This window comes from Schistosoma haematobium, chromosome 2, assembly GCF_000699445.3.
Source record: "Schistosoma haematobium chromosome 2, whole genome shotgun sequence".
Classification (NCBI taxonomy): domain Eukaryota; kingdom Metazoa; phylum Platyhelminthes; class Trematoda; order Strigeidida; family Schistosomatidae; genus Schistosoma; species Schistosoma haematobium.
The window spans coordinates 8,939,018-9,011,106 of NC_067197.1; the positions used below are offsets into that span (position 1 = coordinate 8,939,018).

Below are 72,089 nucleotides of genomic sequence, written 5' to 3' on the forward strand. Positions count from 1 at the left end.
CTATAGCGGCTTCCCCAAAATTTCCCCAAAATTGGCAGCTTGGATAGGAAGTCACGAAACGAACGCTATGTATTGATAAAGGTACTCTGAAGTCATACGATAGTGAATCAGACAGGCTCCATGAAGTTAATATACATTGACTCATCATAAAATTTTGAGTAGACAGTTCGGCGTATATTTAGGCGAAAAATAGACCACGATGAAAAAATAAGCCTTTAGAAAGCCAGGATATCACATAAAAATTACAGTAATTAAAAATAAAATCTTACAAAAAAGGATCATACGATTTCCATGAAATTGCTCTCACTCTGATATTGTAAACTATCTACAGAAAAAAACTACACGTTTCTATCATACTGTAAAACGCGGGGCTGCGGATCTTAGGCAGTTATTATTTAAAACAACTAGATGAATTGTCTGACTACAGTGAGAATAAACAAATGCCTAAAATGTCTGAGCTAATGTAACATCGAACTTTGAGTATATTTGTGTCTATTCTGTAGGTACATTGCGCTCTACTATGTGTATGCTAGTAGTATGGCAAAACGAGTACATCGAAGTTTGAGACTCCCTTCCAAATATCAAGATGCCGTAACAGACAGTCAACTCTTTACTCATCGTACTAGGAATATGTGATCTAGATAAAGCTAACGCTAGACTCGCTATAAGTGAACTATATTATAACACAACTATTTGAGGTTATGAATGGTTGGTGGGTCCCTCGATATGGGCTTCTGGTTAACCTCAATAAAATCTGTCTGACACTTAAAGAGACTTTGAGTTACATAGCAAGCAAAGTCTGGCCATTTTCCTAAACTTGTTACGAACATCTCCGTAAAAGCTGCAGAGCTCCAGGATATACTTGCAGGATTATCAAGCTTAGCCAAATAAACGGGTTTCTAACAAATGTTAAAAGGAACTCTATACCATTAAAACTGAAGGCACTCCTGTGTTCACAACACCCAAGAGATCCGCCCCCGATGAACTTGAAAAAAATTAGCTACATCCTGTAGTTCATCATTATCCGTCCATTTGACAGTCAATAGACATCATTTCTACACACGGTGACGAAGAAAAATCAGTGTGACTGGAAGCATAGTGGAGACTACAGAACTCTCAATCTTCAAAGTGTGCCAAATGGCTACCGGTTTGCTACTTAGTATTACACATACAATATTTCGCAAGAAGTCTGCAAGGTATGATTATATTTACTAAAATCCAATAATCCAGGGGATATTAACGTATACCAATGACTACGGGAGACATTTGTGTGAGTGCTATCTTAAGGATCGTTTGAGTTTGAGAGGATATCTTTTGATCTGAGGAGCAAGATGAAAACGTTTTAAAGTTTTGTGTCTCTGTGTCTTTGAAGACGTCTTCGCCTTGAGACCGGCATATACAGATCTTTAGAAAACTTAGGTTTCCGATATTCTAAAGGTGCGATTTTGTTTAAAATATTTATGATGTTGTGATAAGATATGTTGGTTAGTGCGTCGGTATTGTTTACAACAAAGAAGGTTCCCCTAATCAGTGATTCTTGGATAATTTTAGAAGTTTTTTCAATCGACCTTACGATAGTTTCTACAAAGTGTAACAGTTTTATGTCTACCGGTTGTAGTTTTCATATTTAGGCTACATATGACAATGTTATGATCACTACCTGGGGACATTTTTTCCAATATACACAGTGTTAGGGTGAGGCCACAGGTAAAAACTAAGTCCAAGACATTTTGATGTCTAGTGGGGCTACTGGCACACTGAATCCACTGTCCACGCTCTAGACATTCGACAAATGATTCATAACGTTTCAGCGCCTTGACTGGAAACCAACAGAAAAAATGTGGGTGTACAATGTCTCAACATTTAATCGTAGCAAGCAGCTCTTGTCAATGACAAACCCTACGCTTGGTCGTGAATGATATGATGCTGAAGAAATTCTGAGAAATATGGACTTTCCTGGCCAACAATATCAACATAGATAAGAATAACCAAATAATATTCCACAAACTTTTAATGTAACTCCAAAGTCCATGGTGATGATCAACATGTCAGTTGTTTGTACTTATATCAATGATATCTAGAATTCGAACCATAGATTTTCGGAAACTCTTTACCACGATCCCTGTGGCTGGTCGAAGATTATTTTCACAATAATATGTGATTTCTGCAGCCTCCAAACAGCTCATATTCCAGCGAAGATTTCTTCCTTTTAGTAGTTTTCATGGAGTCTCTCGTCACGGAATGTTTAGCAATTCTATATTGCAGTTTAAGTGTACCTACTGCCCTCTTCAGCTCATTAAATGTTCAAGCAGCAATCGAATTAATGGCAATTTTCGATTTCCTGACGAAATTTTCTGCCTGACCATTGGAACAAGGGTGCCCATGAGCGGTGAACAAATGTTTGCACCTAATACCACTCAACCAGGTAATCAGTGCGTCTGCAATGAAATGAGTGCGGCTGTCAGTCAATAACACTATGGGAACCCCTTCTCAACTAAACACCTTTCTTAATGCTTGGATTGTAAAGTCATAATTTGGTGAAGTTGTGGAAAAACTTCAATGGCAACAAGTTCACAGTATTTGCCAAGAAATAGACCATAATAGTTGTCTGCCAGGCCTCAGACGATACTGGTCATATAGTCCATTTCGATGGATGATTTTTCAACTCATGGTATCCTTCGCAATGGTTTGCTGTACGATATATATTTGCATTTATCTCCGGCCACCAACATATGAGCCTTGCCGAGGACTTCATTTTCTCAACACCTAAATTTCCACTATGAAGATCTTTAAAGACAGACTTACTCAGTGAAGGAGGAATAACAACACGGTCATTTAAACACAAAATATCATCAGGAGTAGTTAATAACTCATCCCGCTTTGAAAAATAGACAGGAAATCTACGTTTCAGATTAGCATTCCAAACTTTCAGTACAGCATTGAGAGTATTCCGTGCCTGTAGGCAACCGTCGTGCTAGTGATAGAAGAAACCAGGTTAGTAGTGAGTAGGTATTTATTTAGATCGTCGCGTAGTCGCACTAGAGCGTGGGATTACCTGTTCAGACAAACAAAGCTCTTCAACATTCAACATGAGGTAATAGGAAATATAATGCCTATACAAAATAAGGAAGTGAGTGAATACTTGAACTCCATTGTTTTGATATATAATTAGTTGTTTGAAAACAACTCTTAACCAATCAACCCAAGCTGTTACAAATACATTCAAAGTATCGAGGAGTTTCACTGATGAGATCTGGATGTCTCACCGGTAAAGGTTGAATTAACAAACAATCTGAAGTAATAACATGTCTATCTTGTAATGGTTGTCGAGAAGTGTAGTCAACGTGTTGAATTTGTTTGGCACTCCTTTGCTGAACCGTATAGTAATAGGCACTCAAAACAACACTCCATCGGTGAACCATAGCAGCTGAGGAAGATGCTAGGGATTTTTCGGGATGGTAAATTAACTTTGAAGCATCATGATCAGTAACGATAATGGATTTTTTCCGAATAAATATTTATTAAGTCTTTTAACAGCCCAAAACAAAACTAATGCTTCTCGCTGAGTTTGTGAATAATCTTGATCATCAACATTAAGTTTGTGTGAAACACATGTTACTGTTCTACCATTCTGCTCCAAAACCGCACCAATACCTACAGGTGATGCATCAGTAATTAGTACGGAACGTACACTAGAGGAGTAAGCTCGGAGAACAACATCATTTCGAAGAAACTTTATTAGGCTTCGTAAGCATGAATCTTGTTGCTTACCACATTTGAATGAATTAGATGTCAGTATATTAAATAGACAATCAGCATGATAGGAAAAAATTGAAATAAAACGGGAATAGTGCTGAAGAGCACCCACTAGTGAACATTGTTCTGTAAGGTTTTCCGGAGATAGCGACCTTGTCAATGGAGTTAGTCGCTTCATATCTGGATCAAAACCATTACTGTTAACTAGATGTAGATCACTGACATAATTGATGTATGTCGAACTATTGAGAGACTACTCGAGTTAGACGGGAATAGTATAACGGACCAGCTAACTTAGAAGTCACACCTCACGGTCAGCACCCAACATGGATTACCCTTTCATCGTATTAAGGTACAATCGTCGCCTTGAGTACCGTATAACACAAGGTACGTTATTACAGAAATAAAGTAGTAAAAGTAGGTACAAGAAAGAGATTTCAACTACCACTGCATGAGTCAATCCACGGCGTGCGAGTAATTGATGCGCGTTGGTTGCCCTTGAACTTAAAGAGGATCAATGAACCGTTCGACATTTAGTGACTCGATCGTCGGATGATTCGTTTAGGACCCAGTGGCATTTCACTGACCCTACATAGATATCCGAGACATTCAAAACTAGATACACAATTCCAACACTTACTAGGACTCACTTTAATATTCTTCTCAATTAAACGACCCAATAATGTAAAAAGTCTCCCATCATGATCTGCTTTATTAAAAACTGTAACGACCAAACTGCCAATACTCGGTTAGGATATAGAACTAACGAACCAATATTTATTACATAAGATCAGACTGCCTTCTTCTGTATAGCGTAAAAAGCGTTTTTGAGTTACTCGCATCAAATCATATCAAAACACAGACTGTTTTCAATCTGAATGGTTCTAATTTAAGGAAACCAAATCATATCAAAAACAAACAATACTTCAAACGTTACACCCTGTGTTTTACAGTCAAGGGTTTCTCTAACAAAGTAGGGTACCAAACAACAAAAAGAATAGTTAATAAACAAGAGTTTGCTACCTGAGGATCAACAAAAATATACCCAACAAGATGGAGTCAGTTGTCCATCTGCAAAGATTCTGGTGACCTTTCCAAGCAGAAAAAGTTTGGCAGTCATCCACTGAATCACACCGTGACATCTAATGGGGTCAAACATAGCCTTATTATCAATGGTCCGGCAACATGAAACGGTAAATTATGCAATAAAAGATATGTCTTCAGCCGGGGCCACATGGCAGAAGCCCCGAAAAGGAAGACCGAAGAACATAACGTCCAGTTAAAAGAGGCCTGAATAAAGGTTAGACTGTAAGACAGGGGAAAGGAACAAATAAACGACAATACTGTCTTATGAGATGCTGTGGAGGGAGTTTCAGCGTTTTCTTTCCGTTACACATATGTTAACACTTTTCACTAGATTCCTCTGAAGCGCATTTTGACTTAAAGACCCCTAATATTAAACATTTATCATCCGGGGACTAAGCAATAAATCAGTCCAAATATACTTTAGTCATCTTAGGATTCAGGTTGTCATGATTGTCATTGATTTCTAACAGCAAATATTTACAGTATGAAATGGTTCAACACAGTACTCTTGAATTCCCTGAAGAAAACTCGTTTTTTTCGCAAAGAACTCAAATTACCATCCCCGTATCTAATATTAGATGGCAATGATAGAAGGTTAAATATTCCATTCTGGTCTTCGTGTTTTGCATTAATATGAAAGTTAAAGTAAGCTTTCAGCGTACCAAAAAGTGTTGATATTATGTGTTCTTGTAAAGAAGCGTAGTAGTTTGCTACTCGAGGCCGAAAGCAAACTTTCAAAAATATGAAAGAATTTGTTCCAGATTTTTTGGCTTTCTGTGAATCCACCCTCAAATTATATTGGTTCGCTAACCTTTGTTTATGTTTTTTCAGCCCAAAGTCCGATTCCGGTTTGATCGTACGAAGATGCTATGGACATAAATCTTCCATTTAACGCAGTATTTTACCTAGGTTAACCCCGTTTGTGTGGTGGCACTAATAAGAAACCAAATAAGGTTTGCGTCAGACGAATTTATTCCAGTGTGATAATTAGGAGTATTTGAATTATAGTATGAACTAAGAATCCCAGAAATAACGTGTTCGGATCAAGAAGTACTAGATAAACACGAACGAATATACTGTATTTGGAATTCGAACTCAAGCATTCAACAAGTACAAAGGATTCATTAGTTCATTCAAACACCCCATCCGCCACAGCTTAAATGGGAGTTTAAGTGTCTGTAATCGATTGTACGTCTTCTTCTTAAGTTCATCCTCTGTCTGTCCGACATTGTATTGGATAAAAACTCTGTATTATCTAGAATGCACTCATTATTATTAGAACTAACAACAGACTCACCTGCTTCCTGGGGTTGTGTAATCATCATGTCGGTTGTGTACTGAAACCGCTGCTACCTAGAATTTGAAGGCACACTATGCGTGTCAAGTCACGGGTTTTGCGCACATGTAACATATTGTCATGGATTTTTTGTGTCGTTATTTATCAGCTATTAACAGCCCTTTTTCCAACACACGTGAATTTTCGTAATGTTTGTGCTTGCAACATGGTTTTTATTGCAATTTATAAGCAGTTTGACGTATTTCTTGCTCACCACCTAAGTAAATCTGTAGTTAGCGTAATATGGTTATTTTTAACAATACAAAGTCAAACAAGTCAAACTCGCCATTTTTCTAGTCTAAAATAGATTATAGATCGAGTCTTCATGAAAATAAGCCGTAAAACCCATTATATGTGGTTCACCTCCTTGATTATGGTGACGGCGAACGTAGATGTCCGTAGTCGTTCATAAAATGTAATAAGAAACAATTAAGCGTTAACCTAACTATGAATATTATATAATTTGTTTGTATTTAGCCGTAAAAAGTCATATCCACTTAGGTAGCATTGTTTCGTACTGAAGTGACATATTATTATGTAACGTATCAGAGAAAAACTATGTGAGTAACAATTGACGCTGATAGTCTTTTCTAACGGCTTTCTGAATGTATACAGGAACAGTGTATAACACCACATTAAGTAGGCACAAAATCTTCATAAGTAAAACGATGGGTGTATCTTCTGAGCATGGTGACAAAACCATGTCGTACTTAATACTGATTTATGATGTGTCTGTTATAGGGTTGACAAATAAGTTTCTATAAACCGAATGCGCAATCGCAGACCAAAATGTGAACAAAGTTATAATGCATATTCTCGAGTAATATGTAAATGGTGCTTACCAATTTTTCTTGCTAATACCAAATGTCTAGACGAAATACTACAAGGTTAAGACACTGAAGAGCGCTGTTTACATGAAGTTCCCAGTGCTTGTTACTACACAGACTTAAATCAAATAACAACTAATAATGAGTTAATTCATGAATTGCTACTGCATTACAGACTGACTCGTCCGAAGTAATTCATGCAGACAACGTGACAAAAAGTGAATGAGCAATGGAAGCAGAATCACAAGTTTCTAGTATTGATATCTCCTTTATGTCACATTAATTAATTGCATTTTCTTCATAAGTCAGACGACGCTTGTATGTTGTGATGATACTAACTACAGCAATTTGTAAATAACGCTGATTTGTGTGCTGTAAAGATTACCTATGAATTCTTACTAACGGAAATCGAAATCTCTAATGCCTAGCGCTGTTTGCAATTAAGAGACTTATAGGTACATTCTGTGACCTGCTATTTGATTAACTTATTGAATGTGATACTGATAACTAAGTCCAATTCTTTATTGCACGACTAATTTGTTGTTTTTCAGAATTGTATGAATTCATTAAAGTCCTCGAAGGTTTGTTATGACGTTTACACCGGTCTAGAACTTATGGAATTTGTGATTATGGTAGATCATGTGAGAAACCGGTATAGAAGTTTACGATAACTGTGTTCCATATTGACTAGTTACATTTTAATTCAACTAATGAATTATTGAAATATAAATATAGCAATTATACTCAGTGTTTTACTTGATAAACCGTGTCCGTATTTATAAATGGTCGATATGACGCTAGAACAAATATAGATAGAGAATAATATGAATTCATTATAATCCATGGAATGAACAAGTAATAAGATGGATTACGTAATAATTCATTTCATTTTTAAAGTTTAATTACCAATTTATTGCAGCACCCCGTCACTTACATCCGCTCACTTAATCCTCTGTAATTATGTGAAATCTTCAAATTGTAATCACTTATTACGTAACCCAAGTTTTCAGTTCTTAAATCCACGGATCATTTATAACCTATAGAATTTTCACACCACTTTTCTGTCTGTGAAATCCATTCCACTATTACACCACCCATCCTCAATGTTTTACTGATTGTTAAAAGCAAATAACTTTTGACCTTAAACTGCACATATATATACTTATGTATATAGTCATTATTGATAACTTAAGTCATTTCAATTGTTCATATTCAGGTATGTCAAATGCTTCCCACACCACTGTTAAATCCTAATATATGCTTAGTTGTAAGTAGTTGACGAGAAACTACGAAATATAATGAATGCATACCACGATTCATCAGCATTTCTCCTGGTTTCATTTTAATTCATAAGCGGAACTAATCACATGAAATTAAAATCTACTTAGCTACTGATACTAATTTGATGATAAACGTAATCCGACGAAGGTGAATATGTTGTGTGGGTGCCTAATCTATAAGACTTTACGTGGATGTAGGGTTTCTTACTCCTTCTTAATTATTACAGACACTTACACGTGAACATCATTGCTATTCATTCCCATGAAAGTAGGAATAAGATTAAAATAATAATTATGCAAAATTTTATTGAATAATCATTACTGCTGAAGCAGAAAATCAAGTTTACAAGTTGGTATTAAGAATTCTTAGGTAATAATTGTTCACTTTCTTCTCAACTTCCGTTGCGAAACTTTCACTATACTTCACAATGATGCGATGCTTATTGACTCTTTAGCTTCGTTGAATGCTTATGTACACTTCACTCCGTCTTGGTAATGCAGTTCTTGTATTATTTTGGAAGTTCTGCGTAATATGTAACTTCCATCTGCTGTAATATCTAAGAACTTGATGAGCTATGCAGATTATATTTCACAATTGATATAGCTTACCTGTAAGAGTTCGTCTTTTGACGTATGCAAGTAGCATATGACGGCACGGATATCGACACGTAATAAACGTGCTACAATTGCATTGACAAATGCTTACATCCACTTCATAATATTGTCCGCGGTCAATCATAAACAACCAGTCGCCGCTTTCATATTCCACGTAAACGAAACTCATTTTCTTAAGTTCGTATAACACTTTGGATCTTGCGAATGGGGTCAACATGTTCAGCAAGGGTATAAGACGCTGTGGAGCATTATATTCATAAGATCTTCCGAATATTACTTGATCTTCGATACTTCTCCCAGTTGACGTCATTTCACTCCATTTTAAAGCCTTAAACATACATTTGTACAGACTGTCACTCTTCCGTACACATCGTTTTATCTGCTTATTTAGTGACTCAACACGATTATTCGTGCTGTTACCCAGTGCTAAAACATTACCGTAAAACGCACGCGCCCACATTGTCTTACGTGGCATCCAAAAACGTGATAGGTACTGGCCTGTCACTCTGTCCCTCCGATTTATTATTCTGTAATATTGATTAAAACTAGTGAATAAATACATTACAAAGATTACCTTCCAACCGTTTCCGCAGTTACCAATCTAGTCAAGTTCGTTTTCAGTATTTTGTCGTTTGCCTGAGGGCAATTTTATATAAGCAACCATTGGTGTACCTTTTTCCGGAAAGCGCGAATTACATGAAGGGCGCACAGAATGGTCTTTGCATGCCCGTGTGTTATACAGGCAGCCGCGCTTTCAGATCGTGCACAATCAATCACAAATGTTTCTGTCAACATTGTATTTCCCATTATCTCTTTGAATTTATCTAGAATCCATGTCACATTGGCACGCTCTTCTTTTCGTGTCCACGCAAACATAACAGTACGTCCTCGACCCCAATTATCTGTCACCACTAACTGTAATAATGAATATCTACATAGTAGAATACAACGAAAAACATATTCACTTTTCATTATTAGTATTATACGTAGAATCAATGCACAGAACTTCTGGATATTTCCTGTACAAATGTATTTGGTCATAACTACTGAAACAAATTCTTGTTAAATATCCATTTTCTAAATGTTCTCTCAGTTCGCCTTTTTTTCGGAGCATATCCATTACCTGCTTCCGAGTACAACAACCTGAAATATATTTACATACACTTACCAGTGGAGAGTTTATCTTTCATACCTTTGACATCGGCAGCAGTTACCTGTGTAGCGGTAAATAAATCCCCAAAATAAATAGCACTAAGTTTTCGACATTGGATGCTGACCATATGTTTTAGTGGACTCATCTAGCTGAAGGCGCTCGGTCAGGCATCCGCACCAGATCACGTGTGGTAACGCCGTGCTCAACATCAACCGCAATCGCTAGCCAGATTAGATCAGAGAATTCCGATATATTGGTCATCGCCAAATATACTCTTCCGATCTCCTCGACTCTGTCTTTTGATTTCTCTGGGTGGGAACGAAATATATTAGAAGGTGTTACTGGTAGAAGCGTTGTCAAACACTGAATACCTGTGACATCATCATTGGTGAGCCCGACGTGATCTGGTACACCTTATTGCAACTGTGAGTCTGTTCGTTTTTGGGATTTTTATATATCATTGCCTTATTTTTTATTTTTTTTTAAACATTGTGATTTTTTTTCGTGTTTTTTTTCTTGGATATATATATCTTTTCCCCTCGTTCATTATCGTACTTCATACTTCATCATGACTGAACAGACACCTAAAGTACTCAAGCTTAAGACTTTGTCCCCACCTTCGTTTCAACTGATGCCTTTCTGGCCCGACAACATCGAAGCCTGGTTTTGCTACGCAGAAGCCGACTTCTCCGAGCACGGCGTGATCGACACACGTGCACAATTCCTCGCAGTAGTCAAGGCACTACCGCGCGAATTCAACAGGTACGTAACACCTAGTATGTTTACTAGTGATGTTTCTGATCCCAAAGTTTGGAACACGCCTCAACTTCTGGTCAAATCTTCCAAAGAAGCCAATTCGTTTCCTGAGCCCACGCCATCGACCACCTCCGTTTGGCTCCGTCGACTTCAGTCAACTTTGGCGAAAGCTGGACTGGCCACCCATGCTCTTGTCAACGCACTCAGTCGATATTTTGGTTTCGAATGCTTGGCATACGCTTGGTCTCGAACTTGGTCATTACGGTCGCTTCTGGTCTTTTGGCTCAACGTGGTTTCGTCCTACGTCTGCAGCGTTTCTGGTCCGGACCCCTACGAACGCCCTCTTCATATTCTGGATACAAACCACTCTGGTGTAGCATGCCAACTCAAGCAATACATACAGCACATCGCTCCTGGTACCGTTCTCCGAAAACGACCTTCGTTGGCAACTCGACGATCAACGATCGCTTTCCTGTTCGCCAATTCTTCTGTCCTACAATCGCTCGTCAGCCGATCAGTCCCACGATTTAAACCGCTATTTATCGAAAGTATAAACCCTTTCTAGGGGGGGCTCCTGTAGTGACTCACATTTACCACGAGAGCACGACTGGTTTAATAAAAACAATTATTATTATAACCAGCTGTACCAGTGCTCGTTTCAATGTGCTTTTGTTTGATTGTGCTAATGACAGCTATATTTTGCTTCCATTCTGATACTCACACTTTGATTGTAACTTCGCGCGAATTCGGTTACGTTCTGTAACCAAGCTTGTATCCTGGCACGATCTCGGTATCCTTTCGATGCCACGAGATCGCCAGCAAATAAACCTCGACTTGGTCCATTAATTGCCTTCTGGTATTCGGCTTCTCGGGGATTTTATGGATCTATTTGGTTACGTTCGCCTTCTGATCTACTTGGTACGTGTTTCTTGGTAGCGGTGTTCATAGTCAATCCCAACTCGACACCACGCTACGACCGTCAAGTAGCCCATATGCATCTCCGTTGCACATGGTCCCTAAAAAGGACAGCAACGATTGGCGTCCAACTGGTGACTATCGGCGATTGAATGCAAAAACCATTCCCGATCGTTACCCGTTGCCTCACATTCACGATTTGACAGCTACCTTCAAAGGTACAACTGTCTTTTCGAAAATCGACTTGGTTAAAGCGTATAACCAAATCCCTATGGCTACTGACGACATACCGAAAACAGCTATCATAACTCCTTTCAGACTCTAGGAATTTTTGCGAATGCCTTTCGGTCTAAGGAACGCTGCTCAAACATTCGAAAGATTCATAGACGACATTTTTCGAGGTCTCAACTTCGTACACGCGTATGTTGACGACTGTCTAATCGCAAGTCCGGACAGAGAAACACATCTCAAGCATCTGGATCTTGTTTTCGAACGATTACAAAAACATGGCATTACTGTAAACGTTCAGAAATGCCAATTCGGAACCGACTCATTAGACTTTCTGGGACACACTATCGATGCTCAAGGTATCCGACCCCTTAGAACCAAAGTGGCGGCCATTCTGGATTACCCAGAACCGACCACCGTTAAGCAATTACGCACGTTTAACGGCCTCGTAAGTTTCTATAGACGTTTCATACCCAAATGCGCATTACTTATGAAACCTCTGACCGACCAACTTCGTGGAAATGCGAAATCCATTAATTTGGACGACACCGCACGAAAAGCATTCTCCACAGTTAAGGAACTGATTGCTAAAGCAACAATGCTCGCACATCAGGACACCGAAGCACCCATTAGTATCGCAGTAGACGCATCCGACTCGGCAATCGGAGGAGTCTTACAACAATGGGTTAACAACTCCTGGCAACCCTTGGCATTTTTCTCTAGACGGTTGCTAGACACCGAATCAAGGTACAGCACATTCGGTAGGGAACTCCTGGCTATGTATTGTGCTGTACGGCATTTCCAACACTATATCGAAGGCCGTGAATTCACTCTTTTCACGGATCATAAACCGCTCACTTTCTCGCTAAGCTCTCCTTCAGACAAGTACTCTCCCCGTGAGTCTCGACAACTGGACTACATTTCGCAGTTTACTTCAGATATTCAACACATCTCTGGAGCAAACAATGTAGTTGCAGACGCCTTATCTCGCATAACTTCCTTGAACAGTTTCCAAGGAATCGACCTTCTTAAACTCGTCCAGCTTCAAAAAGAAGACACTGATCTTCAGCACGAGTTATCGTCCACAACACTTAAACTATGCATCAAACAGATGGGAACAGGTAAGGAAACCTTACTTTGTGACACATGTACAGGTAGGGATCGCCCAATCGTGCCGAAACATTATCGACGCAATGTCTTCAATACATTGCACAAACTTTCTCATCCAGGTGTTCGTGCAACCATCAAGCTTATAGCAGAACGGTTTTACTGGCCTGGCATGAATAAAGACGTGAGGGAGTGGGCACGCTCCTGTGTAAGCTGCCAAAAATCTAAGGTTATCAGACACAATAAATGTCCTTTAGGCTCATTTAAAACTCCCGATGCTCGTTTCGACCATGTTCATCTGGATTTGGTAGGACCTTTACCAGATTCAAATGGATACTCTTATCTTTTAACCTGTGTTGACCGTTTCACTCGATGGCCAGAAGCAGTACCTATCAAGGACATCACTGCTGAAACAGTGGACCGCACCTTCGTCGAACGATGGGTAGCAAACTTCGGCTGCCCTTCAACCATCACTACAGACCGCGGACGTCAGTTCGAATCTGAACTTTTCCGTCGTCTGACCACACTTTTAGGAAGCACTCGCTTCCGAACGACCGCCTACCACTCACAAGCAAACGGGTTGGTAGAACGCTTTCACCGACAACTAAAAGCTTCATTATCAGCTGCAAACGTTTCACAGTGGACCGACGCTCTTCCACTTGTTTTACTAGGTATTCGGAATGTAGTGAAAGCTGACATTGGATACACTGCGGCTCAACTCGTTTATGGAACGACACTTCGACTTCCAGGAGAATTCGTGGATCCTTCTTCCTCTTCAGTGAACATGGATCTAACCTGCTACACGAACAGGCTTACAAACGCAATGCGTTCAGTTAAACCTGCTTCCACTCGACCACAATCAACCGATGTTTTCGTTCAACCTGACTTACGACATAGTACACACGTTTTCGTTCGTCGAGACTCGCATCGACGACCATTCGAATCAGAATACGAAGGACCATTCAAAGTTCTTCAACGTGAATCTAAGTACTATATAGTCGATAAGAACGGAACAAACGATAGCATCAGCATCGATCGCTTAAAAGCAGCGTATTTAGAAGGAACTCCTATTCACGTCGACTTTCCTTCGGTACAATCGCACAACTCGACTCCTACACTCATAATTCCTCAACCGACAACCAACACTAGCAATGATACTCCGAATGTATCTGAAAATAAACGTAAAACGACGCGTTCTGGAAGAAGAGTAAGATTTCCAGAACATTTAAACGACTACTGCACGTAAGGCACTACTCGACATTTTATATTATCTCGATCTTTCTTTTTAACGATATATAATTTTTTTTAAAAAGACAATTTTATTATGCCTATATATTTATATTTTTATTTAAAAAAAACCAAACAAAACATAAAAAACATTTTTTTAACGCTATTACGTGTGCTTGAGTATATTTTCAATTTTTTCGCCGACATTGTGTTTTTACGCACATACGAGTGCATTTCGACATGCACTTACACTTTCTTTTTTCTTTCCCAGGACGACTGGAAAAGAACGATGCAGTTTACAAGGAGTCAAAATTTTCGTTGTAACTTTCTTTTTTTACTATGTTGTACCTCGGTCCCATATAGTAAGGAAAGACGACCAGACGCTGATACACTTAGTAAGCTATCAGAAGAGTGTTTACCAACGACAAACTCGTTGGGTTTAAACTTCTGGCTGGCCACGTCTTAGGGTCGTCACTGCCCCACTAGTGGGGGAGTGATCTGTAGTGGTAAATAAATCCCCAAAATAAATAGCACTAAGTTTTCGACATTGGATGCTGACCATATGTTTTAGTGGACTCATCTAGCTGAAGGCGCTCGGTCAGGCATCCGCACCAGATCACGTGTGGTAACGCCGTGCTCAACATCAACCGCAATCGCTAGCCAGATTAGATCAGAGAATTCCGATATATTGGTCATCGCCAAATATACTCTTCCGATCTCCTCGACTCTGTCTTTTGATTTCTCTGGGTGGGAACGAAATATATTAGAAGGTGTTACTGGTAGAAGCGTTGTCAAACACTGAATACCTGTGACATCATCACCTGCTTACCAGCTCTCTCATTATTACTTTCGATAACTTCATCTGCTGACTCACAGTGCAGTATTACTGGCTTCAAGTTCTTTTTTCTTCTGATGACAATCTTCTTGTCCATGGATCACATACCTTCCATGAACCATTACATGGATGATTGTGGAGCATGTTGTAGGATTTGATGACATACCCTTACTCCTCTAGTCTTACACGGAATTTAGATTGGCAATTACGGAATTTAGTCTTTAAACATCAGATATTAGTTAAAGATCTTACGATGTTTGCTTCATCTTCAAACCTTCCGATTTCCGCTTATGACCAAACGTACAATGAAACGTTACAAACTGGTATTTGAACCTGATATCCTTTAACAACCTGCTTTCCGTGTGGATGTAACGAGTACAAGTAGTCTGAGAAGCGATAAAATTACTACTTCATACTTTTTGGAACTATTTTAAGGCGCTATCGAATTCATCCCAGCACGCGAAACGCTTGTTCACTGTCATACTTTGAAAGGCATCGCTAAGGTCGACTGAAATGTCACTTGAGCATGAAGCACTACAAACAGAGATCATTAATTATTAAAAAGGTATTCCTTGCAACGATAATAACCCAAGGAAATACTACAAATACTTAGGATTTACCTGTGACTTGACATTTCGTTGAGGTTTACTACAGTTGTTGAGATCGCAGATCAAATTACAAAGCAACAACAGAGCCAAAGTGCACACTACAAAACAGAGAATGCTAAATTAATGCCTTTGGTATTTATTTCGTGCTTTTTATGCAGCATAAGATGACTTATATATGAAAAAACTTGAAACTCATGCAATCCAACCAACCCACGGCAACTGAAATACGGAATGACCGCCTCTAGTCAGGCCGTTCAAGGTCGTTGAAACGAAAGGGCGGGCACATTCGAAAGGATCTAACGTTTGAACCGTGCCGAATTTGAACCATAGACTTTTAGACTACCCTCCCCCACAAAATAATGTTGCATCTTCATATACCCAATTTATGGATGATGTGGCTTCATTTAAAACATATTTCTCACATTAACTAGAGTAAACGTTAGAAGTAACTTCGTGATAAGGATAAACAGCAGTTGATATGAAATCATCCGAATTGTAATCAAAATCGAGCTCATTTAGTTCTTGTGCTTCGCACTGAACAAGTTTCCCACAAGAAACAAATGCATTATGAGGACAAATATTATTTGATAGAACATCAAGATTTGATTCTTCTGAAATAGTTCCCTCAAATTTATTAAGAATGTCATTGCAGAGTAAAAGATCATTAGAAAAATCAGCATCTGTCAAGACTGCATCAGGTTTTCGATCACGAATAGGTTCATTCAACATATTTTCCAGAGATTTGTAAGAAATTTCGTCAGAAATAAGTACGTCACTAGGAAAAACCATATTTAGTGCGATAACATGAGAAATCTGACAAAGCGATTGCTTAGAAACTGTTGTCTCGCAAGAATTCTGAGTTTCATTTGACTCTGAGCTGCTATGTGACTCTACACTGTCCGTTGCAATCGTTGATAAAGATAAATCATCATTGTAAATACTCGACTTAGTAGAATCAGAATTACAAGACTTAATATTAGTTGCAATAAGATGAACATTAGTATTACAGACTGACTGAATATGTCCAATATCACCACATTTAAAGCACTTAGAATTACGAAATTTACATGAATTATTCTACGAAATCTTCCTCCTTTACCACATTCGAAATTTGTATACTGAACATAGCCTAGCAATGGATCCTTGAAAATTGTGTAAGAAAACGAAATGAGTTTTTCCGGTAAAGCCAGAGTTTTTAATAAGCTGTATGCTTCTTTTCCGACGAATGTGAGGAAATGTGCTACAATATTAACATCCTCATCATCTTCCTTGGTCATAGCCCAAATTTCGAACCTTTCAAAGTAATCCTCAAAAGCATCACGATCTGAATGTATATCCAACAATTCCATCACAGGCTCCATCGCGAAGCCAATGTGATAATTAGAAGTACTTGAATTATAGTATGAACTAAGAATCCCAGAAATAACGTAATCGGATCAAGAAGTACTAGGTAAACACGAACGAATATACTGTATTTGGAATTCGAACTCAAGCATTCAACAAGTACAAAGGATTCATTAGTTCATTCGAACACCACATCCAGGCCTTTGCTTATCCGGACGGATATTTGGAATAAGAAGCAGGAAGGTGAGGTGGGCAGAGATGGCGAGATAGCTAACTTGATTTGATCAAGAGTGACTCGATATTTATAATCAGATAAAATAAGGTCACAAATAATGAATCAGGTTTGCAATTAACACATGCTCATGTAAAAACAGCGAGGGTTAGTAAGTAAATAATTAACAAGGTCGAAAAGCGACACTAATGGAATGAATAAATCGGTCAGTCCGAAAGCTAGGATAACCCATGGTACCAGACACACGTTCCTCCTCGTCTTTATACAACTAGACCCCTTTCTGAATATGTTGACGATCCGTTTATACCATACACACAGGCTCATTAGGTGGATACTTCCCATACCTAGTATAAGAACATTTTAAATACACCTTGCTAAAATCGACTTTCGGGCTCCAGATTTCTCCCGCTGTTTCATTTTCAGGTTTTTTGAGCAATCGTTGCAAGAACCATGCCTTTCCACACCAAGCAGCTGTTTACTACAGTTTGGGTACACATTGCGAAGGAAAATAAGTCAAATACTTCTGCCCAACAAATATTGAGAATTGAACGTATTTTTATTTATGGCAGTTAGTTCGTTATTAGCATTTTCGGCGCCCTTGAATTCGTCGAGGTTATCACGCGTTTGCAACCATGACCCAAGGTTTTGTTAGTGATGTTCTTAGTGGATCTAGCGGTAAAGCCAAGGAAGGTCAGTATGAAGATAAAGGAAAACCTGCTGCCATCAGATCAAGCAACATAGTTGCCGCCAAAGGTATATCTTAATTACGCTTTAAGTATTTTCAGCTGTCGCCGATGCAATTCGTACTAGCCTAGGACCCAAAGGAATGGATAAAATGGTAAGAAATCTTAATATTTTGATTTTCGTGAAGATACAAGAGGCGAAAGGTGATGTCACGATCACTAATGATGGAGCCACGATATTGAAACAAATGAAGCTTCTTCACCCTGCAGCCAAAATGGTAATTAAGTATCAGAAATGTGATTTGTTAGTTGGTAGAATTATCGAAAGCTCAAGATATCGAGGCAGGTGATGGTACCACTTCCGTAGTTGTTCTAGCAGGAAGTCTTCTTGATGCTTGCTCAAAACTGCTAGATAAAGGTATCCACCCAACCTCCATCTCAGATGCTTTCCAAAAAGCTGCATTAAAGGCTTGTGATATCCTGGAGAGTATGTCTATCCCTGTAGATCTGGGAAACCACGAGGAACTTATCAAAGTGGCTACAACCTCACTTAATTCCAAAATCGTCTCACAACATTCGGATTGCTTGGCACCCATAGCCGTAAAATCTGTCTTGGATGTTATAGACCCAGCCTATCCTAACTCCGTCTCTCTAGATGATATTCGTGTCGTGAAAAAACTTGGGTAAGCTGTATTTTTACAAACGTTTAAACGTGGAGGTGTATCTGACTTAGGTGGAAACGTATGTACAGCCACAAGAATAGATGTGTAGCACATGAGTCTAATATACCTGACTATTTGACTGGGAATCATGTTCTGCTAAACAGTCGCACTTTTGTTTCTTACGTATTCTATAATGAACAGCTGCCGATCATCACGCTCATATTTAGAGTTGCTTACACTAAAATAATGGATTTGTAGTACAACTGGTAATTGTCTCAACATTCCCGATAGCTCAAAGTCCAGCATGTGTATAAACTCGTACTTGACATTTCTTAGGAATGGCAAGATAAGCAGCTGTACTGTAGGATTTAATTCAGACGCTTTATGGTTTTATTGTTCACACCTATATAAGTTAAAAGTTGGCTTAGCTAACCGATTAAGTCTGTGCTCTTGTATTTTGCCTAGTGCTGTACTGTGTGAAATGTGATTCTGGCCAATAAGACTTCGTTATCGTTCACTGTAACAATAAATCGATGTTTCCTACTGTTTGGTCACAGATTCCACCTACTCCGATCTTGGTACGTGGTTGCACTAAAATCCATATATACTAAAATCACCCGATTGTTCCGTCACGTTATCTTAAAACTACACGGCGCCTATCCCCGTGGCTTCTCTACCAAGATTTTGCTGTCTGAAGAGTTATAATATGATAGCTTTTATGTTCAGTTATATTGACTAGTATTTTCTGGTTAGCTACAAGAGTATTGGTTAACTTCATCGCAAATTTCGTTTTTAATATTTTACTCTAAATAATAGAGGCACAGTCGAAGACACCAAGTTAGTCGACGGTCTTATACTCACCCAACGTGCTGAATCTGCTTGTGGCGTTAAAAGAGTAGAGAAAGCGAAAATAGCTCTTATTCAGTTTTGTATCTCTCCTCCAAAAACAGATGTAAGTTGTCCTAATATGCAAAATATCTCTGATCTTAGATGGAAAATAATGTCGTCATCACAGATTATACTCAGATGGATAGAATCATGAAGGAAGAAAGACAATACATTCTCAACATCATCAAAGCTGTTAAAAAGGCTGGGTGTAATGTCTTGTTGATTCAGAAAAGCATTTTGCGAGATGCTGTAAATGAATTAGCTCTCCATTACTTTAATAAAATGAAGATTATGGTTGTCAAGGATATCGAGCGAACAGAAGTAGAATTTATATGCAAGGTGAGCTGGTTGTTTCATATTAAATTATGGTTCATTAGTTCTTTATTGGTTCTTTAAGTTATATGCAAAGAGATTGGTCAGTCCACTCGCGTTCAGAATCCATATGGTTCCCTTTAACCTGTTTTCCTCAATCATTCTATTTATAACCAAGTTAACTAACAATCTAAGGTTTTAAAATAGAAAATTATTCCGTTCCCAATAAATTATTGTAAGATGTGTTTGTCTAAGCTGTATTTAGACTGATAAAACTTTAACAGTCCACAACGGTCATTAACATTTATAGAAGTATCTCAAGGCGAGTTTTTATGCAATATTTTTTCATGCCTTTCTGATAGACACTGCATTGCATACCAATAGCAAGTCTAGACCATTTCAATCCAGAATATATGGGATCTGCCAATTTGGTTGAAGAATCAGAGGCAACCGCTCATTGCGTTCACATCACAGGTATTGAGAACAGGGGAAGGACAATATCAATCTTGGTCCGGGGTTCCAATAAACTTATGTTGGACGAAGCTGAACGTTCATTGCATGATGCACTTTGTGTTATTCGATGTTTAGTAAAAAAGAGGTACGTTAATAACTGGCTTTTGTCTTGTCAAAGTCATTTCTATGAGATCAAATTGTATATCATGAAATCCACATTTATGCTCTGTATAATAGTCTGAGTTAATCTTGAATCCATAATTCCTTGATATAATTCGTAGTTTTGAGATTCATTTCAATGGTACTATTGAAAATAATTATTTACTTCTCATAACGAAAAAATATTCTAAATTCGAAACTTTATGATCGCAATTGTTTGCAATTTTAACATTTCCATCCATATTTCTAGAGCTATGATCTCAGGTGGTGGTGCACCAGAAATCGAAATTGCCCAGAAGTTAGCTGCATTCGCTAACACTACACCTGGTCTTGATCAATATTGTTTTCGTGCCTTCGCTGATGCATTCGAAGTTATTCCGTACACATTAGCAGAAAATGCTGGTTTGAGTCCTGTACAAACTGTCACTGAACTACGAGCTTTACATGCTAAAGGGGAGAAAAATGCTGGGATCAATGTTCGAACGGTAATTGGCTTTTTTTGCTTAATTGCCGACTTGTATCTTTAGTTGAAATACTTTCTGTCGTACAAATTACGGGCAAGAAATCCCGTTAAAATTTAAAATTGTCTAGATGTTGTAAACATCGAATTCTTCCAATCTGTAAATGTTAATTTAATAAATTTAATACAACTTGGTAACCAAATGCAAATTCACGTACTCAAGGTTAAGCCGTTTTTACTTAATACTACTCTAGTGTTCCTAACTGAAGTAGACGAAGTGTGGTCTAAACCTACAAACTAATGATCGGACAACAAGTATTCCAACCGTTATGCCACCAATTGTAAAGACAGTATGTATTTCTACTTAGTCGTATTTTGTAGTGAAATCCTGTTAAACTTAACATCATATTCACGGACTGTTGTCGCTATAGAAAGATCATCTAGCCCTGGATAACACTATTTTCCCTAAAATGAACTTACAACACAACTGTAACCCACCCTTCGATAAATATATTTGTTGCCATATAAAAATGATCAGAATTCTAAAGTAGCACGATATTCACTACTTACTGTGCCTAGATGTAAATTTCCCACATTCCAGATTAGTTGCTACTTTTGAATGTCTTCGATTTAGATATTCAGTTAAAGTCCGTAAGAGTGTGAATCAAAACATTTTTTTCACCTTGATTGACTCAAGGCATTAATGATCTAAATGCATTTCAAGAAAACAATTTCTATTATTGATGTTCAACAGCTGAGCTATCAGTTAGTCACAAATGTCCATCATCCTAAGTTGTGACACAATGTTTACAATGTATAGATCGATATATTATCTAGATTACCATATGAACGTAATTTAAATTACCTAAAAATCAAATTTAAAAACGTACTCTGAAAGTATGCTATAGGATAAAATATTTCATTGTGGTTATTTCCAATGGTAGGTGTCTGCGTTACACACCTAACTGACTAATGCTCATTTCATATCATTCTTATGAATTTCGTGGGAATTCTTTTCCTTACCAATGTCCACCACTTCTTTATTATTTAGTTTCTTGTCATTTGACTTAGCATTCTTATTAGTAATAGTGGTCCAACACCTTTCATGATCCTTACTTAACGCCACTATTGTGTTTTTAGGGCGCTGTCGTGGATATTTTGGCACAAAATGTGATTCAACCAATGCTGGTCAGTTACAGCGCTGTTACTTTAGCTACAGAGACTGTACGTAGCATCCTCAAGATAGATGATGTGGTAAGTTATTTATTCCGTTGATATCTTTTAAATTTTTATTAACTAGCTCTTTATAACGTAATTTTTGATCTAGTTCTGTTAGAACAATTCACACAGCCATATTATGTATACATATTATGATGTAATTACTTACCAAATATCATATTCCTTGTATTTAGCTTGAGGAAGTCCTTTTACTCTGGGTATTCGTTGTCAGTTCTATGTGATAGTTGTGTTTGCATATCATGATTATCCATTCGAGTTATACTGACCGCAACACTTATTTCTTTAGGTTCCACTGCTCTTGAAAGATCTGTTGTAGAACCCTAAGACTATAAAACTAAGAAAAGAGGAAGTTGGAACAGGTCCCTCCTAAAGGTACTGCACCTCAACTTTCCTCATGTATTTCCGTCCCCAATACTTAATTCCTTAGAAGTATGGAGTTAACACATCTAGAACTCCACAAAACGACCATGTTTGACTGCCCTTAAACAATTGTCTAATGCGTTCTACAGTCACGATCCCAGGTCTCCAAAACCACCCTTAACCCAGTTTCCTTAACTCTCTCAAGAAAAAGTATGCTTCCGCGATGTGCGAAACGGGAGAGGTGACAACCGTCCTCACACCTACAACAATTGTGGTTTATCCGTTTAAGGGTTGTGGAGATTGTTAAGTTTCTGACGGCCCCCAAATACCCTGGTACGGCCGAGAGTGGGGAGAGTCCGCCCTCCCTCTCGAAATGCTCTCACATGGCCACGCGTATATAGCCTCTGCCAGGGAAGTCCTACTCACTGCCTTCTCGCATCAGGGGTGTTGTTTACGAAAATGAGAGGACGAAAAGCGAATATCCGGCGCTTTAACCGGATTCCAAACCAATGGTGCACATGGGCTCCAGTATCCTGAAGGAACAAATGGCGTATGAACCAATTGTTGGTCACCGGCTTCCATGGGACTGCATCTCCTTACAATGCTCCACTGCCTTGTGGATCAGACCTTCAGGTCGAAGGCTCGGGGAGTGGCCCCCTAAGAAAACTACCTGCTTCGGTTTGGGCACCCAGGCAGTATCACAGCCCTCACACATATCGAATGAGATTTGTGTAGCGCATATGTATTTGGTGCCTCTTTGTACCATTATCTATGTGTTGAAATAAATAATAAGTTTTTGATTGAGATCATTAACCGGTTGATGTTAGACCACCATTAAAAACCTGGAAGCACTAGACCGCCGCTTCGTCCTATTATGGGACTCCTCGACACTGCGCATCCACGATCCCGCTCGCGGGATTCGAATCTAGGGCCTTCAGTTTCGCGCGCGAACGCTTAACGTACTGGACCACTGAGCCGGCATCCAACGGTGTTAATGTCTAACCTCAACCAATCCACGAAGTTGCGTGACCATCTTCCATTGTACTGAGGTAGGCACCTGTTTATACCCGACACGAACTAGCTCCACTGGTCACGGCTTCTCACCAGAACTCCGAGAATTTTCTCACGGAGCTAGTCACTAGTGGGACTGAGGGCCCTGGGTTCGAATTCTGCGAGTGGGATCGTGGATACGCGCTGCTGAGGAGTCCCATAACAGGACGAAACGGTCGTCCAGTGCTTCCAGGTTTTCAATGGTGGTCTAACATTAATCGGTTCATGATCTCAATCAAAAAAATTGTGGTTTAAGTATGTTTCTGGCCAGTCAGTCAGTCATGTGCAACGTAAAACCTGGTATATAAGTGCATAGGTTCAAGTTGCCATGCCAGTTAGCTTTTGATTCGGGGAATTAAGTGATAATTCTTATCATGTAATTTCTTTAACTTATCTTGTATACAATACATGATACATTTGAGATAAATATCATTTTTAAAAGTTATTGTTGAGTTTTCACTGAGAAACGCAGCTTTTCTATGATAAAAAACATTCTTATTAATGAAGCCTCATAATTCCACCTTTTTTACAGATCAATGCAATCAGGAATTAAGCAATTTCGTATGGCTCTGATACTAAATATGTGGAACTTGTTGTTTTCATGAAATATAATGTTTTATCGAATTCAATAGTTATCTTCATATTCAGTCCAAACATTCATGTGTTACTCACATGCCTTAACATATTTCTAGTGAAGTTGACTAGATATGCAGTATTGTAATTATACAGGTGTTTAGTTTCAACTTTAAAAGTCCTTTTCCCATCTCAATTTAATAGCCACATAATCACGATTATAAAAATGTAATCTCAAATCTAATCTACAAATCATCTTAATGTAAAATGATCATTGACCACTACTTGACAAAAACGGTATGGTTGCAATCAATCATTTTTTATCAGTTCATGTTCATTTCATTAACCAGATCCACATCATTCAAAAGCTTTTTCACAAGTAACAATTACTCACTAATAAAGCCAGTTATAAATCAATTGAATGAGACTGAGTATTATTTGCGTTTTAATATTCACTTTCAGATAAACGGTTATGTATTCTATAACCACTAGAGTTATTATCATCGATGTATCTAATTACGTCCTATATTTTAAAAAACACCCACCCATGTTTCAAGCCAAACTAAATAGCCCCAAATACTCGTAGCAAACTAAACAGCTTCCTAACTAACGTATAATTCAATTACCAATGATACCCATAAAACTTATATAATTTCCTATAGTAGTACCAAATCTAAAGTATATTTTGATTAATACAAAAGTTGCTTTTACAGTTGACCTAGCCAAAGTTATCCAAGAGTATATTTTATTATAGAAAGAAGTTGAGATTTTGCAATGAAATTCCTGTTTTCAGTGGCACGTAAATATACTAAGACGTTTCTATGGTTTGCTTCCTGTCTATTCACAGTATTCTGTCACGTAAACACTAAAATACCGTATGTAGTGAAAGTAGCGAATCCTTTTCATAATGACTACACCATAAGAACTTATTGACCAATATTTTAGACTACATTTTAGCAATTATTAAACTACAAAACTTTTAGTCTTACAGATTTTAGTTCAAAATAAAACGAAAGAACAACTTTCACCTGTTAAATATAATAAATTAAGTAGTTGGGATGCCTATAGTGTTTTGTGTAAACAAACTTATCCGGTATTTAGAGTAATGATATTGTGTGCAGCCATAAATTCCCGAATATCAGTAGATGTGAATTATATGTTTACGTTGGAACTAAGTACTTGTTTTTGAATTACATTAGTTTGTAGTAGCCCCATCGCATCCGACTTCGGAAATACCTTTAAATTTCTACAGTTGTGTATTCCAATTTTTGTTTGTATTTCCTTCGATTTCTTGAAAACACATTAACTCTGAAAGTTGTACTTTCGCGCCGAATTGAAGTCTGATTTGCTACTGAAGTCAGCTTAAAATGAATTCATTTGATAACTTGTATGTTTAATCATTTAATTGTATGTTGACGTTACCGGCCTAATAAGATACGAGATCTGCTGAAAGCGTTTATTACTGGAGTCAGATCAATAACGGAAAGAAAATACTAAAAATTTATCATATACTGAAAGCACTACATATAACCGAAATTAGCTAGTTTACTTTTTTTACTTAGTACTCAAGTATCAAACCATCCCTTTCGGATGATTCCACCAGTGAGTTTTTTTCGTATTATCTTAGTATTCCTGTCGACCCCTGGCCACGTGATTGGTTGGCCTTTTTCTTATAGGTTGATAAATATGATCCATAACAATACATCTGCTGATTGCAAATAGTTGATAACGACCATTCACTTGAAATGTTACGAGAACAGGCTTCTGAAATTTGTGGACTAAATGAGCAGTTCACTTCTACGTGAAGTGGGTGTTGTTGTTCACAAGGACAATGAAAGTTCAGTTAAACCACCCAAATTAGAAAACATAACTATACTAATAACATCGTAGCTACTTTACCTTAGCAGCTTCCCCCTTAGAACACCATTTCCTAACTCAAACTGCTGAGAGTAACGTCCCCTATTCGTACCTGAGATGGACTCGATTTTCAAAGCATAGTGTCCATGGCTACAGTTCACAGGACATCTGGATCATACATACATAACCCAGTTCTGCTTCTGACAATCGATGACACAAAACTTTACCGTCAGCTTTTATTTCAGTACGAAAATGTGGGTTAGTAAGAGCCAATATATAGTATCTAAGTAGGATTTCAATGGCAGTTGACTTACATGTGGTAGTAACATAAAGGGCTAACTCATTTAAAATGTTCCAGTCTGGTAAGATTCATAGTTCGTCCGGTGCGTATATTTTCTACTAACACCATCCCATATGATAAAGAAGTGGAGAGAGTAGAGTGATTATATAACGCCTTGTTAATTCCGGACAAACAATCATTTACAGCAAAAATTCACTTGGTATTATTTACTTGATTCTTCCCATTGATGTTTAGCACTGCAATTGATCAGTCTCTTATTGGCATATGTGCTTATTGCCTTAATTCACAAGCATTATAATCAAAGATGGATAGTGGCTAGCAGTGGAGTCCAGGACCCGCGTCTCATCCTATTTGTGACTTATCAGCTGGATATACTTGCATCTCAGAGTTGATGTTCACTCTAGGACTTGAGCCCTGTACCATTCGCTTTAAACACCATCGCGTTTAAACTTCACTAAATTGCACAAGCAAGTGGCTATCAGGACTCTGTAGCTAAGTGGATAACGCAATAGCATTTACAGCGAGCTATACTGGGCTGAAGTCCCAGAATGAACACCAACTCTGAGATGCAAGTACATCCGGCCGACGAGTCCCAAATAGGACGAAATGCATGTCCTGGATTCCACTACCCATCTCTATTTATAACCATTTGTAGTCCATTGTTGAAGTCTTCAGTGTGCATATAGAGAAACTGGGACCATGTACACAAAAGAAATTCTTTCAACCTCTTATCCTTCATGATCTCAACGTAGAATCCCTTCATCACTTCGTTTCTCCAGTACCCTTTTTTTCGTCCCGTGAAGCAGTTACCTGCCGAGGGCAATTGAAGATGGTTGTGCAATATCACGAACTGGAGTTAGACATGTAAACCATTAGATCATAGCTCAGTGCCCTCAAAGTTAAGCGTGAGTGCACCCTCCTTAGGTGTTACATCCTAAAATAAAATAGCTAATTAGTTCTTGGGTTGTTGTTTAAGATCATTCCTTAGTGGAAAGTATATAATTCAACAATGTTCACAAGCCCCTACATTATCTAACTGTTTATTGATTCACATATCTAATGAACTCTGATGAAATAAAGAAATTGTTAGAGCTTAGAAATCACTAAAACTGGTTACTTATATTTCATCATATTTTCAACTCAAGTACACTGCAGGAGCTTCATCTCTGCACACTTCTGTGGCGGTTCAATACAACTTTGATTATAAACTGAAGGCAACTAGAGAACTAATAATATCACCTATGAGAAAAATGTGGTGCCATGTAAGGATAATTACTTATCAGTATCACTAGAATGTATTTACACTAAATCGAGAGTTGAACAGACTTGAAAGTAACTACTACCTGATAGTTTAGTAATCCAACAGTACTAGGTTCGTGAGATCAAAATCTTTAGTCTTATGATTAAGAATATCAATCCCAAATATCTAGTCACTACTCTTGGCAGATTTCACGTTGAACAAGTTGGTGTTTAATATTACTCGGTACGCTGATAGATAGAGTGCTGATGTTTTGTGTCAACGAGTTGATACGTGTATATTTCTCGGCATATTTTACTATTTATCTATAATACAGAGTCAACTTAGAACAATTCCCTCCAATAACATCTCCAGTTATTGCATGAATCCTTGTTCTTTAAGTCACAATGAGCAAACAGATGTTAACACAATTATTTCTAAACTCGCTAAGGTTTATCATAAACTGACAACCACTCGGGCTCAATGAACTTATTTGGAATCAACAAAATTGTCGTATACGAAAACCATTTTGATGTCATACATATGACGTACCTATACCATTGAGCTGTGCTTCAAGATGGCATCAATTTTGAACCATGGTTCGAACACACGTTGGTAGGTTTAACAATACTTCTTTGATGGTACCACCGAATGCAAACATTTCTTCTAGGATAAGAACGTTCAGTTGCGAAAAGTCACTGAATATCCACTATTCAGGCAAACTATGTGTAACAAATGTAGAGCTAAGCCCGTTGTACTAAAGCGTTTTAAACTTGATTTTCTGCTACCTGCAAAATCTCTGGCTTCTACTACGCGTGACTGATCTCTTCAAGAAAGTCAGCTAAAATTTACAAATTCCCTGACACCCAAGTCCTCAGACTATTTGTTGTTAGGCCTGACTTCAGGTACAGGCTCTTACCGTCACTACATTACGACGTACATCAAAAATCCATAAAGTTCCGACTTGTCCTCTTTATATTCCAACCTCCTCATAGGTAATAACTTCCGAATAGCAACCCTCAATGAGATATCTGATTACTGAATATCGCTTAGGGCAGTTAATTTTATAAATAAGTAATACATTCTGGAAATAATTACAGAACACAAACTGATTTACATGCATGATCAGACTGATAAATATGCCAATATTACATGTAGAGAATAAATATAGAAGCGACCATTTAGTGAGTTACAACCTATTAAACGTGTGAAGACGACTTTTTAATAAAGATGAACTGTTCAGTAAAACAAAAATCTCTGGAAGTAAAATAGGGTATGGACAGTGATGATTTAACATATGCTTAATCAAAATAACGTGTAGTTTCTGAGCTAGTGTTCATTGGTTGGGGTGTTTGATCGTGATACGACTCACATACTCAGATCAAAGGTAATGGTTGTTATATCAGAACGAAAATTGAAGGAATGGTAATTTCCAGAATTAGTTGTAGAGGCTAGCGGCTGACTTCTGGACTCAAGGGCAGGGCAGAGGAAAGCTAGATAGTTGTGAACCAATCGTGACTTAGATGTTGACCCAAGGTTACTGGTGCTGATTGGGCGTGCAACTGATTAAACCAAGGAGTAAATGGTGGATGCGAAATAGCCCAAATTAGAATCAGAATTCCGACTAGTGCTTTGTCAAGTAATTTTGTTCAGCTGTCACAAGGCAATATTAGCTTTCTCAGGCGAACGCTTCTCTTATTGATAGCCTAAGAGATTCATTCATAAGATAGTGATATTTATAATACCTAGTAAGCAAAGTATGTTTGTACGTCATCCCTCTATCTAAGACCCTGAATCCTACAGTGAGCAGTGGTTTATGGTCAGGGTTTTTAGTGTATCAGTGAGAATAAGCAGACTTTCTTGTTTAGTTACTTGAGTACCGTAAGAAATGAGAGCAGTTTTATTAATATAGTCCGAGTATTGATTTGTTCACCTGTACTGTCCACCAATGTCTTTCGCCTAGCCAGTGACATTCCAAATGTGAGATAGCAGCTGAGAGTAACACTAAATGACCATCAACCCAAAACGCAGTTTTCCACGCTCACTCTCCTGATAGCCAGAATAAAGAACTGCTAAACAAGCGGATAGCTTCTAATTATACAGTCCGAATTGAAGGATCACTCATACAACTATATAAAGCAAAATCCTGGCCACAAATCAATATGGCCATAAGCGGGAGAGGACTGATTGATAGGGAAAGATAATACACAACAATTATTTTTGTGTCAAACAAAATACCTTAAAGTTAATACTGCAAAGTGTTGCCATTCAATATTACTTCGAAATGCTTAATGGTATAGACACTGCTGATGCGTCTTCCGTTCGCTAATGTATAACCAAGAGTCAATTAAGGTTTTTTTAACAAAACGCTTCATTTAATTCTCAAAACAACTAGACTCTTGTAACAACAATTTAAAATAAGTCAGTGGTGAGCTAGTTGACAAGCAAACAAACATATTTACACTCTTTAAGTATCATTCTAAATGTTCAATTCTACAGGAAATAAAGCTACTTACTACTCAAGGTTCATAAATAATTGATTCTAAATCAAAGTATTTTGAGAGGGAGAGTACAGCTTATCCAGTTCTTATTATTACTAAAATAATTCACCTATACATATCTATCAGGCTTAAAGTTGTCATTCTAGATTATTCTCCGTTATAAAATAAAATTAATCCATCGTCATAATCCCTCTTAATTTGATGCCATGTATAATAATATTTTTGAATATAAACTCACTGCATGAATTATTTTTTCCCAATCCATCTGGTTTCATCAATACAATATTGAATGTATCTTTTATAAATCACCAATAGATTAGGTCACAATGGCTAGACACTAAATAATTTAGTATAAAGTTCATTACACTTACACTTTGAATAAATACAAATGGAATCTTTAAATTCTTTGTCTATCTATCCAAACAAAAACTCTTCCTCATCAAAATATCCTAATTAAATTTAGATATTTAATGATAATTTATAAGAATATAATAAATCCTAGACATAACAGTTTATTGATTACATAATATAATCATATCCAGAATATCTTCCCATGCAAACCAACTATACACATATATATATATATATACTACTTAATAATAATTCAGTAGTACCACTAACTCACAAGCAAAAAGTATGGCTTAAAGTCGAGTTTGCAAACATATTTAGTCAATGATTGGTTTTCCACTTACAAGGGAAACATATTGTTGATATTCTTTGAAATATCAGTGTGCTGGTTAAAAAATGAAGTGAATAACTCTCACGTTTATTGCTAATCATCAGTAATAACTTTCTCTCGAAACAATTAGCGACCTACTAGACAAATCAAAATGATCTAATATGAGTGAAACCATTTCCATTGATTCTACAATATTATCAGACAGACCAAATGATATCTTAAAACAGTTTGGTAAATCTGAAACACATGTGTGGGAAGTGATCATATATGCACTTTTTTACCAAATAGGGTAGTTCCATCTACATCTTTCTGTCCGAATTAGTCTAACCATTTATAAATAAATCATAATATCTCACAGCTTTATTTACAGTGTTTATCCCTTCCTGCACAGAAAGGTTGGCAAAAAGTTCGAAACCCTCATAGTAGTTGGATCAAATCTCATATTACAACAGTGAACCTTTAAAAATGATCCCCGAAGGTAGTTAGAAATTATTTTTCAAAATAATCTAATCCAGCAGTAGAACCAATTCCACTTGTTCAAACAGAAATTTACTCACTGCTTTCAATCTCTCTGCTACTTACCGTGATAAAAACATATTCATAGCTGTTGTGTTTTAGTATTCATAGGAAAGTGTTTGATTGAATGTATATTTTGGAATGAACTTACGTTATGAACAACAACACAGTTACCACTTCCAGGAAAATAATCGCTATTTTCAGTCAGAACAATTTACTTTCATGTCATGCTGAAAAACTAAAGTAAACATGAGACTGTTAAATTCAATCGACAGAACATTCGAAAATCAGATTATGTACTACCTGTTAATCATCATTGAGGCTCACATATCATCTTGAGGAAAATGACACTCTCCATTGTATACTTGTCCACTTCATCCATTATCAGTCAGATACGTTACCACTAAGATATTCAGGTCCTTAGACACTGATTCAAAAGATTCTGACGATTGTCACCATAGATTGTGCATAAAGGAGTACTACTGACACATCAAACAAGGCCAAAGCGATTTTATGCTAGAAAAAGGCCGTACAGTTAGAGTAGGCCTTTGTAAGCAAACAAAATATTCACCTACCTAAAGGAACACACACATATATCCTTGCCCGAACCAAAATGCAACCGATATCTTCCCATGTGGTGTCAGCAAAATTACTATGCTAATGAATAGTACAGCTCGCCACACAGTAGTCTTTTTTCTTTACAGATGTAAATAGTTAAGCCTCAGGACAGTAAAAGTTCAACACGCGAATCATGCCACCCTGATATGGTTTGCACGCTAGGATGGTCTAAATTTGCTGGGACTGTTGATCCATGGGTCTTAACATACCATCTAGGTCGGCTGGAAAACAGAAAGACTAAGCAACAGTAACTTAAATCTCGGCTGTACAGGAAAGTGAGAACAGTGACGAGTTTCCCCCAGCAACCAATATCGACATCTCTACCTTTCTAACGAAGGGAGGGGTTGAAAAAGTCCCTCCTAGATTTACCACACCATATGTATCTCCAGTCCCTGTGGTTAGGCCTCAGACGGATGAAGAAAACGCATCAGAAACTATTTACAGAACTGTAGGTATCGATACCAAAGTTTGATTTGATAATTTCAAATAAATCTACAAAACTGCAGTGTGTAACTGACTGTGAACAGTTGTCTATAGGCCTCTGCAGTCGCATTTCTCTGTCGAAAAGGTCACTACTAGTCCAACTTCTCCACCGGGTTCCTCAGGAAGAAGTATGCTTCTTTTTCCGTGTTTGTAACTGGGAAGTCACAACCACCATACACTTATAACAGCATGCAAAATCATCTTGTCCAAGAGTGTCATGTGACCTGACTAAGTGGAATGAAATGTATCATTCTTGTGTCGTATGAAAATGATACATCCATGTAAATGCTTAAATCCCAGGAACTAATTCAAATAGAAGAAAGATTTGACAATTGAAAGCAGAAAGACCATATACTTGATTTTCAACCATTTTATCCATGAATAGTGTTTAATTAATTAATTAATTTACTGTTTACGAAAAACTCAAAATGAATAACAGTGTCATAATAACAATGATACCAAATAATAATGTTATTAATTAATTAATAAATGAATAAATAAGTAAATTATTTAATTAGCAATAATGCTCAACTTATTTTTTTTTATAAATGAAGGCAGAGAAAAAAAAGCAATTCAAAATCAATAAAACCCATAATGATAAAGACAATGAAATAATAAACAGACTAAATAGTTGATTATTAGATCAACTAAATGATGAAAGAATGAATGTAAGAAAAAGAGAAACAATATCTTCCCTTATTGTATTATCACCATTTCAATTATCATAACTCCTCTTCAAAAATCAAGACCGTGACAAGTAATTTAACAAATAAATCATTTGAGAATAATTGAGCTAAATATGTGTGTATTTTTGTAATAATAATAATAATAAAATCATTACTAAATTGAGGCGTAGTAAAAATCCACCGATGTTTACAATTTAAGATTTGCTAGGTTAAAACAATAATAATGAAGAGGAATAGAAACATCACAAGAAAAAGAAAATAGAAACCGATTAAATAACGTTAATAATTATAATATCGAAGTTATTGTGAATAAAATAATGAAACACTTTTTCAGTATAAGTTAATATACTGATTACTAATCCATTTGAGTAGTATGTATGTGTTAACAGAAGCAGCGCACATGCGTAATGTATAAATATTATCATTGCACTGGTATCAGGGAGATGTAAGGAGTAGGGCTTTTAGGCACTACGTGGAATATTCATGTTTTAATGAATACATTTCAAAATTATTGAATAAGTCAGTATATAAACAGCAGATAATAATAATAATAATGGATAGTGTAAGCGGTACACTAGTAATAACAAAAAAATTATGAAATTAACATTAGTAGCCAATAGTAAATATTAGATAACACAATAAGAAATAACGTCCTTTAACAAAAAAAGTTATTGTAGAAAAAAAACTGTTAGAAAAGGGAACAACCGAGACATAAGTAAAGTCAAACAACAACCGGTTTGAATGTTATTAATGACTTCAACTTTGCCGTCTTGTACGTTGTGAATATACTACTTAATGTAATCGAATAGATCACTAACAATAGTAATTGTAATAGTAGGCTAAACTTATGAATGCTTGAGAGAAGTTTGACAGCAAAGCTGCCTTCCTGAATTGGCCATTGTCCCATATATGTGTATATGAATGCTTATTTTATATGATGTATTTCTGAATAATTTCAGCCAACAGGATCACCTCACAGCACTATATAACTTACTGTGAATACAAATAATTTTGACTGGATTGGAAGAAAATACAGCGTACAAAAAAGTGTTTATCAAAATGTTAAGCAATTTTGTTGAAATACCTATTATCCGTTATCACCGGAAACGTTCTATGTAGTCACCGACTTTGTTTCAATATACTAGAAAAAGAAAAAATTCAACGTACAACTAATACTACTAATGGAAAGTATCAGTAATATCAGGAATTGTATTAGTAATGAGAGTAATGTTATTAAGCAATTTTTTAAAAATCATATTATTACTACTGTTGTGATAACAATAGTAATGTGTTAGGATGAGTAATAAATAGATGTAATGGCGCTTTAAAAAGAAGTGGACAAGTGAAAATGTCTCGAAAAAAAATTATAACGGAGAAAAAATTCGGATTCCCTGAACTATCATCCATCATCGACAACATTATGAATAAACCTATTGAGATAAAAATGATATTAAAAAATGTTGACAAAAACAATGTAAAATGTCAAGAATTTTACTTGTTTTCCCTAATTAAAAAAAAACAATGAATGAATCCACGTTGAATTAACGAAGTTTTCAGTGAAGTGTCCTATGAGAAGCATATGCACGTTCGATTGGAAAAAAACATTACAGTTTAGAATTGTCTTCATTTCTCTTCAAATCCTGGTACTATTAGAAGCATCAATACTGTAAATCAATAAATCGGTGACAAGTAACAAGAATGGATTATTGTCTTCTGGTTGTTTTATGTCTTACTTGACATTTGTGTATTGTTACTACTACTGTTACTAGGCGGATCATAACAGTTCGACTCCATTTTTATTTGATATTCTCTATTATTTTGAAATTGGTTAAGTGTTACATTTGTTGAAGATGTAGTCGGTAGTGGTGATAAAGGACTAGAACAATCCATTGAATTACTTTTATTCCCAGATGATTCATGATATTCCAAGCCCCATGTTTGTTGATTATTATTATTATTACCACCATTACTGTCATTATTCCCTGTACTATTTCCGACTGAGATTGATTTATTTGTCATCATTATTGTTGAATTGTTATCTAACAGATCTTGTCCACTTAATAGACGTGATCTATCTCTTGAGCCTAAAATCGATATAAGATTCGGTTGTGAATAATCTTTAAATGCAATAGCTTCACTTAAACTATGAGAGTTATTTTCCAATGAAGGAAATGATAATTCATAAGTGGAGCATGATGATGATGATGAACCAGAGGCTGGACCACGTACAGATACTTGTGAAGTACTTCTTGACATTGGAATTAACATAGAATCTGAGATATCATGATCTTCTTGATTAAGAGTCGACACTTTGTTAGATTCAGAATTTTGTGTAAAAATGCGACTTTCATTGTCTTTTACAGAATTATTTGAAGAGAAACCAAATAAAGATTTTGATCTATTTGGTGTTATATGGGAATGTAACAAATTAACTGGAGGAAGTAATGATGACGATTCATTAGAGATGAAATTTTCATCTGATACTTCATTTATAGTGTACGTTTTCCCAAGTGCTTTTGTCTTCCATTCATAATGTTGAATTTCACAATCCATATTCTTGTCTGATGTTAATAAATCATTTAAATCATCTAAAGGCTCTTTGAAATTATTTAAACATACTGGTACTTCATTTAAACATGACAAATATGGTACAGCAACTCCAGGACAATGACGTTGTAATAATATAACACAATGTTTTGCTCGTGAACGCCAACTTTCTAATTCTTGCATTAATCTACTAGCTTCTAATTGTAAACATTCAACTTGTGATTGTAATTCTTGTGTTCGTTGAACTTTACGTTCACGACATTTTTGTGCAGATTTACGATTTCGTTCACGTCGTTTCATTCGACGATCTGCTTCATCTGGATCAACCTAGTTTAAATTGAAATATAAAAAACAAGTAGGGATTTTTTAAAAGTAGTTCCTTTTTTAATTTATTCTAGCTGCAGTGTAAACCGTCAACAGTGAGATAGATGCATCTAGTTGACGAGTCCTAAATAGGATGAAACTTGTGTTCTGAATCCCACTGCTAGCCATCATCTAAATTGTGATGTTTTTAGTACGATGAATTATTATCGAGAACTTAATTTAGAACCAAAAATGCTCCGGTACTATAGTTGGTTACGCCTCTACAGACAGATCTGAGTAGCCGATGACATCAAACATCTGAAATGAGTCTTGTTATCTCAGTGTGTCTGATTGTCTACAAATGATAGTGTTCTCTATTGAGCTAAGATAGTCATGTATTGTGTACTGTGAGTGGTAATACTCATCAGAAAAGACATTAACTTAATTGGGAATTATTAAACAAAACCTTGACAACAGCTTATCCACTCCGCCTGGAGCCCCCTCCCAAGCCCGGATAAAGGAGGAGGGTTGGGCATGGGGTTAGCGACCCCACCCCGTAGAAAGCTAACTCGGTAAAAAAACGCTAACCAGAAAACTAATCAAACTTCCTGTCATAATAGTTACTTTACGATTAAGGACAGTGATCTAAAAAAAACTTAACATTCAGAACTGACTGACAGTAGATCGAAATAGTTCATCTAACTAAACATTAAAAACGACAAAATAATGGATGAAGAAGTTTTTCCACTAAACGATATTATAAGTTAATAATGAAGTGAGCCAAAAATATGCAATATTAAGTATAAATTATAGTAACCATTGTAAAATCACACTTTATATATAATTTTCACATTCCAATTATTATTGTATGTCTGTTAACCAAATACTAAGCTACCACCAACGTGAAGCAGTTTTACACTCTAAATAGAAAAAGTGGGATAAGGGAGAAATCGAACTATGACTCATTATTATAATTAAAAGAACTCTTTTGTAATCTGATTGGTTAATAATTTGACCTTAAAATGTATCGACCTGAAATTGGTAGAAATTTAGCGAAACAGTTTGATTTACCTACGCCTATATGTAGTAAGGCCAGACAAAAAAAGTATATTAGATTTGGCTATCGTTATAAATCCGGAAAGATTTTTCCATGCATTGAATGCATATTGATATAATATGGTCATGGTCTGTTAGAAATAAGTGTAGGGCAAGCATATTTTTCGATTAGATATATCCCTTAAGAATTTGTATGAATCACATATTGTATTTTTTATAGTGAGGTATCTTCGGGAAACGCCTAAGGAATAATTAGAGTACACAGTTCTTGATGATGGATCATCAAATATTTCTGTCAAACCATAAAAACTATTATCCTAATTCCTAAGAATCCAAAGCTAGAAAAAATTCTGTAGTAATAATGACGGTAGATCACATAATCAATGCTTACTCTGTCATAAGGCCAAAAAACAAGATACCTATAGGATAGCTTTATTATATTCAACCAACTATACCGATGGGCTTCCAGATAAAAAAAGCCATGGTTGAAATGTTCTGGAGGTATTCAATGTCATTTTGACTAAAAAAACGTAATACCATTATTGATTTTAGAAATTCCGTACTTCAATTTTCTATTTAAACTTCTTTTATGAGCTTCCACATTATTCTGACATCGCGAGATATTCATTACCTTGTCCTAATTAGACAGTAATGTGATGTAATAATACTCATATAATCACTTTATTAACAATCTGCAGTTCGGATCTCTAGGCTTCTCATTGTTTGATTCTGGGCAAAGTTCGATTACTCACTAAACGGTGTGTATGCAATTTATACATTGGACAATCAAATATCAATTCATGGGTTGCTAACAATACAGAGAATTAACGGTGAAATCCGGGTTATTAAGTGTCTTTGTTTTCAATAATGAACCCAAATCTTTTTTATTTTTATTTTATATGAGAGAATACTAGGAACATATCAGTGACGTTTAGGATTTAAACCTTGATTAAGTTAAACAGTTTACTCATTTATGGCCATGATGATGTAAAGGGATGAGAAAACATGATGTTCTAAATTTAAAGATAATCCAATTAATTATCTTTTTTAAATAAACTTCATTCTAGCTTACTAGTTCGCCTTTCAGATTTCTTCGCCCAGTAGCTAATGTAGGTGCAGGTTTTCTTGTTCTTCCTGGAGTTTGTGGACAGCCACTGCTACATGTCGGCGTCGGTGATGCTTCACCATCATCTGATGAACAACCAAATTTATTGCCTGAAAAACCTATAGTTGAAGAATCAGGAGTCATGGTAATTGTACTTGTCACCGGACTTGCTGTTGAAACAACCAATAATCGTGTTGGTGTGGAGGCACTACGTGAAGAACGATTAGAAACTTGGGGTGGATTCTTTACATCACAATTGATTCTTGAGTGAAGTATATTTTGTCCACAAGTCAAATTAGATGGGCTATGTGTTCTATTCTCATAAATATTATCTCCAATATTGCAATATCCACTAGCTTGAAATGCATGATGTTGTGTATGGCTACTTGCAGTTATATGAGATCCCGTTTGATGCCCTGAATGATCGTCATGTCTTGGTGTTGGACAAGTTGTTGGACAACGATTCATATTTGAGAAAACCGTTGTATTCCCAGTAGGTGATAATACTGGAAATCCATTTACACATGACGACAATTGTTGAGTATCATCAATCAGATGAGGACGAAATCCTGATCTAGAGTTGATTTTCAAATCATCTGTAAGAGAACTAGTATTCCAATGTCCGAATTCACTTTCTGGCATATTTGAATAATTCATGTATTCATTATTATTGTTATCATTATTATTACTATCATTATAGGCTATAGAATCAGTCAACTGATCATATTGAGAATTCAGTAAATTAGTACGTTGATAAATGTAATTATTTCTTGTACCATTATGATAATTATTCGTAACACTAACAGCAGTACTAGTGATTGTAGTAGTAGGTGTTGTTGTATTAATATATGGTTGTTTAATCTCCATAGTTTGATCACAATGATTCAAATTCACAGCCTCTGAATTATTTGAATAGTTTAAACTATTTGATGTACAGTATGAATTGTTAGCACGATTAATACTATTACTATTATTATTGTTACTATTATGAATGTGTGTGTTTAACACAGATGGTCGTGAATAATCTGATTTCGATTGCAACAATAAATGCGGTGCGGGTAACGATGTATTTTGACGACGTTGTTCAGATGAGTTTTCATTTGAAAAAGGAGATGGACTTGGTGTAGCCATGTGATTCATTGGATATAAAGTATTGTCATGTTGATGATGATTACTGTGAACACCATGATGATGTATATTAAAGTTTTCAATCAGTGAAGTCGATATATTCCCACTATGACGTTCATTTGTTAACTTATTTGAACAAGCAGATATTGTCGACATTGGTAAAACAAAAAAATTTGTAGAAACTAGTTATATTCTTGTATCTTATTACCCCCAAATTTGCAGTCGATCAGTCATGAAGCTGAAAGTAAAAGAATAAACAAAATTTTGATATTTTTCCTCATTTTCCTAGGCATTTAGCGAATCTCAATAAAATAGGTTGAATATTAAACATTACTGTAAATTATAAGCAAAGATGGATAGTGGCTAGCAGTGGAATCCAGTACACGCGTTTCGTCCTATTTGGGACGCGTCAGCTGGATGTAACTGCATCTCAGAGTTTATGTTCACTCTGGGACTTAACTACTGAGTCCTGATAGCCACCTGCTTATGCAATGGGGTGAAGTTTAAATCCACTTCGCATTGTTTGCTTGTATCTTCCCATTGTTATTTAGAGGACGAAACGCGCATCCTGGATTCCATTAATAGGCACTATTCATCATCCCTTATAAAGCTTGTGACTTAAGGCAATACGCACAGGATGCATGTGCGCCAACAAGGGACTGATCAATAGCAGTCCTAAACATCGATAAGAAGATTTAAGGAAACAATACCAAGTGAATTATTGTAAATTGTTTTACTTAAATTGTTATCAGTAACATCAGCATTACAAACATAAAATTAAGAATTTTTGAAAGATTAGTTATCAAAGTTTAATATTTGAAATCATATAAAAATTTCCAAACTACGAATAAGGCTTCATACATTTAACTTCTCAGGTAACGTTCATTAAGATAGCAGATAATTGTATAATATCTGAAACCATGAGGATTGATGAAGTCTAGTTTCCACTGAGAATATCAAAACTTAGTGATATATGTAAGTACTGACAAATAACAAAAAGGATGTAATGTATCCACTGAATATTATGGCTAATTATCCTTTGTTGAATAGAATACCTAAATCACAGAATACTCAAACAATACTCTAGTTTGAAACTACTAGTAGGTATGTATGGTCTGCAAAAGAACATACCATCAAACACACTAGTCAATAGTATATCCTAGTTTAAAATAAATTTATCGAAGAATTCAATGTGAAGAAGATCCATATCATGAATTTCAGTGAATTCGAAAATTCACATTTCTTTATATATTATGGAAATAATATTTTAAGACAATAAAATACAAGCGTTCGAAAGAAAACGCGATGATATCATGGTTTATGGACGACCTTTGAGCAATGCTAAAATGGCCATAAGGAAGTTCAAACAATTATAAGTCCCAAGGAAGGGTTAGAAATGAATGTGAGGAAACGGGATCAGGAATTATAGTTAGAAACCAGTGTGTTCATCATGAACCAACACTAACTATAATGTCAAAATTCTATTTAGCTATATGGATGAATGAACTTCACGAGAAAATGGAAATGTCTCTGTATTAAATCTGATTGATTCGTCCATAAATCATAGTGCCGTTGAAAACACCAGTCATTGATTTATGAAATGTCATTTTGCTTTTCCTTACATTTACTCACACAAATCCATTCATACCTATCTAATTATTGATATTTTGGATGTAAGTGAAGGGACTTGGAAGAGTATTTACTGCAATAAACTATAGGAACAGATGTGTGTCTTATTTCTATCACTGCGAAGCATGGAATATGTAGATGAGAAAAGTTCCAGTATTTTTACTAAAATGGTTAATTACGTAGGGACGGATAGTTCTAGTGAACTATGAATGATCTATTAATTAGTAAAACTCTCAATTGGAGAAAAGAATTCGTGTATGTGCTATTCATTTTTTGAGTTATCTTTGATTACTGGGCCCAGTAACACATCAACAAGTGAACAGTTCTTACTTTATCATTTGAAGTAGATTACAGTGTAAATAACAGACACATTTTTTTCGCTTATCAAACGACCAAAATAAAATCCTGCTTCCTATCCAATATGTCTATTTCTCTACATATCTCGCATTCTTCTAGCTTAAATATGCTCTCTAACAAATAATCACAACGACCTTCTAATTTGTTCTAACTAAACGACCTCGTCTGGCTGCTTTCGTGGTTGACATATCAGTGACCTTGACACGAATGATGGACTCTGCCTAAAATTAACGGTAAACAGTATGGTATCTCATGCGACCAAGGCACACACACACACACGTTTATAGTCTTAGTTAGACCTATGTTTTAAAAAGCTACCTAACTTGATCAACATCTTTTATTTTAGACTAAACTATCTATTAGAAAGGCGGGGAGAACTAAGGAAATAAACTTCCTATCCCCTTGTTAATGTTCTATCCACTTTATTTTTAGTCAATAAAAAATACACTTGAAATGCTCATTATCAACATATTTCTTCAATTAATGAAAATAAGTTTCACTAAATTGTAAACACAAACTTAGAGGGGAATATATAAAGATGATGTAAACATTTCCCTCTTTCTTCCAAATGAATTCCTTATTTGTAATTATTAAAAAAGAAAAGGATACAGAGGTCAAGTGTTGTAACTTAAGTACGAATTGGTAGGTGAATAGCTTATTCCCAACTGGTCAAAGTTGATGTAGATTACTTTACGAAGTAATAAGTAAACGACTTAGATTCCTGTAATTGATTGAATAAATTTGCCTAATCATGGAAACGGCAATATCTGATGGATGAGTCATATCCCTATCTAATGATACAGTAAACTTACCAATACCCTATCATTATATGATTACATTGATGAAGTGAATTTGTGTTAATGTGTACATAAGCCTACTGGAGGTTGATGGGTTATTTGTTTTGATTGCTTTACTTAAAAGTACTTTTTAAGAGCCACATAATAGACTTTGACACCTTTTGTGGGAAGAAAATGATACACAGGTTTTTATTGTTAAGAATGTATATTTTTAGTGTGTAGTTCATTACGAATTGCGACATTTTCAACATATCTCCGTCTGAATTTTAATAGCCAATCTGAATAAGAAAAAAACCAGCTAAAAGAATGTCAACTAGTAAAATCAAAAAATTGGTACGACTAAGTAATCATGTTGTAACGAAGGTCAATTTTTGCAGGAATTTGTAACTAGATTAGTAAAAACGTTAACAGCCCTTCTTTTATGTAACTTATTTACCAAATATGGGCATATGTAACTAGTTTTGACCAATAGTGTTCATATGTAACTCCAAAATTTCGATTGGCAATTTGGTCCTAGCTTTTTCAAGGAAATAAACTGGGGTTAAATTGCCGACGGAAACGTTGAATTTACTTCAGATTCAATTGCTGGGATTTTATAAATATATTCTTTCTCTTTAATGTTGTACATTAACTCAGCGCCCAAATACTGTGAATCTATTCATTCAAATCTAGACGAAAGTTCTTACAAAGTTTTAATAGTTTACAGAAAGACAATGGATCAAATGTTATTACAAGTGTGATGATCACTTGAGCTACATATTTCTGCGAAAATCACTAAACCTGAGATAAGTAATAAGGTTTTTAGCAGTCCCAAAAGAACGAATAAACTATAAACTGATGATCCTTTTGGGGTAAATTTACGCACTTTTAATTAATTTAACTCAGATGATTGCTAAGAAAAAAAAAAGACTAACATTTAAAGATTCTTGAAATGAATTTGGAAAGGAATTATTATGGGGCCAGAGAAATGTCAGTGAGCCCTAGCCAAACTATCTACCAGGTTGAACCGTTTCTATGTTAGGTGGTAGATCACTGAATAGTTTACTGAGCCTCTTCAAAGTCAAGGATAGGCAACGCGAATTAATTAATTAATTACACACCATAGATAGACCTATGCAGCAGCAGTTGAACTCTGAACTTATCTAATCTGTTCTTACTAATACATGTTGTTGTTTCACCGATTCACATGGCTATCACAACAGGATAAGCCAGGTTAGGTACCGACTACGAGGTGTGTCTTCGTTGTAAGCTAGGTTACACCGTCTAAGTAGACTAAAATCATCGACACAGACAGACCATCTGAATTGGCGGTCGACATCAGGAATATATTATTCTCATTTTGAGTACTAGTAATTACTTTTTTTTAATAAGTTGCAGTCTAGAAATTGTTCATGACATTTAAATAAATCGAGTAACTATGTATTTCAGTTAGGAGTGCATCAGCCCTACAACATGAGGTTAAAAAGTTTGACTATTCGCTAATGTAATAAGTAAATGAAAAATGAGTAAATAATTAGTCGTCTATGTGAAATTAAAATAATTGAAAGATTGACCTATAGGTTGATGTACCTAAGTCATAGATTTCGAGTGGTTATTCATACTACATTGATATCTAAACCAAAATAAGCTAACTTAAAGCTTTGGCATGATGTGATCTACAGTTGAGTGCGCTTTGAACAAATGAAATACAATGATTTAGTGATTAAAGTAATCGGCTTTCAAAACAGTCAGTTGCAGGTTCGTTTAATAGCTTATCTATTATGATTTCGGCAACTGGATAGGTATCACTAACACTCAAACAAACAGTATGTCTCAAAGTTAATAATTGGACTTGATAAATCTACTGAATAAAGTATGCTTTGCGAAATTATATATACAACCATTAGTTAACGAAAACTGTATGGTAATTTACAAGAATTATTTATGCTAAATAGTCACGTTATGTTATAAATGTTACACGGAAGCATAATTCTCATAGTAACTCCCTCATTTGTTTTCAGAATTTTAACAGCTGGGAAACCTATGTTCTAGCCCAACTGTATATGTATAGAGTTGTTTGTTGTCTTTAGTTCTTCCCTAGCTATTCATTACTTTGTTCCAGGTATCTGACTTCATTAGTTTAGATGAATCGCCTCACACTTATTCTGTCATTCAGAATAAATTCGAACGAAAAGTTTAGTCATATTAAAGATTTCCATAAATCATAATTTAAAAAGTATCTGAGACTGTAAAAAAAAGACAATTCAGTTAAACAGACCGTTTAATTTAAAGCAAAATAGCACATCAAATAGTACACAGTAAGGAGAATAGACTTGTGTCTCAACCAACTTAAGAACCTAATTTGCAACTTCTATAAATAAACTCCCTCTGTTCCACTAATTTGGACGAGTCAGCTGATGAGTAACTCTAGTTGTTACATAAAAGATATGGCTTGAGGTTTAATCTAAGATTACCACTTATTTGCACTCATTCCACATATGATAAGATTGGCAAAACATTCATTTGTGCCTACTGATTCATTTAGTTGCAGCTTGTTTGCTGAATAACACAGTGACTGTAATAATATTATTGTATGCTAATTCATTCATACAGTAAATATACCTTGGGTTTTTTCTGTAGAATAATAAATCACGATAAATAAATGGGACTCGGTCGGTAAGTACAAAAAGGAGATATATTAAAATAAACAATGAAAATATAAATAAACAGAAGATTGGTATAAAGGAATCAAGGTAAACAATGAATGTATCAATTTCAGTATGATCCATCTTTAGCCACATTATTCAGGATATTAAAACAATCTGATTTGTGATACTTAAGAAAGGAATGAAACTTCACTCGACATTTCACAAAGTTCTAATAACATTAAACTAGTTCTAACGAAATAGGATACATGTCCATGAATTTGTGGAGCATCCATTTGTCAGTATTTAATTTGTTGTATAAAGCGTTTCCTGGTAATCCTCAGTTCATTTAATGGGTGTGTTGTCTAAGAGCATAATGTTCACTGAGGATTCCATTTGTAGCTCTAAGTTTCACTTCATTTACTTTTTCATTAGTTAAGTTGGGATGTTCTACGGTGGTATGCTCACAGAAGGAGTATTTAGATAGCTTTAGATGTCCCTCTTAATATGCAACAAACGTCCGCTAAATAAAAGGAAAAATACTTGAAAATGCTACATACTTCACGTTTATTAAATTATTAAAAAGAATGATTATCCTTAAGGTCAACAAGAACCAATCAACGTCAAGGTCTACAGAACAAGTTGTGAACCATATGTGGAGAAATTCGAACACTTCACTTCTACTTGAAGTTTGTGCTGACGATTTGGTCCAGAAGAACGACGAGAGCTCCACGACCAAACCATCCACCTGAGCTACAAATCTTCTCCATCATCTCATTATCCCTACACATTCTAACCAATCACACTAATATTCTCTACGACATGAGTCAAACGTACTAAACACAGAATGATCGAGTAACGCAGTCAATCAAAATATGGGAAATAGTTTCGGGTATAGTAAACTAGTTATAAGGAACATAGAACCTGTTATATATCTGCATCGGTTCAAATTGTTACACCATATCAGCAAAGAGAAGTGAAATTTATTAAAACAAACACCTGTGTAGAAAACGTAATAACGATATCAGCAGTAGGAGACAGAGGGATAGATATTATGATTCGAGAATGAATGTGCAAAATAAAAAGTACATGACAAAGAGAAGTTGAAGAGTGAATGTATCTGTGCCATTACACCCGATTCTAAGCAAAATCACTGAACGTCACTAACCTTTAGTTATACTAATCAAGTGCACTCTAACCAACATAGCTCAATCAAGCAGTCAATGCTTTGTCAGCCTCTGTCTTCTTCTCAACCTACTCCTACACTGGAAAACATTGTGTCGAGGCATGGGGTGGCTAGGTGTACACAATATATGTCCCAACTACCTAACTCGATGGAAAATAACTATCACATCAATCGATTTTCCATATTTCATTAACACCCTACCCCTAAACTTAGAATTGCTGGCTCAATCATTCCATGATACTAGGCAACACTTCGAGGACATCGATAATCAAAGATTGTTTACGTTCAATGATTAGTATATCACTGATGAGATTGCTGATTTCCAACATAATAGTGCGTATAAAGTATACTACAGAGTGACAGTAGCTTAGAAGTCTAGGCATTTGAACCAGTCATCGGGTCAAATGTATTTCACCTGAATAACCATTGTAAGATTTAGCATGGCAAATGCAACTTGCCGCCAGTCTTGTACAGTTTTCTATTGAGTTTAGTCCAAACTTCCTTAAATAGTGTCTGATCTTTAACCTGTTAACCATTCCCAAACCCGAAATTTCCACAGTTATCCATTTCAATTCAAAATTTGAATATTATGAGATTAACTGGAGTTTCAGTATCAATGATTTTTTAGATAAAAAAACACTATTCACATCTAATAAATTCGTTGCCTAAAATTGAAATAACTTAAAAAATAAGATGAAAAGAAGCATTAACCAAGTACAATGGAATCAATCAGACTTAGGTTAAAGATGTTTCTGAAACATTGAAAGTAGTTTGGATCATAACACTGGAGACTTTCATAACTCTAAGCATTCCTTCTACATAATACAGTAACCGATTTCTTTAGGATGTTAGAATGTTTAATACAAAAATCGACCTCTATATTACTTTTATTCTAAATAGGATGCTTTAAAATATCTACTTAATGATGTATACGCTTATCAAATAACTTGGTAGACTCAAGGTGATTTTTGAAAAAAATGTAGTTGGTGTGTAGATTGTAAAAGTGATTGAAAATATGAACTAGTAAAAATCCTACGAGAACAGATTTTTGAGGTTGTTGAGTTCTTTGAACTGGATGATATAATTGAGGGGCTTTTATTGATATTCTATATAACATCTTCAAAGCCTACTTCCTGTTGAAGTGATCTTCCTAATTAATCAGCAAGTGTTATATCAGTTCATTTCGGTGTTGTTTATAATTGGCCGTCTTCGTAGGTTTGATTGTCTTCGTTTCCCTTGACATTCACCCTAAATCCATGTTAGTTGATCACGGGCCTTGTGATTGGTTGAGATATCCCATATCGGTTCATAGATTGGGTCTATGTTAATGCCTCTACTGATTGTAACTGATTTGAACTCCATGCTTCTAAAAATTATCTGACATTCTTGGAGTTTTCTTGACCTAACATTTCGGCATTTCATCAATCAAATTCGTGTCCATGGTTGTCTGCATATATTATTAGCAACCTAATAATAGTCCCCAATTCTACTATCTAGCTCAGAGAATTCAACACCACTAAAAGCATTCACTTGAGCTACGAATTCTTTTCATAATTTTAGAAATATTTAGGGATAAACATTTCATATATAGTAACAGTAACCAAAAAATATATGTATATAAAAAGTAGCCGACTTACCAAAATGTGTTGTATCTACACTCATTTCCTCAAATATATTTTTCTAGATACTTTTATTTAGAATTAAACTGAATGCAATTTAGGTTTATCAACGAAACTGGAAAGTTCTTAAGCCTGTCTTGTTCCAAAATAATTTCTATAATTTTTCATTCATAGAATGAGTACGTAGTAAGTATTACGTACAACAACAGGTCAGCATCAATGACAATGATATTGCCGTAGTTAATATCAAAGTTTCCATCACGCTATATGCACACTGTACGCGTCTCCCTTTCGTTTTGATCGATTTCAAAAAATAAACCAGTCTGACGCATTCTTCACGCAATATAAAATTTTTACCAGCCACGTGGAAAGGATTGGTCAGCCAAAAAATGACTATGACGTGTAGCAAATAAGAGTGTGAGAATCACATGTGCTGACCTGTCTATTGGCCGAAAGATACAGCTAGAACGAGAGTGTGTGTGTGAGCGAGAGAGAGAGAACAATTTAGCTTGACTAGAAAATCTACTTCATATAGCAAACGCACATTGCTTTCAGAAACTTGTATGGTAATATATAAATATACAAGCACGTGTCTGTTAGCAATCCATCTTCTTACAGAAAGCCTCATCCACCCCCTTTGGTGTATAAACATGCTTACATAAAGTGTAGCGAACACGGGAAAGGCGGAGCATTAGCACCGAACATGGCAAACTGTTATTTTTCTATCTTTCTCTCTTTATCATTGATACATGTATACACAAAACATTTAACACACAAACATAATTTTTGTCTTTTTTTTCTGGTTAACAGTATTACTAATCTAATCGTGTCACGGACACGTAAAATAATCCAGTATGACTAGTAGTGTGTCCATAACATAAACAGTTTTGACGTCAGTGTCTGATACCCCCTAGTTTTCTTCTGACTGTTGTGCAAGTAGATTAGATTGATTTTCAATCAATTCCGAAGATACATGGTTGTAATAAAAGTTGTTAATCAATACTTGACTATTATTTCTGTGGCCATAGACGTATGGAGGCTCAAAAAACTATATGATCTAAGGTCAAATATTTCCTGTGATTTACATCAGTGATTGACTTTAGTTAGAAAATCACTAACACTTAATAAGTACTGAACAGGTATTTCGTCCTAATATGGTACGGCTCATCATCCAATGTCTCCTCAGGGGTCGAACTAAAAATCTTTAGTAAGTAGTATAAACCATAAATTCAGTAATCACGATAAACTTTCTATAATACTATTAAGAAGTTTTATTGAATTGTGGTTAAATTGAGAACAGTTTACTACACATAATCACATTCTGAAACTCCTTAACAAAATTCATGCCTAACTTCCACACGACGCCTAACCTACGATTTGCAAACTGTATGAAATCCTCTTGTTTTCAATTAAAAATTTCGGTGAGACTATAATTTATGGACAACCTTTGAGCGACGCTAGACTGACCTTGAGATTGTCCACCTGATAACTAGGACCAAATGAGGGTTATAAATTAGTGTGAGGAATTCGAATTATGATTTACAGCTGATAGTTAATGTTGGGAATTATATTTAAGGTTTTCATCACGAACTGACATCAGCTATAATGCCAAGACTCTATTTAGCAAAATGGATGAGTGAATTTTGCGCCAAAATTCAAGACCTGTTATCATAAATCTGATTGGTCCATCCATAAATTATAGTCTCGCCAAAATTTCATTTAAAAGAAAAACGTCATTCTCGTATAATGATTAGGTATGAACGATAACCTGAATCAGTAAAACTCTTTAACTTTGAATGACAAGCGTAGCAAAATAAGATAAGTTCATTTATTTCGTAGGTTTCTCATAATCTGTTTACAACCTAGAAACAACAGTAATTATTTACAATTAATATACATACTTCATATCATATTTTATGAACATTAATGAAATAACCACAACACGTATGGAAGAATTACAAAATATTAAAGTGGATGAACATATTCACACGTTAACAGATGCGAAAATTCCAAAATTTCAATTCTTGAAATAGTTGAATTCATGAGTCGATGTAAGCTAGGCCACCATTAAAAACCTAAAAGTACTTGGCTGCCATTTCGTCTCAACACGCGACTCCTCAGCAGTGTGTATCCACGATCCCACATGCGGGACGTGAAGCCAGGACCTTCGGTCTCGCGTGCGAACGCCTAACCTCCAGACTATTGAGCCAGCATCCAACAGTGTTAATGTCTCACTTTAATCGATCCATGATCTTGAACAACCATTCATCCGCTGTCAGAAGTAGGTACCTGCTCACTGCCAAGGAGTCCCATACTAGGACGAAACGGTCGACCAGTGCTTCTAGGTTTTCCATGGTGATCTAGCTTACATAAACTCATGAATTCAACCATTAAAATAACTGAAATCTTCACAAACTCATTCTAATAATTCTAAAAATAATTAGATTCTGAATACACTTCACTTACCAACCATTATATGAATATGAGTTAAATTTGTTATTTAAGGTTGCTCTATATTTAATAAAAATGGTAGTTAAATTCAGAGTCTTATCTCAACTGAAGAGTTAATGAAATGAACTATTCACTAGATTTTGAAAGTAATACGCCCTAATGTGTGGAATTACTGTCCCCCCCCCCTAAAAAAAATTCGAAGGTGTACGACTTTGAAGAGATTCAAAACAAAATGAAACAAATATACAATACCGTTCAACGAATAACATTGTTGAATCCAAAATGACAAATTTTTGAAAATACCATCTCTAGTCCATGCCTTACGTTTAGTCTATCATAAAAGAAAGCAATAATCTATTTAAAGAGAATCACTTCCTCATATTGACAAACTATGGGTTCAAATCTAATTAAATGATAAGATCTTACAGACTTCACATCTACTTTAAAAATGTTTCGCTTGTTTCTAGTCAAAAATATTGAAGGAAAATTGATAACTGTTTTGTGAAAAGAGTTGGCTGAAATAGTACACTTATGCTCACTTTGTAAAATAGATTTATGTATCATTGATCAATTAATATTCATCCGTAGGTCACACACAAGTTTAAACTGTATTCCTCGAATTAATGTAATTGATGTTACCTATTGGATACGACCTTTGATGAGTCTAAATAAGTGCCTAGCATTACGTATTTCCGTTGGTCCATCCATCTACTTTGCTTTAGCTGCCCACCACTGCTCGCGATCGTTGCATAAACTTTTCATTAGTTCATGTTTGAGTTTCCACTCTTTCACACTGTACTCCAAGCCCTACTAAGATAAGCTTTCGAGAATCTATAAAATCATTCGATCCCACTGAGTTCCACTGATCATTCTTACCTTTTTAAATTTAATTTTTCGTCAAATATCAATTCTACATTTACCACTATTTGCATATCATGCCAGGTTTCTTTAAGATTAACTTTTTCACCATAGTCAACTAGGTACTTAGTTAACTCATCCTCAGATTCGTCCATAACCTTTTCATTTTCAAATTAGTGTTTGAGATTCTTTCTGTTATGACTTTTCTACGTCCAATGAAGCGCTTAAAACCGAGTACTGTCTTTTGGGTATGAACTGAGCCTAAGTATGTGCCTCAGAAGGAGTAGCAGTCTTCTATCGAGTCATTCCAACGATAGTTGATGGTAACAAGATATATCATTAAGTTCTTGTTGGAGGTCTCTAGGTAAGAAGTATTTCCTAAAGTTTGTATTTGCTAGGAAAAAAGCTGTTATTTGAGCATAATTACATCAAGCGGTCACCGTTATCGATTCATTGGACTGGAACATTAAAAGATATACGTTAGTGTTTTTCACCCTGACTTGACATACTAACTTGAGAGTTAAAATGACCTACTGTGATTATTGAGTCTAAGTACCTGGCTTCTTGAAGATCATGAAACTTCTAGTAAAATTCATTTCAAACTTCGTACTATTGTCACGTGTCAAGTCTATTATTTGCTAAATTGGTATTTTGTCTTGATAACTCATAGATATGTCGGGATGGTGTGTCCACTTGAACCTATGCACACATGTCTTATAACCTTATCTACTATGACTAACTAACTTTGCATTATTAAAGTATAATTCAATGTTTGAGTCAGAAATTTTAATCGTTTATTACGTGTCATAGATTAGAAAAACATTCAACCAATGACTGCCAATCATGCACATACTCATACACAAATATAATATACGTATACCTAACACACAGGTAACTAAAACAATAATTTAATAAATAGCAAATCGAAAACATAGTTCATTCACAATAATTTCATGCTTGAATTAATCTAACTGAAACTAATCAGTCTCTTTTTTTCCTTTCTCTCGAACACTAGTTACTTATAGGCCGATTGGAATGACCGAAAATAGAATTGCAGTGAGCTACGAGAAGTAAAATATTATACTCAAATAAATATCCTTTGGGAGATGGATTTAAAAAGAAGATTAGAATTGCGGGGTCACTGTGTCTAGACGTTCAAAATAGATGATAGATATTACCGATATTAAAGATATGTGTGTTATTATTATGACTACTGAATAAATAACAGTACTGAAATAATGATATGCATTTCACTAATAGTTAATTCTAATCAAAATTTCTAGACTGGGTGTTTTTCCTTTACGAAAACGTTTACAAAGAGAAGTTATTACTTACTATTTATTCGTTATAAATTAAATTAGATTGGAAAAAGCGATTTATCAAAGTGGAAATTTATGATAAATAAAGTTAGAATCATAGGATACTTATATGTTGGATGTCGATTAATTACTTTTCGAACATATCGATTCTACCTGTCAAGATAGTAAAAAAAACAAACTAGACTTAGATATTATTGAGATCATGAAATGATCGAAGTTAAAAAACCATTCGAAACCTGGAAATACTAAACAGCCGTTTCGTCATAGTATGGGACTACTTAGCAGTACACATCCACGATCATGCGACCAGGAGTTGAACTCAGAATCTTCGGTCTAGTGAGCGAATGTTTAACTTGTAGACTACTGTGTCAGACTGTACCAGTCTAACTTCAATTAATTGTTGATTTTTTTACTAAAATCCATAAAAGAAGTCAATTTTATGTGATTTTAATCAAGTCGAAGTGTGTTATAAACTTAGAAGTTCTTGCTATTTGAACTTGTCATAAATTAACTCGGTAATTAATGGACCAAACTGTCTTAAAATAGGATCTAAAAAAACTGACTCAGATCATCTGGAAAGTTTTCAAGACATATGTGCATACTGTGTGTATTGCCTCGATATCGCCTTATTTTACAAGCACTATAAGCAAAGATGGATAGCGGCTAGCAGTGGAATCCAGGACGCGTGTTTCGTCCCGTTCGGGACTCGTCAGCTGGATGTGCCTGGGCATCCTGGATTCCAGTGCTAGCCACTACCTATCTTTGTTTACAATCAGTAAACAGTCTATGTTAAAAGAAATTTTTTCGGAAAAGAAAACAATAATTTTACAAAGCCTAAATGGATTTTCACTCAACTAATGAATCTAATAGAGTCTTCTACAGGTTATTCTACCTTGTAATTCGAAGCGCAACATGTAAATTTGTCTTTATGAGTATAAATCAATCGTTTTTTTGAACCCTTATTAGTACCCGAATAGATCTTTAAGAGTCCCTGAATCGTTCTTTATTCAGGTTTTTATCACAAACTGATATCATCTGCAACACAAAAGCGATTTGTGGCCATATTAATGAATGAGTTCCACACAGAAATACAACAGGAATGATCTGATTAGTTAGCCTGAATAGTGCCACCAAATCTATCGAGAAAGAATTGAGCATTTGGTGGATTTAATACCAACATTTTTACTCTATGGTGCGAAAAGATAAATTTTTCGTCTTTATTTTAAATGGTCTAATGACTATCGAAAATTATTTCCATTGCTCATTACACGTGATATTCGAATTTTGAGCAAGTACTTAAAAGTCTCGTTATCGATTCTCACTGTCCAATCTTTACACTATACTCTTACTATCTTCATGATACATCTTTAGATTGTTATATCTCTTTAAAAGTGTATTAATACTATTCTAAAATTAACTGAGAATTGAAAATATGAACCAATTGTTTATTGATATCATAGAATCTATGTTGACAGAAATAAATAGGGAAAGGTATACTGTTAAATGCATCTCAGATGTAGTTAAACTAACCCTAAACAGTTATAAAAAATTTTCATTTTATAAAATAATTATCATTCTTATGAAATAATAATAGAATAATTTTTTCTGGTTAGCGTTTTTTAGCGAGTTGAACAGGGTGGATCTGATGCAGATGTGAAGGCGCGGATCGGCAAAGCAAGAGCAGCATATTTACAACTGAGGAACATCTGAAACTCAAAGCAACTGTCAACCAACACCAAGGTCAGGATTTTCAATGCAAATATCAAGACAATTCTACTGTATGGGGCAGAAACCTGGAGAACTACGAACTCCATCATCCAGAAAATACAGGTGTTTGTTAACAGTTGTCTTCGCAAAATACTTCAGATCCATTGGCCAGACACTATTAGCAACAACCTAGTGTGGGAGAGAACAAACCAGATCCCAGCGGAGGAAGAAATCAGGAAGAAGCGCTGGAAGTGGATAGGACACACATTGAGGAAAGCACCCAACTGCATCACAAGACAAGCCCTCACATGGAACCCTCAAGGCCAAAGGAAAAGAGGAAGACCAAAGAACACATTACGCTGATAAATGGAGATAGACATGAGAAAAATGAACAAGAATTGGATGGAACTAGAAAAGAAGACCCAGGACAGAGTGGGTTGGAGAATGCTGGTCGGTGGCCTATGCTCCATTAGGAGTAACAGGTGTAAGTAAATAAGTAAGTAAATGAAATAATAATGAGATTTTTTCTCTTCTCTCTTTTTTCTATCGTATACTTCTTCTTTCAAAACTATTCATTTATTTCATTTAGTCAATCACTCGTTAAATTAATGATAATAATAATGATAGTAATCACCATTATTATTATTATTATTATTATTATTATTATTATTATTATTATTATTAGTTATCACTAGTCGTTTTTGTTTTACACAATTCCAAATTCAAAAAAAGTTTAATTAACCTAGAAACTTGTTTAAACTTGAGTTCATTCAGTCTGGAATATTTTTTTTGAATATTTATTTATTTCATCTTACATTGTCTATCTTCTCATTGAAACTGTTTTATTTACTTTTTTTCTTTTTCTTTTTCTTTTTTTCTTCTGATACTCAGATTATTAATTAGAACAAATATATATGAACTTAGTTTAATATACATTGTATTATAATATTAGACAGAAAATAATATTCTATAGACTTTCATGAATAACTCACTTCATTTTCCTCTTCTTAATTTCACTTAGAATAGTAAATATAGTGAATTAGAGATATGAACTTTACAGACCAATATTATTATAATTATACTATGTTTGCTATTATGTTTATACTTGTCGTAATATTATATATATTAATAAGCAGTACTACAGACAACCTGTTGAACTCACGAAATGAATATATATATATATATATGTACTCATAGTATGAACTGATTTCTGGATTATCGTAATTGTCATGATAATAATAGATAGCTTAACGGCACAAATAAATATCTTGCTATATATATAGATTTACAGATATTTTATTGTTTTGTTGATTCAATACAACATTCTGATAATATTTAATGAATGCTGAATAGTTTTAGACTGATTAAATTGAGATTATAATTTTTGATTGAGATCATAAACTGATTGATGTTAGACCACCATTGAAAACTTTGAAGCAGTGAACGACCGTTTCGCCCTATTGTGGGACTCTTCAGTAATGCGCAGGATTCGAACCCAGGGTATTCAGTCTCGCGCGCGAACGCTTACTCTCTAGACTACTGAGTTGGCATCAAACGGTGTTAATATCTAACCTCAACCAATCCACAAAATTGTGAGACCATCTTCCATTGTACTGAGGTCATTATAATAGTTTATTATATCATAGTTTGTAATATAATAGTTTGTATTATCCTTAATAGAGTTATTCAAAAAGAAAGGGACCATATGTTTGTTTGGTTTTGGCGTATATTTTATTTCATGAGATTTTTTTACTTATTTAAAATAAATGATAAAAACAGAAAATAGAATCATGTTTAAAGATTGGATTAGTTCAATTTGTATAATATACATACTCAATAAGATAATTTTGGTGATTCAATATAATCGGTAGGAAACCGTGCTTGACCTATGTTTCGTGATAGTTGGGATTCGTCTGGAAGATATGTTTTTTAAGATTGAAGCAAGTGATGGTACTAATGGGATTCGAATACGGCTCACCCACCATTACAGTTTGAAACAGCACCACTGGGTTACTGAACCTGCAATTGACCTTCTGTAGGATTGATATATTTACAAGCGATTGATTATTGAGTTGTGATCAGTCTCATATTTATCTAGTCCTTTAGTTAAGATAGAATTTTATCGACTACTGCTTGCGCACCTCAGTGATAATGTGTCTAACTGGAGATGAATGACGCAGGAGCATCACTTCCGTAAAGGTTGAAGGTATGTTTACTGAGGAGTCTCAGTTAGCACAGGACCTGAGTCGAGTCAGTATCCTGTAGATCATTTTTAACCACCTAAAGTCTTAACATATTCCACTCTTTGTCTATTCACTGAAACTACTGACCACACTTCACCATGAATAACAGAATTAATTGGTTCTCAACCTGAGAATATTTTTCGGTGCAATTTCTTTATTTGGAATGACAAAAAAAGGGGGATGTTAGTAATGTTCATAATTTGCAAACATCTAGTTGATACGTGGAATAAGGCTTAGTTTAACCAATTTATTGTACTACAGTAGCTTTGAGATTTCAGTAATAAAATTAGTTGCTGTTTGTATACATATTTTGCATCGATTATTGAATTTTCACTCATCTATAGACTTGTTTAAACATTCGTCTCACTCTAACATATTTCATATTTCCCCTAGTTTGAAAACGAAATATATGCTTATCATAAAATATTAACATGATATTGGTTACTACCAGATATTGGGAATTTTAGAATCCGTTATAAGGTTTGTATCACAGTTTCTAATTTATGGAATCACTTGCATTGATGTTTGTCTCACGTAAAGACCGATCCACATTTCTACATAGTGCCCGGAGGATATAATGGATTTGTTCAATAATCTAACGTGGGCAGCTAGATGGCTATTAACCTAATCTACTACGCTACTGAAACTCAGACTAGAAAGTTTATACTCAAAGGACCCACTGAGTACTGTATAAAATATTATTTAAGTCTATGTGTATGTTATGAAATGCATAGAGCCCAAACTTGTTTATTTTAGGTGTAAGAGCAATTTCAGATACAAAACTTAATGTTAGTTCTTTGTGTTACTAATGTATTTACGACAGAGATTATAGGTAACACATCTACGACTAAATTCATTTACACGACATAGATATTTAATCTGCTAAATTGAATACCTGAAAGAAATTTGATTTCTCTACACTTTTAATGTTTTGATTTTTTCACTCGCTATTATTTTCGATATTATGTCATCCTATCCACTTTGATACCTTAAATTATGAAGATAAAAACATTTCGATTATCTTACTTCACTCTTGTTATAATCGACTGTTAGCTAGCCTATTAGTTGTAAACACTCCCAGATCCTGTTCATTTATGCGTTTCCTGTAAAAATTACATAATCATATATTTTTATCACCTACATTAGATAATCTAGTCCTACGAACATTTTATTACATCATTTTGTTTGCACGCTGGTCACAATTTCTCGTATAATTAAGCTTTGAAAATTCATACGTACATTTATAAAAAGATTCCTCAATTGAATTTCGTGTTTTCATTACTAAAAATAATCATATAGTGCAAAGATGATCATTTTCGCACCATTGAAAGTAATTAAGATTGACATTGCAAAACAGTAAACACTTCAAAACTAACTTATGAACAGATAAATGGGACGGATGATAAGGTCACTTTGAAATCTCATTAAGATGTTGTATCATGATGCATTTCCAAGGGCTTGAATATTCCCGTTGATGTTAAGGATTGCAAATGATCAATCTATTTTGGCATATGTGCAAACTGAGCGGATTACCTTGATATCGCCAATAAGTTATAAACAATTTAAGCATAGTTGGAGAGTGGCTAACAATGGAATCCATCATGAGCATTTCGTCCTATTTGCTACTCATCATTTGGATGCACACATACCAGGATGCACAGAATACACATATACCCAAAGAGATTAACCAACTGGGGCTCTTAACATCAACAACGAGAAAGTTCAAAATCTTACGAATAATTTATAATTCACCCCGCTCCATATCCCAACTGCTACCATGACCCAGTAGCTAAATGGATAATGGCTTAGGCATTTGAAACAAAAGGTATTAAGTTCTAATCAGGGTGTGAACTTCAATAATGGGGTGGAGGTACATTGATCTTGCAAGTCCTACATTGGACGAAACGTGTGTACTAGTTTTCACTGCTACTATCCAACGTTGTTTAATGATGTTGCATCAGTTGATCAATTCTTCTAGATTTTTATTTTTATGAGAGGAATGTTACACTCAATAGGAATAGAAAAATAATAGTGCATCGACAACTACACCAAATTAATAATGATTAATTTTAATCTCCTGTGATGATCTTCCAAATCTCTATAATTTAAGTTATGTAAGTAATAAACATAAGTTAAGTGTTTATTATGAATACTAAAATTCAGTATCAAATTATTATAATAAAAGCTGAAGTAAACAAAAATGATAAACAACCACATTAAGTATAGAGAATACAGTAAAAATGTTATTTTGAATAAAAATAATAATAATAAGAAGAGGAAGAAGAGGAAGAAGAAGAAGAAGAAAATGAAAAGAAAACTGTTGACATTACTAACCATTTACATAACTATTTATGTATAATCTGCCTAGACCAATCAACACATCAAAGTATATAAATATATAGGTCACACTCATTTCATTTTCGCTTCTGAAAGTACATGAATTAGTGATTCATTTAGATGATGAATACATTTTCAAAGGTCACGTTTATCTCTAGTGGAATTAATCACTGATATTGTTTTGGATAATAATTAACAAGAGTAAAGAAAGGATAATCATAGTTTCTCTTTTCAAACTGTCAAAAACATTGAAGAAAAATAAATAAGATTGAAATAAAGTCAAAGGTGAAAAATAGCTAATCCGAATAATAATAATAATAAACGTTAAAATTTTTTTTTCACTTGTGACTAACTTCGCAATTGGTTTACAGGAAGTTATAGGCAGAAATTATGATCCGCTGTTTTCCACCATGAAAGGATATCATCAGTATCACTGAATCCTCGTACACGTATTCAAAATTGGTCGGATTTTATAAAGGTTCTACTTGAGAGAATATTTGATAGTTTTAAAATCAATTAACTCCGCCTGGAGTCCCTCCGGGGGCTACTGCCGGTCCCAAGCCCGGATAAAGGAGGAGGGTTGGGCATGGGGTTAGCGTCCCCATCCCGTAGAAAACTAACTCGCTAAAAAAACGCTAACCAGAAAAAATTATTCAAACCTTTTAAACTTTGCCCTGGGAGTCAGAAGGTCTTCATTTAGAAGAATTATGACGCCTCATGATGAAAGCCGAATTCCTTAGGAAGTTACGAGGCCGATGCCCCTTCTGACAACCAGAGCGACCATTTATTCAGGTACATGGAATACTCGTACAATGTGGGACACCGGGAGAGCCTTCCAAATTGCTGCAGAAATGAGAAGATACAACCTAGAGGTACTTGGGATCAGTGAAACACATTGGACACATGTTGGACAACAACGACTAACTACAGGAGAGCTCCTGTTATACTCCGGCCATGAAGAAGGAAATGCACCACATACACAAGGAGTTGCATTGATGCTGTCCAAACAAGCGCAAAATGCACTTATAGGATGGGAATCTCATGGACCAAGGATCATCAAAGCCTCGTTCAAAACAAAGAAAGAGGGTATTTCAATGAACATCATCCAATGCTATGCGCCTACCAACGACTACAATGAAGACACTAAAGATCAATTCTACAATAGGCTGCAGTCAATCATCGAGAAGTGCCCAACAAAGGACCTGACCATTCTGATGGGAGACCTAAATGCCAAGGTTGGAACGGACAACACTGGATATGAAGACGTCATGGGACGACACGGACTGGGAGAAAGAAACGAAAATGGTGAGAGATTTGCAAATCTATGTGCCTTCAATAAGCTGGTCATAGGCGGCACCATATTCCCACATAAACGCATACACAAAACCACATGGACTTCACCGGATCACTCTACACAAAACCAAATCGACCATATTTGCATCAACAAAACGTTCAGGAGGACGATGGAGGACGTGAGAACCAGAAGAGGAGCTGATATAGCATCAGATCATCACTTGCTGGTCGCCAAGATGAAATTGGAACTCAAGAAGCACTGGACAATGGGGCGGACAACATCACAAATGTTCAATACGGCCTTTCTTCAGGACACTGACAAACTCAACAAATTCAAGATAGTCCTCAGCAATAAGTTCCAGGCCTTTCATGATCTACTCAATGGAGAAGGAATTACTGTGGAGAGCAACTGGAAGGGGATCAAAGAGGTAATCACTTCAACATGTCATGAAGTCCTGGGTCACAAGAAGCACCATCACAAGGAATGGATCACTGTTGATACACTGGATAAGATTCAAGAAAGGAGGAACAAGAAAGCAGCAATCAATACCAGTCGAACAAGAGCAGAAAAAGCCAAGGCACAAGCTGAATACACAGAAGTAAACAAACAAGTGAAGAGGAGCATCAGAACCGACAAACGTAAATATGTGGAAGATTTAGCAATGGCGGCGGAAAAGGCTGCAAGAGAAGGAAACATGAGAAACTGTATGACACAACAAAGAAACTCTCTGGAAATCGCTGCAAACCAGAACGACCAGTGAAAAGCAAGGAAGGCGAGGTAATCACCAACATTGAAGAGCAACAAAACAGGTGGGTAGAACACTTCAAAGAACTATTAAATCGACCAGCCCCACTGAACCCACCCAACATCGAAGCAGCACACACCGACCTCCCAATCGATGTTGGCTCACCAACAACTGAAGAGACTGGTATGGCTATCAGACAAATCAAGAGTGGCGAAGCAGCAGGACCAGACAACATTCCAGCAGAGGCACTAAGAGCAGACGTAGCGGCAACTGCAAGGATACTCCACATTCTCTTCAATAAGATTTGGGATGAGGAACAAGTACCAACAGACTGGAAAGAAGGACTTCTGATCAAAATACCGAAGAAAGGCGATCTCAGCAAGTGTGATAACTACAGGGGCATCACTCTTCTCTCAATACTGGGAAAAGTCTTCAACAGGGTATTGTTAAACAGGATGAAGGACTGCGTAGACGCCCAACTTCGTGACCAACAGGCAGGACTACGTAAGGATAGATCGTGTACAGACCAAATCGCAACTCTACGGATCATTGTGGAACAATCAATTGAATGGAATTCATCACTTTACATCAACTTCATTGACCACGAAAAATCAGAAGATAGTCAATATCATACAGAATTCATATGATGGATTACACTGCAAAATCGTGCATGGAGGACAGTTGACAAAGTCGTTCGAAGTGAAGACCGGTGTTAGGCAAGGTTGCTTACTCTCACCCTTTCTCTTTCTCCTGGTGATCGACTGGATCATGAAGACGTCAACGTCTGAAGGGAAGCGCGGGATACAATGGACATCTAAGATGCAGTTGGATGATCTAGACTTCGCAGATGATCAGAACCTTCTATCCCAAACCCAACAGAAAATGCAGGAGAAGACGAACAGTGTGGCAGCAGCCTCAGCAGCAGTAGGTCTCAATATACACAAAGGGAAAAGCAAGGTTCTCCGATACAACACAGCATGCACCAATCCAATCACAATTGACGGGGAAGATTTGAAAGATGTAAAAACCTTTACATATTTGGGCAGCATCATTGATGAACAGGGTGGATCTGGTGCAGATGTGAAGGCGCGGATCGGCAAAGCAAGAGCAGCATATTTACAACTGAGGAACATCTGAAACTCAAAGCAACTGTCAACCAACACCAAGGTCAGGATTTTCAATGCAAATATCAAGACAATTCTACTGTATGGGGCAGAAACCTGGAGAACTACGAACTCCATCATCCAGAAAATACAGGTGTTTGTTAACAGTTGTCTTCGCAAAATACTTCAGATCCATTGGCCAGACACTATTAGCAACAACCTAGTGTGGGAGAGAACAAACCAGATCCCAGCGGAGGAAGAAATCAGGAAGAAGCGCTGGAAGTGGATAGGACACACATTGAGGAAAGCACCCAACTGCATCACAAGACAAGCCCTCACATGGAACCCTCAAGGCCAAAGGAAAAGAGGAAGACCAAAGAACACATTACGCTGATAAATGGAGATAGACATGAGAAAAATGAACAAGAATTGGATGGAACTAGAAAAGAAGACCCAGGACAGAGTGGGTTGGAGAATGCTGGTCGGTGGCCTATGCTCCATTAGGAATAACAGGCTTAAGTAAGTAAGTAAGTTTAAAATCAATTATATACATATTGTCAGGGAGGGGTGAGGGAGAAGAAGTGGAATATTATGGAGTAGGAAAATTGAATTCCAGAAACTCATCAGTCCATGATGAAAAATAATCAGCTTCAAAGTAAATGGTTTTTATTAGTCTCGTTTCGAATCCCGCATGAGGGATCGTGGATGAGCACTGCTGAGCAGTCCCATACTAAGACGAGATGAATGTCCAGTGTTCGCAGGTTTTCAATGGCGGTTTAACATCGATTAGTTCATGATTTCAATGAAATCCAACAATCTCTACAATCCCAAATTGAAAATAAAAGAAATTCTTAAGTGATGAACATGTGTCAGAGATAAATTACAAAATAGGGAAGGTGTTGTAAGAACTAAGGTAAAATAAAGTATTGGACACACCGATTCTAAACTCGAAGACAATGCTTAGTCTAATGAATTATTAAAAATCCAAACATAAACAAGTTTTTTACTCATCTGCTATTAAAATCAGTTCGTCTGACTCAATGAATTATATTAAATAAAGATTCTGATGGAGATAGATAACCAGAATCGATCAAATGTTCAATAATAAAATTACTGACTGGTTTTTATTCACCTTTAGCTGATCTATTCTATCTAGTATTCGGATATGTATTTAGAAAGTATATACCTTATGGGACCAATAACAATGCACTCTAAAAGTGGATCAGTAACACTTTTGAACTCGTTGTTCATGAATAGGTTCTTCCCTAATACTACAGGAGTTTTTGTACATTTGGAATTTTGATTTCACGTTAAAGTCAATGGACCTGAGAGCGAAACCATTTCTCATCAGTGTTTATCTGATTCGATAGAATTTTTTGTCTGTTGTGTCTGCTGTACTTTTTTTTCTCGCTTTCAGGGATAAAGAATGTATTGGATTTCTCTCTGTTCAGTGGAATCTAGACCGTTCTGGAAAAGTCTTCATTGTGATCACACCTGCCGGGATAATTGTTCGCTTGAATGTCTCAGAGTGAATTATACTAACGAAAGGAAGGTAATTTTACCAGAATCGGAGCGTAACATCTCGTTAAGAGTACAATTGCCATATGACAAATTTGTTCACATGATAAAAATTTCAAACTGGATTTCTGTACGAATTTCATTAACACTCGCCACTGTCGCAACATTTTGAAAGACGAATAACGGAATACGGGGATAGTATTAGCTCCGTCTGTAGCTCTTCTAGGGTTGCTTCTGGTCCAAAGCTCATACAAATGGTGAGGGTTGGGAATGGGGTCAGCAACCCCATCGCGTACAAAACAACCTTGCTAAAACAGCACTAACCAGAATAAACAAATTAAACTATTTAAGCTCTGCCCTCCGAGTCGAACGATCTTCATTCAGAAGAAATATGATGCCTCATGTTGAAAGCCGAGATTCTGCAGAACTCACGAGGCCGATGTTTATTCTGACAGCCAGACCAACATTTAATATAGGTATATGGAATGTCCGGACGATGTGGTAGACCAAAAGGACCAATCAAATGGCTACATAAATGAGGAGATACAATCTTGTGGTTCTCAGAATCAGTGAAACCCATTGTATCCAAACCAGATAAAAAGGGATAGATTAGGGAGAGATGCTGATGCACTCTGGTCATGGACAAGAAAATGTCCCACACACTCAGGGATTTGTTCTTATGCTGTCCAAACAAGCACGAATTGTACTTATAGGATGGGAATCTCACAGATCTAGGATCGTCAAAGCATCGTCCAAAACAAAGAAAAAGGGAATCACAATGAATATTATCCAATATTATGCACCCACCAATGATAGTAACAACGACAGTAAAGATCACCATCATACAGATTTCATATGATGGACTACGCAGCAAAGTGGTGTATGGAGGACAGGACAGCTAACAGACTTATTCGAAGTGAGGACCGGAGTCAGACAAGGATGCATAACCTCTCCATTTGCCTTTCTTATGGTGACTGACTTGATTATGAGGACCTTGATATCTGAGAGAGAGCAGAACAGCTAGGAATCGATTAGAAGATTTAGACTTCGCAGGTGACCTGACCCTTCCATGCAGATGAGGACAACTAGTGTAGTAACAGCCTCTGCGTCAGTAGGCTTCAAGATACACAAGCAAATAATCAATGTTCTCAACACAGAGAATACCAACCAACCCAGTTACATTTGATGGAGAAACTCTGGAAGATATGGAATCTTTCACGTATCTGAGAAGCATCATCGACGAACAAGGAGGATTCGATAATGACTTAAGGGTGAGGATTGGCAAGGTAAGGACAGCATTCTTACAGTTGAAGAACATATGAAACTCAAAACAACTGTCTAAAAGCCTACATTAGAGTCACAATCTTCAATACGAACGTCAAGACAGTTCTACTGTATGAAGCTGAAACGTGGAGAACTACCACAACTATCATCAAGGCAGTACGAGTATTTATAAGCAATTGTCTACGCGAGATACTCAATGTCCGTCGACCGCATACCATCAGCATCAACCTATTGCGGAAGAGAAAAAACTAATTTCCATCTGAACAGGAAATTAGGAAAAGACAGTCGAGGTGGATAGGATATACATAGTGAAAATCATCAAACTGTATCACCTGAAAAGCGCCTACCTGGAATCCTGAAGGGTAACGGAAAAGAGGAAGATTAAGAAACACACTGCCCCGGGAATTCGAAGCAGACATGAAAAGAGTGAATAGTAACTGGGAACAACTGGAAAGTATCGTTCATTACAGAGTTGGATAGAGAATGCTGGCGGACAGCCTATACTCCTCAACGATGGGTAACAGGCATAAGTATGTAAGTAAGAAATAGTAGTACACATATGTCTCTGATGTTTTTGAGGAAATACTTATTCAGTCCTATCTTATATTCTCCATAGATTTTAAAGGCACATGGTCAGAGCGTCTCTTCACAACAGTATTGATGTTCTTTTTTTGAATTCATTCACAGATAAATCGTAAAACGTATATGCGCTTGATGTAATGTTACGTTCAAGTTCCAGTAACCTTAATTTATTATTATTATTATTATTATCAGCTTTATTCAATATTATATTTTTGGTACAATATAGAATTCTCAGCGTAAAGTATTTCAACAAGTTTCCGTTTCTTTCTTCTTCGTCGGTCCTGGCGATAAATAATGAGTGATCGCCAGTTAGATGTTAGCAGTTCACTAAATGAACATCTGAATAATGTGCATTCTTTCCGTTGTATATTACCAGCAACCACATTGTCTCTTATTGAGTTTTTTTGTAACTTTGACAACGAAAGGTTGTACACTTTTCAGAAACGCAGCAGAATAGGTTGTGCGATTAATAAACATAATGATATATTAAAAAAAACAAAAATAGATAACTTGTTGAAATATCTAGATGGCAAGAACAGGTAGCCCAGATGATCAAGCAGGCCGCCGTGTAACTAAACTTAGCTATCAAATGTAAACAGATGAATAAAACAAATACAAAAAAACTTTATATCAGTAAACACACACCACGAAAATCGATGACCCCAAAGGTTTATCCAAGCTACCGATAAGGTTAGAGTTGTTTAGCTTAGATAAAGAGTTACCGAAATTTTTAGTACTAATCTTTACAAAATCATATTCCGATGAAAGAACAAAGTCTATTATACTTTGAACCCAGAATGATTCAGTAGTTATATTTAAAAAAAGGAATTTTAATCTACAATTCAGTAGTTCAATATCAACTATATTAATCTACTGTTATTATCGATTAATTTTCATTTATTTGACCACTTTTTTTGTTTATTCCTACAGTTGATCAAATACACACTGTTCATGAATAATACACAATTGAAATGTAACAGAAGTAATCGTCTCTTTTTTCTCTTTCTTTCTTTTGACACTCAATGTTGTCAATAAGAATATTGATTATAGTAAAATTTGGATCGATAACTATTATTTATTCAGCATGAATTAACACATGTAATGTGATATTACGTAATTATTCATTAAATAAGGTAACCTTGAGTTGAACTATGATCAAATTGGTTGTTGTTGTTGTTGTTATGGTTGTTTTGATTCATTAACTATTGTCTAATATCATACTCTATAATAATAATAATAATTATTATTATTATTATTTATTTATTTCACACCCACATGTATACTGAAATAAACATTCACAACCTGTATTACTACAAAATAACACGGTACATACGAAGTTTACCACATTTTACACAATTTTTTTGTTCTACTATTTATGTTTTATGAAATGTATTCATCATTACAAAACGACAACAATAAAGCAAACAAGTGTCAATTCTATCTTTTTTTTTCTAACCTTTATTTACATAACTAAACTATGGTTTTAATTATACCTGAATGAAATGTCATAACCACATGATCAAAATATGACTTTATGTAAATATACATTTAGATGACAGACATTTATTCATAGATATAAAAGAAATCGATAAGGTTAATGATTAAGTTGTGAATCATTGACAAAATTGATGTTTTGTTTGAAGAACAATATAGTGATTGTAAGTTGTTCTATAGTGACTCTTCATCTACATAATGAATCTTTGCAGAATATGAAAACAAGATGGTATGCCTATGAAAGAAAAGAAAAACAAAACAAAACTCTACGTCTGTCTATCATGATGAATTTTAAATATGTAATAGTTAACTCAAGAACTCATTAAATAGGTGTTCGGTTAAACAACATGTTGCTAAAGTCTATTGACTAAATGTGTATTGTACAGTTAACTAGCTATTAGATAACTAAATGTACAAAAGTAATGCAATATAGCATCGTATAATCTTTTACTGTAATGTATACACTAATTTATCACTAATTAGTAATTAATATAATACTCTATATTCAGTTCATTAATATTGATCGAATCCTATCTATAAAATTGTGGCGCAGCCACTAGTTTAAGTAACTCAACATGTCAGTACACTTTATTAGATGTTCGATGGTTAGAAGGAATCAAAATGAAATTTTGGTTGACTTATGGTTTGTGTTAAGTGACACTCATCAGCTAAGGGTGTTTACAGTTACGTGAGGAATAATGGCCATTGTGGGATTTGAACTCGTGTCGTAGTAAGATACTAATGGCTACATGAGATAGGAAACTAATCAGTGATCGAAAATTGCAAATATCTAAATCCTGAAGTTAGTCGGTTGCAGTACAGATAAATGAGCAGAAATGTCTCTGATAAAGGTCACGCAAACAATAAAATGAATGTATCGGCTTCTACAATACAACGTTCGATTTCCACATGATTGTTTTTCCATACAATGATGTTACAGATTTCAAAGTTGAAATAATGTAACGTTAATAGATATCTTATGTAAACCAAGTCATACAGAATAAATCTGAACTGGATATTTACTTATATATTGCTCAGTGATGAATGTGGGTATTAAGAACTATCAAAAATTAAGTTGAAGCCATCCTTGATGATTACTTGAAACCACTCAATATTAAAATGAAGTTATTGTCAATAATGGGTTGTGGAGATAGTTGAATTTCATTGGAATCATGAACCGATCAATGTTAAACTATCATTGAAAACCTGGAAACATCCTAGTATTGGAATCCTCAGCAGTGCGCATCCACGATCCCACATGCGTAACTCGAACGCAGTTCCTTCGGTCTCACGCGGACGCTCAACTTTTAGGCTGTTGAACCGGCACCCAACGATGTTAATGTCTAACTTCAACCAATTAACGATGTTGCGCAACTGTCATCCATTGTTTTCAATGAGTTACTGCCACATAAGATACGGTTTAACTTTACCGATCACGGCTTCTCACTAGAACTCCAAGAATATCCTCTAGAAGCTAGCCATTAGTGATAGTTTTCTGTGCTTTTCCAGGTTTTCAATATTGGTCTAACATTAATCGGATCATGATTTCACTGAAATTTTTATGTCACTTTTCATATTACTACTTATAAGTATATTGCTTCATGTCAATCTGGGCGATCAATAATATACTTCATTCAATGTATTCAGTGTCAACAAACTATCACCAATAAGTGCATTCAATAGAGAATTTATAATATTAATAACAAAAGTGACGTTTTGTTTTTTTCAGCGATACATGTATTAACATGAATGCTCATTTGAAGTACAACGTATTTCACTATACGATGTAGTACCAAACATTTTTTTCATGGTTCGGTGCCATTTATATTAAAATCTAAATTTTTTCATTAAATTTATGAATAATATAAATATATAATACATTTGCCAAGAAATATATTATTTACCAGCTTCATTTGTATAGTTTAATAGTTTGTTTTATACCTAAAAAACAGGAATCCCACAATAAGATGAAACGGCCATCCAGTGCTTCCAGGTTTTCCATGGTTGTCTAGCTTCAATTGACTCATGATCTCGACTGTTAAAAATATTTTGCTTTTAATCATTTCACTGGGCACTTTTTCCCTCTAACGTGCATCATAATCAAGTAAACTTATTTATCTATTTCTTCTTTTTTTATTATTAACAAGTTCAAAATTTTTTGTTTGAAGCTAGACTAGTGATTATTCAGTGTACATGTACTTCAAGGTCAGTCATTGCTTACTGTGATGAATGCGTACAAGAAGTGATTGTTCGAGATTATTACTATTATTATATCTGTATAAATAAAAAAGGGAAGAAAAAGAAACTAGACATGATGGAAACCAATGAAAAATACAAATTTACTTTATCAATTCTCTTTTTTGGGGGGGTGGGGTGGGAGGTGGATGAAAGAGGAGATGGAAGTGTTCTTATTGAAAAGCAAGAATAATCAAAGAATAGCAAGTAACAAAAATAGATGTTTCGTGTTGAAAACACATTAATCTTAGAAAGTATATATTGCTAGAATTTATCTTGAAAATTAAAAAAATATTTTCCACTTTTTAATTTTTGCCAATATTCTCCTTTATCATTAATGACAAGTATTTTCACACATCATTTAGATATGAATGGATATAAAAGTTTTAGTTTTGATTCTGTATTGGATTTTAAGTACAAACCATTGATTACTCTTAGATTACAGTATCACAAACTATTCAGTACTCTGTGGTTTTCAATAAGTTTTCAGCTGTTATCATTCTGTCACTTGGTAGTAATCTGAATTCAGTTTGACACATATATCCATCGGTTCAGGTTGACATACTAAATCAGAACAATTAAGTGAATTTTTTAAGACAAATACCAGGATATTAAAAGTATCATGCAATTGGTTCCCTTCATGAATTTAAATTGAGCAAGAACAAACATTGACGCAGAATAGTATGGATTCATTATATATAGTTATTATTGTAATCCAGTTATTTACACTCATTTATGTCAATTGTTCCACACTATCTCAATGTAAAACTTCTATCACATTTTTGGTTGTAAGCAGCTGACGAGAAACCTCGAAATATTATGAATTCATACTATTCTTCATCAATGTATGTTCTTGCTCTATTTAAATAGTAGAAGTAGTAAAAATATCAGCGGTATAAATCATACACAATATGATTCGAAAAGAAAGAACTATCTCAGGGGGTAAAAAGTACAAGATTATTTTAAAACTTAAGTTCTAAGGTTAGATAAAGAGCGAGTGTGTCTGTGTAATTTTGATCAGTTGCGAGCCTTATCACGCCACGTTTCCAACTTCTGATTGTGGTTATCAAGCCAGCACTAACTAAATGATCTGAACTTACCAACAAGGCTCAGTCCAACGGTCAATGACTTCATGAACTGATGCTAGGTCTTGATTTAATCACATGACTTTTGACAACTATATATATATACATTAATTAGTCTAAACGGCTGTCGTTATCCTTAATGTTTTCGATGTCCAGCCTGTTTATTGTACCAATCACTTACAATCATTTTTCCATTCACCTACTAGGTAAATACTGTATGTTATAATGTAATATTCAATAAAAATTACACTTCGAACGTTTGGATTTGTCCACATCTGTCTGATATAAACATATCAATCTAGATCAGACGAAATGTCGATTTGGTAACATAAATGTGAAAAATTTATGGTTTGAAATGGACTTTTAAAAATCGAAAATTACACTGTTATATGCAAAACTTAACTATTAAATAAACAGGACAATGACTGATACCTCTGGGCACAGCGAATATATTGGAGAATGAAAACATTGAGGACCATTTCAACTGCCTAATTGTTTAGGCTTTTTTAAGTATATGAAAGTAGACAATTCATTTCATCAATTAAACCCCCCATTTCTTACCTTACACATTTGTTGATAAATTGTACTATGTGAATCATGATGATATTATCTATGCATTGAAAAGTGAAATATTAAATAATCCACAAATAAATTTGGTGATTATAAAGTTAATGGAAAAATAAACACAAATTAAAAGAAAATTTGGATAAATCAATGCCATGATAACTCAAATCACTGACGAACTCACAATAGCACATAACCTAGATCAAGTAGGGTTTCCTATCGACTACCTCCAACCACCAACTTACATCTCAAAGTAATGTATCCGACGTTGAGTAGACTTGTGGCCATATTGTTGCAACATGATCGACAGAATCGGATGGGAATAATAAGGACATACTTGCTCACTTACCTACGCCTGTAACCCTCATCAAGTAGCACAGGCCGCTCAGCAGCATTCTCAATCCAATTCTGTAATAGACAATCCTTTCCAGTTCTTTCCAGTTACTATTCATCATTTTCATGTCTGCCTCCCAAAGCACTGTGTTCCCTGGTCTTCCTCTTATTAGTTTCTCTTCAGGATTCCTAATTAGTGCTTGCCTCGTGATGCAGTCTGATGATTTCCTAAGTGTGTGTTCTATCCACCTCCAATGTCTTTGCCTACTTTCCTCCGCAGCTGGAAGCTGAAGTTTAATTCGAATTTTAAACTACTTAATTTTTGCTGAAATCTTTTTTGAAAAACTTTCTGAATTTAACTTCGTTTTAAGTATCATTTGTATTAAAAGAAAACATCATCGTTATGAGTAGCCAATGAATAAATATTACAATTTTAACATAGAAGGATAATTAACAAACGAAAAACGGCACTAACTTATTTGTTATTTAGTTTACACTACTTATAAGTAGCATGAAACATATGCCAGATGAATTGTTATTATTATTATTATTATTAGCTTTACCCCATAGTATAGTTTTGGTAAAATATAGAATTCTCAACACAAAGCATTCCAGGAAATTTCCGGTTCTTATTTCTTGATCGATCCTGACGATAAATATTGGGTGGTCGCCAGTCAATTGTTAACAGTTCAGGAATCGACATCTGAATAATGTTCATTCTTTTCAATGCATATTTCCAGCCATCACGATGTCTCTGATTGTATTTTTTCGTAACTTGTACAGCGGAAGGTCGTAAACTATTCATGAACGCACCCGAATAGTTTATGAGATTAATAGACACAATGGTGTGCTGAAACAAACAGAAAAGCACTGACAACTTATTGACATGTCTAGATGGCATCAACAGGTAACCCAGATATTGAAGCAGGCCGCCATCTTATTTATTCACATCCAGTTCGATTTTAGATTATCATTCGATTCTCAAAGGTATTAGAGTAAATGTCGAGTCAGTTAAACCAAATGAACAAATTCGGAGATATTCAATGGAATTTATACAAGATTTTTAAGGAATACTTCGTTTTTTTTTATAAGGCTTAGAATTATCTACTCTCTAAGCCGATACAAATAAGCTGAAGTTTGAGACCATTTTATTATTTGTCTACTTGTTTACACGACCTCATAAAGAAAACCATATTGACCTCACAAGATATTATTGTTTCTTAGATTATTCCCGAGTCTTATTTTACTAATCCATTAAAGAGAAATTGCAAATCTATTAATAACTCAGTTCTTGAATAGAATGTTTCTTGTCACATGGTTTGGTCAAAAGTCTTTGAGAATTATTTGAATGTTCATATATCATATTTATAAGTGATTTTCACTTTATGGTGCTCTACACTTGTCTTCACAAAGTTTCCATCCTGTAGATTATTCCAAAACTATTTTACTATATTTTCAAACAATTTACTGTTTATGCATTAATAAATATCTCGTTTGTTTTCAATAGTCTAAACATGAATGTGATAGTTTCAAATATAATTTTACAACTATAGTAAAGTTACAT

General features: G+C 35.5%; 2 protein-coding genes across 3 annotated transcripts; one reads left to right on the forward strand and one right to left on the reverse strand.

Moving 5' to 3' along the window:
• Window positions 1–17,877: 17,877 nt before the first annotated feature.
• CCT4 (T-complex protein 1 subunit delta) lies at window positions 17,878–30,541 on the forward strand (the record flags this gene model as incomplete). Of its 2 annotated transcripts, XM_051214262.1 has the most annotated exons (10): window positions 17,878–18,058; window positions 18,091–18,143; window positions 18,177–18,266; window positions 18,298–18,671; window positions 19,467–19,602; window positions 19,641–19,877; window positions 20,213–20,448; window positions 20,713–20,947; window positions 22,063–22,176; window positions 24,104–30,541. In XM_051214262.1, the coding sequence occupies 10 exons, from the start codon at window positions 17,938–17,940 to the stop codon at window positions 24,122–24,124; spliced, it is 1,617 nt and encodes a 538-aa protein (XP_051067415.1). In that variant the 3' UTR covers window positions 24,125–30,541. The 2 variants fall into 2 exon arrangements, with proteins under 2 accessions (XP_051067415.1, XP_035587322.1); XM_035731313.2 differs by having other exon boundaries at window positions 17,938–18,058; window positions 18,091–18,266.
• Window positions 30,542–30,708: 167 nt separating this feature from the next.
• MS3_00006151 (uncharacterized protein) lies at window positions 30,709–47,813 on the reverse strand. The gene is made up of 3 exons (XM_012942842.3): window positions 47,392–47,813; window positions 38,001–39,399; window positions 30,709–35,896 (listed from the first exon to the last, which is right to left on the reverse strand). Exons 2-3 carry the CDS (start codon window positions 39,315–39,317, stop codon window positions 34,745–34,747), a joined length of 2,469 nt encoding a protein of 822 aa, XP_012798296.1. The 5' UTR covers window positions 39,318–39,399; window positions 47,392–47,813; the 3' UTR covers window positions 30,709–34,744.
• Between the last annotated feature and the right edge of the window lie 24,276 nt (window positions 47,814–72,089).

Excerpts from the sequence above, each read along its gene's own strand:
- MS3_00006151 (XM_012942842.3), bottom strand. The coding sequence starts at position 39,317 with ATGTCGACAATATCTGCTTGTTCAAATAAGTTAACAAATGAACGTCAT. Across the intron at positions 35,897-38,000 it reads GAAATCTGAAAGGCGAACTA|GTTGATCCAGATGAAGCAGA; the intron begins GTAAGCTAGAAT and ends AATTTAAACTAG.